A 72,089-nucleotide genomic window follows, 5' to 3' on the forward strand; every position below is an offset into this window, starting at 1 on the left:
GTCTATTACCTCACTTAACTGTTGATTATTTTCTTCTGGAGTTCTTCTATTTAAAATTCTTGATAAGAAATTATTACTTATTCTATTATCTGAAAAATTTACTCTTTGTCTTTCTTGCCTTTCTGATCCTCCTTCGTTTCTTTGTCTAGTTGAAAGAAGGTCCATTTTTGTGGTTTTCTAAGTACTTTAACTTTGTCTTTTTGAGGTGTTATTTCTACCTTTTTTAATTGGTCTATTAATTCGTCAACTTCTTTATTTTTAAACGTCTCTTTATTTTTTTCTCTTTGTTGTTCAGTTAACCACGAAATGCGTTCGTCTAATAATTCTAACCTTGGTACTATTTTTTCTATTTTCTTTATTATTTCTAATATTAATGAAATTGTAGTAGTATTTTGTTGTATTATTATTTGGTCCGATTTAGCGCTAGGTATATAATCTTTATAGTCTGCTGGTAAAGGTATAGATTTTTCTATTAATTTCGCGGCTTCTTGTTGAGCTAATGTTGATCTACTCATGAAAGAGTGATTTCTTTTAGTTCTGCTACTGTCTTTTTTAATTCTCTAATGTCACTAGTTAAAATTTCTATTTGTTGTGTTATTTTAGAGACTATGTGGGTTGTTTTTAATTCTATTTCTTTTGGTTTTTCTATAATAACTTTAACTAACTTTTCTATTTCTGTTTTTGTAGGTAATTTTTCTAGATTAAATTTATTAACTAGAGTCTGAACTTTCTTTTCTAATTCTAATTCTTGTGTTTTTAAGTAGTCTAGGTTTTGTTCTAATTTTTCAAAGGTTTTCTTTTGCTTAGTCTGAGATGTAGTTACTACTTCTAATATTCTAGCGATATCTTTATTATTTTCTTGTGTTTTTTCACTGAAATTTATGACTAAATCTACTAATGTATTTAACTGTTTGTCTTCACTATGTAATATATGATCTCCGTTACTAAAGTTACACTTTATAATACTATGGTCTGTTAATGCTCTATACTTCTTTTCTGGGTATATTTTTAAGTCTAAGTATTCTAGATTTTTTAAGATATCTATCTCTCTAGCTTTATTTATTATGCTAACGGGATTTTTATTTTACAAACTTGTTTCTGATGTTCTATACTAGTTGTAAGTCTTTCTATATCTTCTTTTATACCGTGTAATTCCCAAGTTATAGCAGAGATTGTTTCTTCGTTAATCTGACTTAGTAAAAGTCTATTTTGTATTAGTGATGATAATGTTTCTGAATTTATTATTTCTAAATATGCACTTAGGGCTTTTTCTACTTGTTGATTCTCTCGTCTTTTCTTTATATCTCTATATAAATACCAATGATTAATTTGTATTTGTCTGACAAAGGGTAGTGTTCTCATACAATCAATATGGTCTAAATCGCTTTTGGTTTTTTAAAGTTTTTCTAGATTTTATATATCGTAGTAATTTATATTCTAATCCTGATATTATATCTATTAACTCTTGTAGTCTTAACTGATTTTCTTTGGTACTGCTTAATTTAATATATTCTGGATATAGTTTTTCTAACTCTTGTTTTACAGCTAAATAATTATTTTTCATTACCCAAAAAAAAATAAAAAGTAAAAACTAGTTTATATTTTTGTCTAAATATGGGTTTAAAATACAGATTTAGGTCCAAAATTCTTCTCGCTCTGATACCAAAAGGGTATAGGGGGTTATATTTTTTGTTTCAATAGATATTTTTGTAGAAAGAAAGATAGAAATATGGTATTGTGGTTTTTAGCTTATATGTTAAACAATCCTACTCGGTACTTCCTCACTCCTTGAATCTTCTTATCATGTAGGTGTTTTTCTTATTTTCTGCCTATTTTCCCAATTTTTATATTTTTATATTTTTCGTTTTTTCATTTTTTCGTTTTTTTTTTTTTTTTTTTTTTTTTTTTTAAATAAATCTGTTTAGTTATGAATCTTTATTACACTGTTCATCTCTTTCTCTTAATCTTGGTTCTTAATATCCGTCTTCTTTAATCACACCCCGGTTACCATGGCCAACATCGTCCTTTTATCATTTGGACATTAAAACGGCCTTTCAAACACCTAGGAATTTACAGGTTAATCCATCGAGTTCATTAAGAAATTAAGAGAATAACCATATACTAAGAGTAATAGATTCATAACAACAGGTAAGTAATTACTCAAACATAATATTTTAATTCAACATAATATTGAACATAAAATAATTTACATAGTAGAGAGATTAGTACAGAAAACATAGATAAAAACTTACATGTCTGAAGATGGAGAGAGGTTTCCCTTTCGGGGAACCCGAAAAACTACTTCACACTAAAAGAAAATTACTGGAAAGATTAAAACTATTTTACAGGGAAGTTATATTACAAAGGATTTCATTGGGGAAAGGAGTTGGGCATTTTGTGAAAGGGAAGAGGAATATGGAGTGGTTGGTGAGAGAATTTGTTGAAGGCTTTTTTGGTGATTGTGTCTTGCTTCTTGATCGATGTTAATTTTCTGATGCCCTCCTTCTCTGCAAAACACTGCTATTTATAGGAGTCTGACGGACTTCAAATGCGGACTTCAAATTTGTGAAGAATCTTTTGAGTTCAGTCGGGTACTCTTAGGGCCCCATCGTCACATGAAACTTTTCAAAAGATACTTTATAATTTTGTCCGTTTGCTGAGCTGTCCCATTTCTAGATAAAACTACTACTTTATTACAGCTACTTTAATAAAATCTGGTCTTCTTTTTTCTGAACTGTCAACATTATTGCTCCAACGTGTCTTGAAAAATTACAAAGTCCAAAGTCAAAAGTCTTCTACCTCTATTATTGAGCTTGTCTCATCTCATTTTTCTAAAAGATGACTAATGTCCTTGTCTCTCTCTTTTCCATACCTTTGTCTTTAATTATTGATGCTTTTGTCATTTTTTTAATGTCCTTGTTTCTCCTTTCTATGTCTTTGTCCTCATGATCCACCGAACTAAATCTTCCAAGTCATGACTTTCTTTCTACTTCACTTTGTCTTTTCCTTTCATGACTTTTTCTCTACTTCACCTTTGTCTTTTTCTTTCATCTTTTTCTGAACCATGTCTTTTCAAATCTTTTTTTTTTTTTTTTTTTTACTGATCTAAGTGTCTAAATTGTGTAGGGCAATTGAGTCAAAACTCATGCCTGAATCTACATCATTTGGATCTTGCGAGTCTTGAAAATTAATATCTTCTCCTTCAAAATCTGAATGGACTGGTGACATCTCTTGTCTTGGAGATAATTCTGGACTAGGATCTTTGACTATATATTTATCTTTTTCTTTTGTCTGAAAAAATCTTTCTAGTGTCTCTTTTACTATATTTTCTATTTTTTCATTTTTCTTTTTTTTTGCAAGTGTGCTTTTCCTTGTAGAAGCCGCTCCTTGCGTAAGTGTCTTTGGTAGTCTCCGTCTGGTTTGGAGAGATGAACATCCCTCGTCTTCACTTTTTGGCAAAGTGACAGCCATTAACGGATTTGATAAGTCTTTACCGGCTACCGTTTGAACCGGACTAGCTGTATCTTTACCCGATACAGTGGGTCTAATTGCATTCATTGGGGAATGCACACCCGTCTCATCCATTTTTTTCTGAGATGGAGAACTCTGAGACTGCATCAATTCGAATTTTAATGCTTGTAGTCTTTGTTCTAATGTCTTCACCTGATCCAAGAGTTGCATTTTTTCTTGAACCAATGTCTCTTTTTGCTGGTTTAGTCTTTTGACTACATCAGTCATGGTAGAACAATGGTCGCAAAAGATTATTTTGTCTGTGTCTTTTTGTACATTGTACTGGGGGATTTTGTCTGGGTTTTGTCTGAGAGCTGGAGAAATATAATAATTTGGACCCAATGTCCCTCTAGCATAATCTAATGCTTCAGTAAAATTATTAAATCCCTTAAAAAGAGGTTTTCTTATGTCTTTAATAGAGTCTACAACTTCTATCCAAGTCTGAAAAATACCATTAGTTTTACCGTGAACTACAACATAAAATTTAAATTTTTTGTCTAAATTTCGGTCTGTAAAATATTGACAAAGTGCATTTATAGTGGCTACAAAATGTTTAGCTCCGTCTTTTTTATTACGCGAAATCCATAAATTATCCACTAAGCATCTTTGTTGTCTATCTATTACATATTCTGGTAATACTTTAAAAGTCCAATTTGATGGCTGATAGACTACTAAATTATTGGCTCCGAATTGTATTCTTTCTTCCATAGCATTTCTTTCTAATAAAGATGTAGGTCTAAAATGAAGGTTACCTAATATTGTCTGTCTGTATGTGTCTTGGGTTGAGGCTATGCCTTTCCCCTTGTCTGCTGTCTGAGAACTGGAAGGTCTCATGCTGTCCAAATAAAAAATTTAGTTAGCAGTAATATTTAATCTACTTAATTGATCTGCTAAATTATTATCTTTTCCTTTTATATGTTCAAATTTTAAATTATAAATTGAAATGGTATCTAAAAAATTTAGCCATCGTCTTCTACTACTATTTTTATCATTTATCTTTTGATAGAATTTAACTATAGCTTCACAGTCTGTTCTAACTAGTATTTCTGGTTTATTTAAAATATATAGTCTGAAACTATTTAATCCATATATTACGGCTAAGATTTCTGCATCTATACTACTCATATTTCCTTTTTCTTTATACTTACCACTTTGATAAGCACATATCTTTTCTTCATTTTTATTACTATACTTACTAGGTTTTGCTTTTAATACTGCTCCCCATCCTTCAAAACTACCGTCTGTTTCTATAATTAAATAGTCTGTTTCTAGTGGCATATTTAAATCTGGAATGTTTTTTATTTTTTCTTTTATTTTTTGTACTAATTTAATGTCTTCAGTATTAAAGTGTTTTTGACCATTTGATCCAGTCTTTGAATATAATGGTCCTGCTATTTTTCCTAAATCTTTTATAAAATTTCTAGCATAATTGACTATTCCTAAAAAATTTTGTAATTCTTTAACATTGTCTAACTTGTCTGGCATTTCTAAAGCTTTTTTGGCTATATGAGGTTGTAATTTTATCTTACCTTCTCCTAGTACTACTCCTAAAAAGTTTATATAATTTTTACATAATTCCATTTTCTTTTTACTAATTATTATCCCATTTTCTACAAATAATCTAAATACCGTTTGTAGGTGTCCTAAATGTTCTTTAATATCTTTACTAAATACTAATATATCATCTACATATACTAATACAAACCTTTTATATTCTCCAAATATACTATCCATTTTTCTTTGAAAAATTGGTGGAGCTGTCTTTAATCCAAATGGCATTACTAACCATTCGAAATGTCCTTCAGGACAGGTGAATGCAGTGGATTCTATACTATCTTCATGCATTCGTACCTGCCAATATCCTGATTTACAATCAAATTTGCTAAATATTTTCTTTCCTTGTATTCTATTTATTAGTTCTGTTTTGTCTGGTAACTTATATCCATCTGTTCTAGTGTTATCATTAAGTCTTTTATAATTTATTACCATTCTTGCTTTTCCTCTTACTATTTCACTATGATTTCTTACCATAAATGCTGCTGATCTATGTTTAGAAGTAGATCTCCGTATTACTCCTAAGTCCAATAGTTCTTTTATTTGTACTTTAAAATCTTCTACATCTTGATTTGTTGCTTCAATAGATGCTGTTTTAATTATATAGTCTGGATTTATTATATCTAATTTACATACAATCCTGTTATTTTTCCAGTGTCTTAATGGTTTTTCTCCAATAATTTCTATTTCATCTAGAATTTTTATTATATTATCTAGGTCCTTTTGATTTTTTATTATTCCTATTTTTTCTATTCCTGTTTTAAAATTATATAACTCTGTCTCTATATCTATTAAAGTATAATCTTTTTCTAGCAACTCCTCTTCTTCTAGAATTTCTTTTTCTTCTAAAGTTAAATTTTTTATTTCTTGTTTTTCTTTACAACATGTATTCTTTTCTTCACATTCTTTACAACAACTATCTTTTTTCTTTTGCAGGTCTGTGGTAGGGATCTTTTTATGACGAATCCTTGTTTCAGTCTTAAGAACTTGTACTGGTGTATGAGTAATATTTTTTAAGAAAATTACTCCATCTCTTGTAATCATACAGCTACCATTATTATGTAACATGAAGTCTAATCCTATGACAAAGTCTACATTTATATTAAGGTCTCTTACCCATATCTTATCCATTTTATAACTTGGTTTGTAAAACTCTGAAAGGTTTGTATTAGTATATGTAGATGATATATTAGTAGTTAGTAAAGATATTAAAGAACATTTAGGACACCTACAAACGGTATTTAGATTATTTGTAGAAAATGGGATAATAATTAGTAAAAAGAAAATGGAATTATGTAAAAATTATATAAACTTTTTAGGAGTAGTACTAGGAGAAGGTAAGATAAAATTACAACCTCATATAGCCAAAAAAGCTTTAGAAATGCCAGACAAGTTAGACAATGTTAAAGAATTACAAAATTATTTAGGAATAGTCAATTATGCTAGAAATTTTATAAAAGATTTAGGAAAAATAGCAGGACCATTATATTCAAAGACTGGATCAAATGGTCAAAAACACTTTAATACTGAAGACATTAAATTAGTACAAAAAATAAAAGAAAAAATAAAAAACATTCCAGATTTAAATATGCCACTAGAAACAGACTATTTAATTATAGAAACAGACGGTAGTTTTGAAGGATGGGGAGCAGTATTAAAAGCAAAACCTAGTAAGTATAGTAATAAAAATGAAGAAAAGATATGTGCTTATCAAAGTGGTAAGTATAAAGAAAATGGAGTGGGAAGTTATATTACAAAGGATTTCATTGGGGAAAGGAGTTGGGGCATTTTGTGAAAGGGAAGAGGAATATGGAGTGGTTGGTGAGAGAATTTGTTGAAGGCTTTTTTGGTGATTGTGTCTTGCTTCTTGATCGATGTTAGACTACAAGAGTTAATAGATATAATATCAGGATTAGAATATAAATTACTACGATATATAAAATCTAGAAAAACCTCAAAAAACCAAAAACGATTTAGACCATATTAATTGCATGAGAACACTACCTTTTGTTAGACAAATACAAATTAATCATTGGTATTTATATAGAGATATAAAAAAAAGACGAGAATATCTACAAGTAGAAAAAGCCTTAAGTGCATATTTAGAAATAATAAATTCAGAAACATTATCATCACTAATACAAAATAGACTTTTACAAAGTCAGATTAACGAAGAAACAATTTCTGCTATAACTTGGGAATTACACGGTATAAGAGAAGATATAGAAAGACTTACAACTAGTATAGAACATCAGAAACAAGTTTGTAAAATAAAAATCCCGTTAGGATAATAAATAAAGCTAGAGAGATAGATATCTTAAAAAATCTAGAATACTTAGACTTAAAAATATACCCAGAAAAGAAGTATAGAGCATTAACAGACCATAGTATTATAAAGTGTAACTTTAGTAACGGAGATCATATATTACATAGTGAAGACAAACAGTTAAATACATTAGTAGATTTAGTCATAAATTTCAGTGAAAAAATACAAGAAAATAATAAAGATATTACTAGAATATTAGAAGTAGTAGCTACATCTCAGACTAAGCAAAAGAAAACCTTTGAAAAATTAGAACAAAACCTAGATTACTTAAAAACACAAGAATTAGAATTAGAAAAGAAAGTTCAGACTCTAGTTAATAAATTTAATCTAGAAAAATTACCTACAAAAACGGAAATAGAAAAGTTAGTTAAAGTTATTATAGAAAAACCAAAAGAAATAGAACTAAAAACAACCCACATAGTCTCTAAAATAACACAACAAGTAGAAGTTTTAACAAGTGACATTAGAGAATTAAAAAAGACAGTAGCAGAACTAAAAGAAATCACTCTTTCATGAGTAGACGAACATTAGTTCAAGAAGAAGCCTCAAAATTAATAGAAAAATCTATACCTTTACCAGCAGACTATAAAGATTATATACCTAGCGCTAAATCGGACCAAATAATAATACAACAAAATACTACTACAATTTCATTAATATTAGAAATAATAAAGAAAATAGAAAAAATAATACCAAGGTTAGAATTATTAGACGAACGCATTTCGTGGTTAACTGAACAACAAAAAGAAAGAGATAAAGAGACGTTTAAAAATAAAGAAGTTGACGAATTAATAGACCAATTAAAAAAGGTAGAAATAACACCTCAAAAAGAAAAAGTTAAAGTACTTAGAAAACCACAAAAATGGACCTTCTTTCAACTAGACAAAGAAACGAAGGAAGATCAGAAAGGCAAGAAAGACAAAGAGTAAATTTTTCAGATAATAGAATAAGTAATAATTTCTTATCAAGAATTTTAAATAGAAGAACCCCAGAAGAAAATAATCAGCAGTTAAGTGAGGTAATAGACGTAGATAGAGATATACAAATTTTTCAACAAAACCAATTGAAACTGTTAAATCCAAAAACTCTATATAATATAAGACAGTTTTCAAGTACAGCTCAATTATATAGACATTATAGAGAACAACAAATATCAGCCATAGGAAATAAAATTACTACCATAAATTTAATAGACCCAGTAGCTGTGAGACAAATAAAAAATACTAGAAGAAGTTTAATGCATATGGGATTAATAGTAGTAGGATTAAAAGGACTAACTAGAAAGAACTTAGGAACTAAAGTTTTAATAGTAATTTATGACGATAGATGGTCAGACATGAAAAAATCAATAATAGGACTAACGGAAGTAGACATGACAAATAATGGAGGAATATTTTATATTAGCCCAGATTTTATAATGAATTTAGCAGAATTTGGAAAGCACATAAAAATAGGAATACAGACCAAGGGATATGAAGAGATGTGTGACGGTAATAATTTATTAATATGCGTAGGATTTCTAGGAAAAATGACTAATAATAGTAATACAAAATTTAAAATTAAGGTAGAAGATGTAGTAGAAATAATGGGAAATAAAGGAATAAGACTAATAAAGCCTATAAAAATAAATCCTGAAGAATATGCAGGGATGGAATGGAATCTAGAGGATTTTAATACAAAAAAGATTTTACAGCCAGAATCCCACCTAATGTACACTAATTCTAAGGGAAAGACATCTGTACGTTTTACTAATTATAATTATATGCCACAAAAAGACATAGAAGAAGAAAGTACTCTAGACGAAAATGAAATTACAGACACAACTTTTATGAATATAGAATTAATACAAGACGAGTTTGCGGTAGACGAAGCTATAGAAAAAGCAAAAAGACTTCAAAAAGAAAACAAAAATATGCTTTTTAAATGTAAAGGATGTAAGTTAGGAGAATTAACAATAGAAGAAACCATAAGTCACTTTAAATTATGTGAAGCCCGAACTGATAATTGGGGATATAGAGTAGAACAGATAAACCAAAGAAAATCAGACGATTTTGATAAAATATTAGAAGACATGCAAAACAGTGATGACGAACTAGAAATAGACTCTATAATAAGTCAAAAAGAATTAATGGAATCTAGTGCATCTAGTTCTAGTCCATTTCAAAGAACAACAGGAGAACAATATACTATAGATACTAGCACAGGAAATGTACCTAGAAGAAGAGTTTTTAGAACAGGAGGAGAACCTTTAAATAATGTTAAACCATCAGGAAAAAGAATGCCTATAGAAGAACCCATTATTCTTCAAGAAGGAGGTAATAAAGGTAAAATATTAAATATAGCAGCACATGACCCGCAAAGATGGAATTCAGTGATAGATCTTTGGAAAGGAATAGTAGTAGCAGACTATATAAAAACATATAGTGAAACAGACGCAGAAACAATGTATAAATATTTAGAAACATTTTTAGGAGAATCAGCCAAAGCTTTATGGGAAGCTTATAAAGAAAATTTTCCAATGGAATTTCAACACCTAGTATCCATGGGAGCAAACCCATATAATTTTACTAATAAAATACATACTTTGATTACAGGGGAAGATCCAAATAGTGGATTATTAGTACTACAAAGAAATGCAGTAATAAAATTAGAACAACTAAGCATAAGTAGTTGGTTTCATATTAAGAAATTTTTAAACGATTATTTTTACTACTGTACTATTAGTGGAAATGCATTTGATCAAGAATTAGGTAAAAAGTTATTTAATAAACTACCAGGAGCCTTAGGAAGAGAAATAGAAGATAGATGGAATAAGAGAGACGGAGTAATGCAGAATCCTAATTTAACGTGGTCCATAGGACATAGGATACAACATATAATGGATATACTACAAGAAAAATGTACTCATATACAAATACAAAAACAGTTAAAAGAAAATGAAATGTACTTTTGTAAAAGCGTAGTTTACACGACACAAAGTTATGATAAAGACAATTATAAAAAGAAAAAGCATAAAAAATACCGAACGCAGTATAATAGAAATTATCCTCAATATAATAGAAAGAAATATTATCTTAGAAAATCATCAGCTAGAAAACCTTATTTAGACAGAAATAGGCATGTAAGAAAGTACCGAACAGAAAGAAATTATAGAAATAAATTAGAATGCTTCACTTGTGGAAGTGTAGAACACTTAGCAAATACATGTCCAAAAAGAATAAATAATAAGACAAGAAATTCCCAGCTAATTGAAGATTTTCAAGAAACATTAATAAATGTAGACGAGTATATGTCAGATACAGAAAGCATATATTCTATAGTAAGTGTAGACACTGAAGAAAAAATCAAAACAGATTCATCAGACTCAGAAGCAGACGAATTAATTAATGAAATAGGATTAGAAAATCTAGACTTAGAAGCCATGGATAATTTAGCAAATATAGCCGAAGACTGTAACCATGAGTTTGAACGAAATAAAGGATTGGATAGTAATGCATGTTTCTTTTGTAAATGGTATCCTAGTAGAGACAAAAGAGTTAAATGTAAAAATTGTTACATAGAAGGATGTACAATGTGTATAGAAAAAGAATTTAAAACAAAAATAAATAAAGAAACAACTCATAAGAAAATTGAAGACCCTACTATTAGTCTAAGAATAATAACATTAGAAACAAGAATAAATGAATTAGAAACCAGATTATGTAACCTAGAAAGAGGAAAACAAAGAGAAGTAGATAGTGAAGACGAAGAAATAAGATTATCAAATATACAACCAATAATGAAACCATTAACAATAATACCAGAAGAATCTCAAGCAGAATTAATGAGCATAGAAGACCATGAAGCATTAGTATGTAATGAAGATAAAAAATTAGGAACAATAAAAATACTTGCAAGAATTAAAATAGATGATTATGAGATAGAAACGTTAGCATTAGTAGATTCAGGGTGCACAAAGTGCATAATAAATAAAAGAATAGTTCCACCTAATTTAATAAAAATTCTAGAAAAACCAGTTGCGGCCATGCAAATGGATGGAACCCATAATATATATAGACATTATGTTCATAAAGCCTACATTAGCTTTATAAATACATGTTCAGAGTTTTACAAACCAAGTTATAAAATGGATAAGATATGGGTAAGAGACCTTAATATAAATGTAGACTTTGTCATAGGATTAGACTTCATGTTACATAATAATGGTAGCTGTATGATTACAAGAGATGGAGTAATTTTCTTAAAAAATATTACTCATACACCAGTACAAGTTCTTAAGACTGAAACAAGGATTCGTCATAAAAAGATCCCTACCACAGACCTGCAAAAGAAAAAAGATAGTTGTTGTAAAGAATGTGAAGAAAAGAATACATGTTGTAAAGAAAAACAAGAAATAAAAAATTTAACTTTAGAAGAAAAAGAAATTCTAGAAGAAGAGGAGTTGCTAGAAAAAGATTATACTTTAATACATATAGAGACAGAGTTATATAATTTTAAAACATGAATAGAAAAAATAGGAATAATAAAAAATCAAAAGGACCTAGATAATATAATAAAAATTCTAGATGAAATAGAAATTATTGGAGAAAAACCATTAAGACACTGGAAAAATAACAGGATTGTATGTAAATTAGATATAATAAATCCAGACTATATAATTAAAACAGCATCTATTGAAGCAACAAATCAAGATGTAGAAGATTTTAAAGTACAAATAAAAGAACTATTGGACTTAGGAGTAATACGGAGATCTACTTCTAAACATAGATCAGCAGCATTTATGGTAAGAAATCATAGTGAAATAGTAAGAGGAAAAGCAAGAATGGTAATAAATTATAAAAGACTTAATGATAACACTAGAACAGATGGATATAAGTTACCAGACAAAACAGAACTAATAAATAGAATACAAGGAAAGAAAATATTTAGCAAATTTGATTGTAAATCAGGATATTGGCAGGTACGAATGCATGAAGATAGTATAGAATGGACTGCATTCACCTGTCCTGAAGGACATTTCGAATGGTTAGTAATGCCATTTGGATTAAAGACAGCTCCACCAATTTTTCAAAGAAAAATGGATAGTATATTTGGAGACTATAAAAGGTTTGTATTAGTATATGTAGATGATATATTAGTATTTAGTAAAGATATTAAAGAACATTTAGGACACCTACAAACGGTATTTAGATTATTTGTAGAAAATGGGATAATAATTAGTAAAAAGAAAATGGAATTATGTAAAAATTATATAAACTTTTTAGGAGTAGTACTAGGAGAAGGTAAGATAAAATTACAACCTCATATAGCCAAAAAAGCTTTAGAAATGCCAGACAAGTTAGACAATGTTAAAGAATTACAAAAATTTTTAGGAATAGTCAATTATGCTAGAAATTTTATAAAAGATTTAGGAAAAATAGCAGGACCATTATATTCAAAGACTGGATCAAATGGTCAAAAACACTTTAATACTGAAGACATTAAATTAGTACAAAAAATAAAAGAAAAAATAAAAAACATTCCAGATTTAAATATGCCACTAGAAACAGACTATTTAATTATAGAAACAGACGGTAGTTTTGAAGGATGGGGAGCAGTATTAAAAGCAAAACCTAGTAAGTATAGTAATAAAAATGAAGAAAAGATATGTGCTTATCAAAGTGGTAAGTATAAAGAAAAAGGAAATATGAGTAGTATAGATGCAGAAATCTTAGCCGTAATATATGGATTAAATAGTTTCAGACTATATATTTTAAATAAACCAGAAATACTAGTTAGAACAGACTGTGAAGCTATAGTTAAATTCTATCAAAAGATAAATGATAAAAATAGTAGTAGAAGACGATGGCTAAATTTTTTAGATACCATTTCAATTTATAATTTAAAATTTGAACATATAAAAGGAAAAGATAATAATTTAGCAGATCAATTAAGTAGATTAAATATTACTGCTAACTAAATTTTTTATTTGGACAGCATGAGACCTTCCAGTTCTCAGACAGCAGACAAGGGGAAAGGCATAGCCTCAACCCAAGACACATACAGACAGACAGTATTAGGTAACCTTCATTTTAGACCTACATCTTTATTAGAAAGAAATGCTATGGAAGAAAGAATACAATTCGGAGCCAATAATTTAGTAGTCTATCAGCCATCAAATTGGACTTTTAAAGTATTACCAGAATATGTAATAGATAGACAACAAAGATGCTTAGTGGATAATTTATGGATTTCGCGTAATAAAAAAGACGGAGCTAAACATTTTGTAGCCACTATAAATGCACTTTGTCAATATTTTACAGACCGAAATTTAGACAAAAAATTTAAATTTTATGTTGTAGTTCACGGTAAAACTAATGGTATTTTTCAGACTTGGATAGAAGTTGTAGACTCTATTAAAGACATAAGAAAACCTCTTTTTAAGGGATTTAATAATTTTACTGAAGCATTAGATTATGCTAGAGGGACATTGGGTCCAAATTATTATATTTCTCCAGCTCTCAGACAAAACCCAGACAAAATCCCCCAGTACAATGTACAAAAAGACACAGACAAAATAATCTTTTGCGACCATTGTTCTACCATGACTGATGTAGTCAAAAGACTAAACCAGCAAAAAGAGACATTGGTTCAAGAAAAAATGCAACTCTTGGATCAGGTGAAGACATTAGAACAAAGACTACAAGCATTAAAATTCGAATTGATGCAGTCTCAGAGTTCTCCATCTCAGAAAAAAATGGATGAGACGGGTGTGCATTCCCCAATGAATGCAATTAGACCCACTGTATCGGGTAAAGATACAGCTAGTCCGGTTCAAACGGTAGCCGGTAAAGACTTATCAAATCCGTTAATGGCTGTCACTTTGCCAAAAAGTGAAGACGAGGGATGTTCATCTCTCCAAACCAGACGGAGACTACCAAAGACACTTACGCAAGGAGCGGCTTCTACAAGGAAAAGCACACTTGCAAAAAAGAAGAAAAATGAAAAAATAGAAAATATAGTAAAAGAGACACTAGAAAGATTTTTTCAGACAAAAGAAAAAGATAAATATATAGTCAAAGATCCTAGTCCAGAATTATCTCCAAGACAAGAGATGTCACCGGTCCATTCAGATTTTGAAGGAGAAGATATTAATTTTCAAGACTCGCAAGATCCAAATGATGTAGATTCAGGCATGAGTTTTGACTCAATTGCCCTACACAATTTAGACACTTAGATCAGTAAAAAAAAAAAAAAAAAAAAAAAAAAAAGATTTGAAAAGACATGGTTCAGAAAAAGATGAAAGAAAAAGACAAAGGTGAAGTAGAGAAAAAGTCATGAAAGGAAAAGACAAAGTGAAGTAGAAAGAAAGTCATGACTTGGAAGATTTAGTTCGGTGGATCATGAGGACAAAGACATAGAAAGGAGAAACAAGGACATTAAAAAAATGACAAAAGCATCAATAATTAAAGACAAAGGTATGGAAAAGAGAGAGACAAGGACATTAGTCATCTTTTAGAAAAATGAGATGAGACAAGCTCAATAATAGAGGTAGAAGACTTTTGACTTTGGACTTTGTAATTTTTCAAGACACGTTGGAGCAATAATGTTGACAGTTCAGAAAAAAGAAGACCAGATTTTATTAAAGTAGCTGTAATAAAGTAGTAGTTTTATCTAGAAATGGGACAGCTCAGCAAACGGACAAAATTATAAAGTATCTTTTGAAAAGTTTCATGTGACGATGGGGCCCTAAGAGTACCCGACTGAACTCAAAAGATTCTTCACAAATTTGAAGTCCGCATTTGAAGTCCGTCAGACTCCTATAAATAGCAGTGTTTTGCAGAGAAGGAGGGCATCAGAAAATTAACATCGATCAAGAAGCAAGACACAATCACCAAAAAAGCCTTCAACAAATTCTCTCACCAACCACTCCATATTCCTCTTCCCTTTCACAAAATGCCCCAACTCCTTTCCCCAATGAAATCCTTTGTAATATAACTTCCCTGTAAAATAGTTTTAATCTTTCCAGTAATTTTCTTTTAGTGTGAAGTAGTTTTTTCGGGTTCCCCGAAAGGGAAACCTCTCTCCATCTTCAGACATGTAAGTTTTTATCTATGTTTTCTGTACTAATCTCCCTACTATGTAAATTATTTTATGTTCAATATTATGTTGAATTAAAATATTATGTTTGAGTAATTACTTACCTGTTGTTATGAATCTATTACTCTTAGTATATGGTTATTCTCTTAATTTCTTAATGAACTCGATGGATTAACCTGTAAATTCCTAGGTGTTTGAAAGGCCGTTTTAATGTCCAAATGATAAAAGGACGATGTTGGCCATGGTAACCGGGGTGTGGTTAAAGAAGACGGATATTAAGAACCAAGATTAAGAGAAAGAGATGAACAGTGTAATAAAGATTCATAACTAAACAGATTTATTTAAAAAAAAAAAAAAAAAAAAAAAAACGAAAAAATGAAAAAACGAAAAATATAAAAATATAAAAATTGGGAGAATAGGCAGAAAATAAGAAAAACACCTACATGATAAGAAGATTCAAGGAGTGAGGAAGTACCGAGTAGGATTGTTTAACATATAAGCTAAAACCACAATACCATATTTCTATCTTTCTTTCTACAAAAATATCTATTGAAACAAAAAATATAACCCCCTATACCCTTCTCTCCAAAAAAAAAAAAAAAAAGATTTGAAAAGACATGGTTCAGAAAAAGATGAAAGAAAAAGACAAAGGTGAAGTAGAGAAAAAGTCATGAAAGGAAAAGACAAAGTGAAGTAGAAAGAAAGTCATGACTTGGAAGATTTAGTTCGGTGGATCATGAGGACAAAGACATAGAAAGGAGAAACAAGGACATTAAAAAAATGACAAAAGCATCAATAATTAAAGACAAAGGTATGGAAAAGAGAGAGACAAGGACATTAGTCATCTTTTAGAAAAATGAGATGAGACAAGCTCAATAATAGAGGTAGAAGACTTTTGACTTTGGACTTTGTAATTTTTCAAGACACGTTGGAGCAATAATGTTGACAGTTCAGAAAAAAGAAGACCAGATTTTATTAAAGTAGCTGTAATAAAGTAGTAGTTTTATCTAGAAATGGGACAGCTCAGCAAACGGACAAAATTATAAAGTATCTTTTGAAAAGTTTCATGTGACGATGGGGCCCTAAGAGTACCCGACTGAACTCAAAAGATTCTTCACAAATTTGAAGTCCGCATTTGAAGTCCGTCAGACTCCTATAAATAGCAGTGTTTTGCAGAGAAGGAGGGCATCAGAAAATTAACATCGATCAAGAAGCAAGACACAATCACCAAAAAAGCCTTCAACAAATTCTCTCACCAACCACTCCATATTCCTTTTCCCTTTCACAAAATGCCCCAACTCCTTTCCCCAATGAAATCCTTTGTAATATAACTTCCCTGTAAAATAGTTTTAATCTTTCCAGTAATTTTCTTTTAGTGTGAAGTAGTTTTTCGGGTTCCCCGAAAGAGAAACCTCTCTCCATCTTCAGACATGTAAGTTTTTATCTATGTTTTCTGTACTAATCTCCCTACTATGTAAATTATTTTATGTTCAATATTATGTTGAATTAAAATATTATGTTTGAGTAATTACTTACCTGTTGTTATGAATCTATTACTCTTAGTATATGGTTATTCTCTTAATTTCTTAATGAACTCGATGGATTAACCTGTAAATTCCTAGGTGTTTGAAAGGCCGTTTTAATGTCCAAATGATAAAAGGACGATGTTGGCCATGGTAACCGGGGTGTGGTTAAAGAAGACGGATATTAAGAACCAAGATTAAGAGAAAGAGATGAACAGTGTAATAAAGATTCATAACTAAACAGATTTATTTTAAAAAAAAAAAAAAAAAAACGAAAAAATGAAAAAACGAAAAATATAAAAATATAAAAATTGGGAGAATAGGCAGAAAATAAGAAAAACACCTACATGATAAGAAGATTCAAGGAGTGAGGAAGTACCGAGTAGGATTGTTTAACGTATAAGCTAAAAACCACAATACCATATTTCTATCTTTCTTTCTACAAAAATTAAAACTTATATATTTAGGACTTATATATCTATTGAAACAAAAAATATAACCCCCTATCCCCTTTTGGTATCAGAGCGAGAAGATTTTTGGACCTAAATCTGTATTTTAAACCCATATTTTAGACAAAAATATAAACTAGTTTTTACTTATTTTTTTTTTTGGGTAATGAAAGATAATTATTTAGCTGTAAAACAAGAGTTAGAAAAATTATATCCAGAATATATTAAATTAAGCAGTACCAAAGAAAATCAGTTAGAGTTAATAGATATAATATCAGGATTAGAATATAAATTACTACGATATATAAAATCTAGAAAAACCTCAAAAAACCAAAAACGATTTAGACCATATTAATTGCATGAGAACACTACCTTTTGTTAGACAAATACAAATTAATCATTGGTATTTATATAGAGATATAAAAAAAAGACGAGAATATCTACAAGTAGAAAAAGCCTTAAGTGCATATTTAGAGATAATAAATTCAGAAACATTATCATCACTAATACAAAATAGACTTTTACAAAGTCAGATTAACGAAGAAACAATCTCTGCTATAACTTGGGAATTACACGGTATAAGAGAAGATATAGAAAGACTTACAACTAGTATAGAACATCAGAAACAAGTTTGTAAAATAAAAATCCCGTTAGGATAATAAATAAAGCTAGAGAGATAGATATCTTAAAAAATCTAGAATACTTAGACTTAAAAATATACCCAGAAAAGAAGTATAGAGCATTAACAGACCATAGTATTATAAAGTGTAATTTTAGTAACGGAGATCATATATTACATAGTGAAGATAAACAATTAAATACATTAGTAGATTTAGTCATAAATTTCAGTGAAAAAGTACAAGAAAATAATAAAGATATTACTAGAATATTAGAAGTAGTAGCTACATCTCAGACTAAGCAAAAGAAAACCTTTGAAAAAATAGAACAAAACCTAGATTACTTAAAAACACAAGAATTAGAATTAGAAAAGAAAGTTCAGACTCTAGTTAATAAATTTAATCTAGAAAAATTACCTACAAAAACGGAAATAGAAAAGTTAGTTAAAGTTATTATAGAAAAACCAAAAGAAATAGAACTAAAAACAACCCACATAGTCTCTAAAATAACACAACAAGTAGAAGTTTTAACTAGTGACATTAGAGAATTAAAAAAGACAGTAGCAGAACTAAAAGAAATCACTCTTTCATGAGTAGACCAACATTAGTTCAAGAAGAAGCCTCAAAATTAATAGAAAAATCTATACCTTTACCAGCAGACTATAAAGATTATATACCTAGCGCTAAATCGGACCAAATAATAATACAACAAAATACTACTACAATTTCATTAATATTAGAAATAATAAAGAAAATAGAAAAAATAATACCAAGGTTAGAATTATTAGACGAACGCATTTCGTGGTTAACTGAACAACAAAAAGAAAGAGATAAAGAGACGTTTAAAAATAAAGAAGTTGACGAATTAATAGACCAATTAAAAAAGGTAGAAATAACACCTCAAAAAGAAAAAGTTAAAGTACTTAGAAAACCACAAAAATGGACCTTCTTTCAACTAGACAAAGAAACGAAGGAGGATCAGAAAGGCAAGAAAGACAAAGAGTAAATTTTTCAGATAATAGAATAAGTAATAATTTCTTATCAAGAATTTTAAATAGAAGAACCCCAGAAGAAAATAATCAGCAGTTAAGTGAGGTAATAGACGTAGATAGAGATATACAAATTTTTCAACAAAACCAATTGAAACTGTTAAATCCAAAAACTCTATATAATATAAGACAGTTTTCAAGTAAAGCTCAATTATATAGACATTATAGAGAACAACAAATATCAGCCATAGGAAATAAAATTACTACCATAAATTTAATAGACCCAGTAGCTGTGAGACAAATAAAAAATACTAGAAGAAGTTTAATGCATATGGGATTAATAGTAGTAGGATTAAAAGGACTAACTAGAAAGAACTTAGGAACTAAAGTTTTAATAGTAATTTATGACGATAGATGGTCAGACATGAAAAAATCAATAATAGGACTAACGGAAGTAGACATGACAAATAATGGAGGAATATTTTATATTAGCCCAGATTTTATAATGAATTTAGCAGAATTTGGAAAGCACATAAAAATAGGAATACAGACCAAGGGATATGAAGAGATGTGTGACGGTAATAATTTATTAATATGCGTAGGATTTCTAGGAAAAATGACTAATAATAGTAATACAAAATTTAAAATTAAGGTAGAAGATGTAGTAGAAATAATGGGAAATAAAGGAATAAGACTAATAAAGCCTATAAAAATAAATCCTGAAGAATATGCAGGGATGGAATGGAATCTAGAGGATTTTAATACAAAAAAGATTTTACAGCCAGAATCCCACCTAATGTACACTAATTCTAAGGGAGAGACATCTGTACGTTTTACTAATTATAATTATATGCCACAAAAAGACATAGAAGAAGAAAGTACTCTAGACGAAAATGAAATTACAGACACAACTTTTATGAATATAGAATTAATACAAGACGAGTTTGCGGTAGACGAAGCTATAGAAAAAGCAAAAAGACTTCAAAAAGAAAACAAAAATATGCTTTTTAAATGTAAAGGATGTAAGTTAGGAGAATTAACAATAGAAGAAACCATAAGTCATTTTAAATTATGTGAAGCCCGAACTGATAATTGGGGATATAGAGTAGAACAGATAAACCAAAGAAAATCAGACGATTTTGATAAAATATTAGAAGACATGCAAAACAGTGATGACGAACTAGAAATAGACTCTATAATAAGTCAAAAAGAATTAATGGAATCTAGTGCATCTAGTTCTAGTCCATTTCAAAGAACAACAGGAGAACAATATACTATAGATACTAGCACAGGAAATGTACCTAGAAGAAGAGTTTTTAGAACAGGAGGAGAACCTTTAAATAATGTTAAACCATCAGGAAAAAGAATGCCTATAGAAGAACCCATTATTCTTCAAGAAGGAGGTAATAAAGGTAAAATATTAAATATAGCAGCACATGACCCGCAAAGATGGAATTCAGTGATAGATCTTTGGAAAGGAATAGTAGTAGCAGACTATATAAAAACATATAGTGAAACAGACGCAGAAACAATGTATAAATATTTAGAAACATTTTTAGGAGAATCAGCCAAAGCTTTATGGGAAGCTTATAAAGAAAATTTTCCAATGGAATTTCAACACCTAGTATCCATGGGAGCAAACCCATATAATTTTACTAATAAAATACATACTTTGATTACAGGGGAAGATCCAAATAGTGGATTATTAGTACTACAAAGAAATGCAGTAATAAAATTAGAACAACTAAGCATAAGTAGTTGGTTTCATATTAAGAAATTTTTAAACGATTATTTTTACTACTGTACTATTAGTGGAAATGCATTTGATCAAGAATTAGGTAAAAAGTTATTTAATAAACTACCAGGAGCCTTAGGAAGAGAAATAGAAGATAGATGGAATAAGAGAGACGGAGTAATGCAGAATCCTAATTTAACGTGGTCCATAGGACATAGGATACAACATATAATGGATATACTACAAGAAAAATGTACTCATATACAAATACAAAAACAGTTAAAAGAAAATGAAATGAACTTTTGTAAAAGCGTAGTTTACACGACACAAAGTTATGATAAAGACAATTATAAAAAGAAAAAGCATAAAAAATACCGAACGCAGTATAATAGAAATTATCCTCAATATAATAGAAAGAAATATTATCTTAGAAAATCATCAGCTAGAAAACCTTATTTAGACAGAAATAGGCATGTAAGAAAGTACCGAACAGAAAGAAATTATAGAAATAAATTAGAATGCTTCACTTGTGGAAGTGTAGAACACTTAGCAAATACATGTCCAAAAAGAATAAATAATAAGACAAGAAATTCCCAGCTAATTGAAGATTTTCAAGAAACATTAATAAATGTAGACGAGTATATGTCAGATACAGAAAGCATATATTCTATAGTAAGTGTAGACACTGAAGAAAAAATCAAAACAGATTCATCAGACTCAGAAGCAGACGAATTAATTAATGAAATAGGATTAGAAAATCTAGACTTAGAAGCCATGGATAATTTAGCAAATATAGCCGAAGACTGTAACCATGAGTTTGAACGAAATAAAGGATTGGATAGTAATGCATGTTTCTTTTGTAAATGGTATCCTAGTAGAGACAAAAGAGTTAAATGTAAAAATTGTTACATAGAAGGATGTACAATGTGTATAGAAAAAGAATTTAAAACAAAAATAAATAAAGAAACAACTCATAAGAAAATTGAAGACCCTACTATTAGTCTAAGAATAATAACATTAGAAACAAGAATAAATGAATTAGAAACCAGATTATGTAACCTAGAAAGAGGAAAACAAAGAGAAGTAGATAGTGAAGACGAAGAAATAAGATTATCAAATATACAACCAATAATGAAACCATTAACAATAATACCAGAAGAATCTCAAGCAGAATTAATGAGCATAGAAGACCATGAAGCATTAGTATGTAATGAAGATAAAAAATTAGGAACAATAAAAATACTTGCAAGAATTAAAATAGATGATTATGAGATAGAAACGTTAGCATTAGTAGATTCAGGGTGCACAAAGTGCATAATAAATAAAAGAATAGTTCCACCTAATTTAATAAAAATTCTAGAAAAACCAGTTGCGGCCATGCAAATGGATGGAACCCATAATATATATAGACATTATGTTCATAAAGCCTACATTAGCTTTATAAATACATGTTCAGAGTTTTACAAACCAAGTTATAAAATGGATAAGATATGGGTAAGAGACCTTAATATAAATGTAGACTTTGTCATAGGATTAGACTTCATGTTACATAATAATGGTAGCTGTATGATTACAAGAGATGGAGTAATTTTCTTAAAAAATATTACTCATACACCAGTACAAGTTCTTAAGACTGAAACAAGGATTCGTCATAAAAAGATCCCTACCACAGACCTGCAAAAGAAAAAAGATAGTTGTTGTAAAGAATGTGAAGAAAAGAATACATGTTGTAAAGAAAAACAAGAAATAAAAAATTTAACTTTAGAAGAAAAAGAAATTCTAGAAGAAGAGGAGTTGCTAGAAAAAGATTATACTTTAATAGATATAGAGACAGAGTTATATAATTTTAAAACAGGAATAGAAAAAATAGGAATAATAAAAAATCAAAAGGACCTAGATAATATAATAAAAATTCTAGATGAAATAGAAATTATTGGAGAAAAACCATTAAGACACTGGAAAAATAACAGGATTGTATGTAAATTAGATATAATAAATCCAGACTATATAATTAAAACAGCATCTATTGAAGCAACAAATCAAGATGTAGAAGATTTTAAAGTACAAATAAAAGAACTATTGGACTTAGGAGTAATACGGAGATCTACTTCTAAACATAGATCAGCAGCATTTATGGTAAGAAATCATAGTGAAATAGTAAGAGGAAAAGCAAGAATGGTAATAAATTATAAAAGACTTAATGATAACACTAGAACAGATGGATATAAGTTACCAGACAAAACAGAACTAATAAATAGAATACAAGGAAAGAAAATATTTAGCAAATTTGATTGTAAATCAGGATATTGGCAGGTACGAATGCATGAAGATAGTATAGAATGGACTGCATTCACCTGTCCTGAAGGACATTTCGAATGGTTAGTAATGCCATTTGGATTAAAGACAGCTCCACCAATTTTTCAAAGAAAAATGGATAGTATATTTGAAGAATATAAAAGGTTTGTATTAGTATATGTAGATGATATATTAGTATTTAGTAAAGATATTAAAGAACATTTAGGACACCTACAAACGGTATTTAGATTATTTGTAGAAAATGGGATAATAATTAGTAAAAAGAAAATGGAATTATGTAAAAATTATATAAACTTTTTAGGAGTAGTACTAGGAGAAGGTAAGATAAAATTACAACCTCATATAGCCAAAAAAGCTTTAGAAATGCCAGACAAGTTAGACAATGTTAAAGAATTACAAAATTTTTTAGGAATAGTCAATTATGCTAGAAATTTTATAAAAGATTTAGGAAAAATAGCAGGACCATTATATTCAAAGACTGGATCAAATGGTCAAAAACACTTTAATACTGAAGACATTAAATTAGTACAAAAAATAAAAGAAAAAATAAAAATCATTCCAGATTTAAATATGCCACTAGAAACAGACTATTTAATTATAGAAACAGACGGTAGTTTTGAAGGATGGGGAGCAGTATTAAAAGCAAAACCTAGTAAGTATAGTAATAAAAATGAAGAAAAGATATGTGCTTATCAAAGTGGTAAGTATAAAGAAAAAGGAAATATGAGTAGTATAGATGCAGAAATCTTAGCCGTAATATATGGATTAAATAGTTTCAGACTATATATTTTAAATAAACCAGAAATACTAGTTAGAACAGACTGTGAAGCTATAGTTAAATTCTATCAAAAGATAAATGATAAAAATAGTAGTAGAAGACGATGGCTAAATTTTTTAGATACCATTTCAATTTATAATTTAAAATTTGAACATATAAAAGGAAAAGATAATAATTTAGCAGATCAATTAAGTAGATTAAATATTACTGCTAACTAAATTTTTTATTTGGACAGCATGAGACCTTCCAGTTCTCAGACAGCAGACAAGGGGAAAGGCATAGCCTCAACCCAAGACACATACAGACATACAGTATTAGGTAACCTTCATTTTAGACCTACATCTTTATTAGAAAGAAATGCTATGGAAGAAAGAATACAATTCGGAGCCAATAATTTTGTAGTCTATCAGCCATCAAATTGGACTTTTAAAGTATTACCAGAATATGTAATAGATAGACAACAAAGATGCTTAGTGGATAATTTATGGATTTCGCGTAATAAAAAAGACGGAGCTAAACATTTTGTAGCCACTATAAATGCACTTTGTCAATTTTTTACAGACCGAAATTTAGACAAAAAATTTAAATTTTATGTTGTAGTTCACGGTAAAACTAATGGTATTTTTCAGACTTGGATAGAAGTTGTAGACTCTATTAAAGACATAAGAAAACCTCTTTTTAAGGGATTTAATAATTTTACTGAAGCATTAGATTATGCTAGAGGGACATTGGGTCCAAATTATTATATTTCTCCAGCTCTCAGACAAAACCCAGACAAAATCCCCAGTACAATGTACAAAAAGACACAGACAAAATAATCTTTTGCGACCATTGTTCTACCATGACTGATGTAGTCAAAGACTAAACCAGCAAAAAGAGACATTGGTTCAAGAAAAAATGCAACTCTTGGATCAGGTGAAGACATTAGAACAAAGACTACAAGCATTAAAATTCGAATTGATGCAGTCTCAGAGTTCTCCATCTCAGAAAAAAATGGATGAGACGGGTGTGCATTCCCCAATGAATGCAATTAGACCCACTGTATCGGGTAAAGATACAGCTAGTCCGGTTCAAACGGTAGCCGGTAAAGACTTATCAAATCCGTTAATGGCTGTCACTTTGCCAAAAAGTGAAGACGAGGGATGTTCATCTCTCCAAACCAGACGGAGACTACCAAAGACACTTACGCAAGGAGCGGCTTCTACAAGGAAAAGCACACTTGCAAAAAAGAAGAAAAATGAAAAAATAGAAAATATAGTAAAAGAGACACTAGAAAGATTTTTTCAGACAAAAGAAAAAGATAAATATATAGTCAAAGATCCTAGTCCAGAATTATCTCCAAGACAAGAGATGTCACCAGTCCATTCAGATTTTGAAGGAGAAGATATTAATTTTCAAGACTCGCAAGATCCAAATGATGTAGATTCAGGCATGAGTTTTGACTCAATTGCCCTACACAATTTAGACACTTAGATCAGTTTTAAAAAAAAAAAAAAAAAAAAAAAAAGAGAGAGATTTGAAAAGACATGGTCAGACATGGTTCAGAAAAAGATGAAAGAAAAAGACAAAGGTGAAGTAGAGAAAACGTCATGAAAGAAAAAGACAAAGTGAAGTAGAAAGAAAGTCATGACTTGGAAGATTTAGTTCGGTGGATCATGAGGACAAAGACATAGAAAGGAGAAACAAGGACATTAAAAAAATGACAAAAGCATCAATAATTAAAGACAAAGGTATGGAAAAGAGAGAGACAAGGACATTAGTCATCTTTTAGAAAAATGAGATGAGACAAGCTCAATAATAGAGGTAGAAGACTTTTGACTTTGGACTTTGTAATTTTTCAAGACACGTTGGAGCAATAATGTTGACAGTTCAGAAAAAAGAAGACCAGATTTTATTAAAGTAGCTGTAATAAAGTAGTAGTTTTATCTAGAAATGGGACAGCTCAGCAAACGGACAAAATTATAAAGTATCTTTTGAAAAGTTTCATGTGACGATGGGGCCCTAAGAGTACCCGGCTGAACTCAAAAGATTCTTCACAATTTTGAAGTCCGCATTTGAAGTCCGTCAGACTCCTATAAATAGCAGTGTTTTGCAGAGAAGGAGGGCATCAGAAAATTAACATCGATCAAGAAGCAAGACACAATCACCAAAAAAGCCTTCAACAAATTCTCTCACCAACCACTCCATATTCCTCTTCCCTTTCACAAAATGCCCCAACTCCTTTCCCCAATAAAATCCTTTGTAATATAACTTCCCTGTAAAATAGTTTTAATCTTTCCAGTAATTTTCTTTTAGTGTGAATTAGTTTTTCGGGTTCCCCGAAAGGGAAACCTCTCTCCATCTTCAGACATGTAAGTTTTATCTACGTTTTCTGTACTAATCTCCCTACTATGTAAATTATTTTATGTTCAATATTATGTTGAATTAAAATATTATGTTGATAATATTTGAGTAATTACTTACCTGTTGTTATGAATCTATTACTCTTAGTATATGGTTATTATCTTAATTTCTTAATAAACTCGATGGATTAACCTGTAAATTCCTAGGTGTTTGAAAGGCCGTTTTAATGTCCAAATGATTAAAGGACGATGTTGGCCATGGTAACCGGGGTGTGGTTAAAGAAGACGGATATTAAGAACCAAGATTAAGAGAAAGAGATGAACAGTGTAATAAAGATTCATAACTAAAACAGATTTTTCTAAAAAAAAAAAAAAAAAAAAAAAAAAAAAAAAAAAAAAAAAAAAACCTCGTCTTTTTTTTATATCTCTATATAAATACCAATGATTAATTTGTATTTGTCTAACAAAAGGTAGTGTTCTCATGCAATTAATATGGTCTAAATCGTTTTTGGTTTTTTGAGGTTTTTCTAGATTTTATATATCGTAGTAATTTATATTCTAATCCTGATATTATATCTATTAACTCTTGTAGTCTTAACTGATTTTCTTTGGTACTGCTTAATTTAATATATTCTGGATATAGTTTTTCTAACTCTTGTTTTACAGCTAAATAATTATCTTTCATTACCCAAAAAAAAAAAATAAGTTTTGAAACTGTTAAATCCAAAAACTCTATATAATATAAGACAGTTTTCAAGTACAGCTCAATTATATAGACATTATAGAGAACAACAAATATCAGCCATAGGAAATAAAATTACTACCATAAATTTAATAGACCCAGTAGCTGTGAGACAAATAAAAAATACTAGAAGAAGTTTAATGCATATGGGATTAATAGTAGTAGGATTAAAATAACACAACAAGTAGAAGTTTTAACAAGTGACATTAGAGAATTAAAAAAGACAGTAGCAGAACTAAAAGAAATCACTCTTTCATGAGTAGACCAACATTAGTTCAAGAAGAAGCCTCAAAATTAATAGAAAAATCTATACCTTTACCAGCAGACTATAAAGATTATATACCTAGCGCTAAATCGGACCAAATAATAATACAACAAAATACTACTACAATTTCATTAATATTAGAAATAATAAAGAAAATAGAAAAAATAATACCAAGGTTAGAATTATTAGACGAACGCATTTCGTGGTTAACTGAACAACAAAAAGAAAGAGATAAAGAGACGTTTAAAAATAAAGAAGTTGACGAATTAATAGACCAATTAAAAAAGGTAGAAATAACACCTCAAAAAGAAAAAGTTAAAGTACTTAGAAAACCACAAAAATGGACCTTCTTTCAACTAGACAAAGAAACGAAGGAAGATCAGAAAGGCAAGAAAGACAAAGAGTAAATTTTTCAGATAATAGAATAAGTAATAATTTCTTATCAAGAATTTTAAATAGAAGAACCCCAGAAGAAAATAATCAGCAGTTAAGTGAGGTAATAGACGTAGATAGAGATATACAAATTTTTCAACAAAACCAATTGAAACTGTTAAATCCAAAAACTCTATATAATATAAGACAGTTTTCAAGTACAGCTCAATTATATAGACATTATAGAGAACAACAAATATCAGCCATAGGAAATAAAATTACTACCATAAATTTAATAGACCCAGTAGCTGTGAGACAAATAAAAAATACTAGAAGAAGTTTAATGCATATGGGATTAATAGTAGTAGGATTAAAAGGACTAACTAGAAAGAACTTAGGAACTAAAGTTTTAATAGTAATTTATGACGATAGATGGTCAGACATGAAAAAATCAATAATAGGACTAACGGAAGTAGACATGACAAATAATGGAGGAATATTTTATATTAGCCCAGATTTTATAATGAATTTAGCAGAATTTGGAAAGCACATAAAAATAGGAATACAGACCAAGGGATATGAAGAGATGTGTGACGGTAATAATTTATTAATATGCGTAGGATTTCTAGGAAAAATGACTAATAATAGTAATACAAAATTTAAAATTAAGGTAGAAGATGTAGTAGAAATAATGGGAAATAAAGGAATAAGACTAATAAAGCCTATAAAAATAAATCCTGAAGAATATGCAGGGATGGAATGGAATCTAGAGGATTTTAATACAAAAAAGATTTTACAGCCAGAATCCCACCTAATGTACACTAATTCTAAGGGAAAGACATCTGTACGTTTTACTAATTATAATTATATGCCACAAAAAGACATAGAAGAAGAAAGTACTCTAGACGAAAATGAAATTACAGACACAACTTTTATGAATATAGAATTAATACAAGACGAGTTTGCGGTAGACGAAGCTATAGAAAAAGCAAAAAGACTTCAAAAAGAAAACAAAAATATGCTTTTTAAATGTAAAGGATGTAAGTTAGGAGAATTAACAATAGAAGAAACCATAAGTCACTTTAAATTATGTGAAGCCCGAACTGATAATTGGGGATATAGAGTAGAACAGATAAACCAAAGAAAATCAGACGATTTTGATAAAATATTAGAAGACATGCAAAACAGTGATGACGAACTAGAAATAGACTCTATAATAAGTCAAAAAGAATTAATGGAATCTAGTGCATCTAGTTCTAGTCCATTTCAAAGAACAACAGGAGAACAATATACTATAGATACTAGCACAGGAAATGTACCTAGAAGAAGAGTTTTTAGAACAGGAGGAGAACCTTTAAATAATGTTAAACCATCAGGAAAAAGAATGCCTATAGAAGAACCCATTATTCTTCAAGAAGGAGGTAATAAAGGTAAAATATTAAATATAGCAGCACATGACCCGCAAAGATGGAATTCAGTGATAGATCTTTGGAAAGGAATAGTAGTAGCAGACTATATAAAAACATATAGTGAAACAGACGCAGAAACAATGTATAAATATTTAGAAACATTTTTAGGAGAATCAGCCAAAGCTTTATGGGAAGCTTATAAAGAAAATTTTCCAATGGAATTTCAACACCTAGTATCCATGGGAGCAAACCCATATAATTTTACTAATAAAATACATACTTTAATTATAGGGGAAGATCCAAATAGTGGATTATTAGTACTACAAAGAAATGCAGTAATAAAATTAGAACAACTAAGCATAAGTAGTTGGTTTCATATTAAGAAATTTTTAAACGATTATTTTTACTACTGTACTATTAGTGGAAATGCATTTGATCAAGAATTAGGTAAAAAGTTATTTAATAAACTACCAGGAGCCTTAGGAAGAGAAATAGAAGACAGATGGAATAAAAGAGACGGAGTAATGCAGAATCCTAATTTAACGTGGTCCATAGGACATAGAATACAACATATAATGGATATACTACAAGAAAAATGCACTCATATACAAATACAAAAACAGTTAAAAGAAAATGAAATGAACTTTTGTAAAAGCGTAGTTTACAATACACAAAGTTATGATAAAGACAATTATAAAAAGAAAAAGCATAAAAAATACCGAACGCAGTATAATAGAAATTATCCTCAATATAATAGAAAGAAATATTATCTTAGAAAATCATCAGCTAGAAAACCTTATTTAGATAGAAATAGGCATGTAAGAAAATATCGAACAGAAAGAAATTATAGAAATAAATTAGAATGCTTCACTTGTGGAAGTGTAGAACACTTAGCAAATACATGTCCAAAAAGAATAAATAATAAGACAAGAAATTCCCAGCTAATTGAAGATTTTCCAGAAACATTAATAAATGTAGACGAATATATGTCAGATACAGAAAGCATATATTCTATAGTAAGTGTAGACACTGAAGAAAAAATCAAAACAGACTCATCAGATTCAGAAGCAGACGAATTAATTAATGAAATAGGATTAGAAAATCTAGACTTAGAAGCAATGGATAATTTAGCAAATATAGCCGAAGAGTGTAACCATGAGTTTGAACGAAATAAAGGATTGGATAGTAATGCATGTTTCTTTTGTAAATGGTATCCTAGTAGAGACAAAAGAGTTAAATGTAAAAATTGTTACATAGAAGGATGTACAATGTGTATAGAAAAAGAATTTAAAACAAAAATAAATAAAGAAACAACTCATAAGAAAATTGAAGACCCTACTATTAGTCTAAGAATAATAACATTAGAAACAAGAATAAATGAACTAGAAACCAGATTATGTAACCTAGAAAGAGGAAAACAAAGAGAAGTAGATAGTGAAGACGAAGAAATAAGATTATCAAATATACAACCAATAATGAAACCATTAACAATAATACCAGAAGAATCTCAAGCAGAATTAATGAGCATAGAAGACCATGAAGCATTAGTATGTAATGAAGATAAAAAATTAGGAACAATAAAAATACTTGCAAGAATTAAAATAGATGATTATGAGATAGAAACGTTAGCATTAGTAGATTCAGGGTGCACAAAGTGCATAATAAATAAAAGAATAGTTCCACCTAATTTAATAAAAATTCTAGAAAAACCAGTTGCGGCCATGCAAATGGATGGAACCCATAATATATATAGACATTATGTTCATAAAGCCTACATTAGCTTTATAAATACATATTCAGAGTTTTACAAACCAAGTTATAAAATATATAAGATATGGGTAAGAGACCTTAATATAAATGTAGACTTTGTCATAGGATTAGACTTCATGTTACATAATAATGGTAGCTGTATGATTACAAGAGATGGAGTAATTTTCTTAAAAAATATTACTCATACACCAGTACAAGTTCTTAAGACTGAAACAAGGATTCGTCATAAAAAGATCCCTACCACAGACCTGCAAAAGAAAAAAGATAGTTGTTGTAAAGAATGTGAAGAAAAGAATACATGTTGTAAAGAAAAACAAGAAATAAAAAATTTAACTTTAGAAGAAAAAGAAATTCTAGAAGAAGAGGAGTTGCTAGAAAAAGATTATACTTTAATAGATATAGAGACAGAGTTATATAATTTTAAAACAGGAATAGAAAAAATAGGAATAATAAAAAATCAAAAGGACCTAGATAATATAATAAAAATTCTAGATGAAATAGAAATTATTGGAGAAAAACCATTAAAACACTGGAAAAATAACAGGATTGTATGTAAATTAGATATAATAAATCCAGACTATATAATTAAAACAGCATCTATTGAAGCAACAAATCAAGATGTAGAAGATTTTAAAGTACAAATAAAAGAACTATTGGACTTAGGAGTAATACGGAGATCTACTTCTAAACATAGATCAGCAGCATTTATGGTAAGAAATCATAGTGAAATAGTAAGAGGAAAAGCAAGAATGGTAATAAATTATAAAAGACTTAATGATAACACTAGAACAGATGGATATAAGTTACCAGACAAAACAGAACTAATAAATAGAATACAAGGAAAGAAAATATTTAGCAAATTTGATTGTAAATCAGGATATTGGCAGGTACGAATGCATGAAGATAGTATAGAATGGACTGCATTCACCTGTCCTGAAGGACATTTCGAATGGTTAGTAATGTCATTTGGATTAAAGACAGCTCCACCAATTTTTCAAAGAAAAATGGATAGTATATTTGGAGACTATAAAAGGTTTGTATTAGTATATGTAGATGATATATTAGTATTTAGTAAAGATATTAAAGAACATTTAGGACACCTACAAACGGTATTTAGATTATTTGTAGAAAATGGGATAATAATTAGTAAAAAGAAAATGGAATTATGTAAAAATTATATAAACTTTTTAGGAGTAGTACTAGGAGAAGGTAAGATAAAATTACAACCTCATATAGCCAAAAAAGCTTTAGAAATGCCAGACAAGTTAGACAATGTTAAAGAATTACAAAAATTTTTAGGAATAGTCAATTATGCTAGAAATTTTATAAAAGATTTAGGAAAAATAGCAGGACCATTATATTCAAAGACTGGATCAAATGGTCAAAAACACTTTAATACTGAAGACATTAAATTAGTACAAAAAATAAAAGAAAAAATAAAAAACATTCCAGATTTAAATATGCCACTAGAAACAGACTATTTAATTATAGAAACAGACGGTAGTTTTGAAGGATGGGGAGCAGTATTAAAAGCAAAACCTAGTAAGTATAGTAATAAAAATGAAGAAAAGATATGTGCTTATCAAAGTGGTAAGTATAAAGAAAAAGGAAATATGAGTAGTATAGATGCAGAAATCTTAGCCGTAATATATGGATTAAATAGTTTCAGACTATATATTTTAAATAAACCAGAAATACTAGTTAGAACAGACTGTGAAGCTATAGTTAAATTCTATCAAAAGATAAATGATAAAAATAGTAGTAGAAGACGATGGCTAAATTTTTTAGATACCATTTCAATTTATAATTTAAAATTTGAACATATAAAAGGAAAAGATAATAATTTAGCAGATCAATTAAGTAGATTAAATATTACTGCTAACTAAATTTTTTATTTGGACAGCATGAGACCTTCCAGTTCTCAGACAGCAGACAAGGGGAAAGGCATAGCCTCAACCCAAGACACATACAGACAGACAGTATTAGGTAACCTTCATTTTAGACCTACATCTTTATTAGAAAGAAATGCTATGGAAGAAAGAATACAATTCGGAGCCAATAATTTAGTAGTCTATCAGCCATCAAATTGGACTTTTAAAGTATTACCAGAATATGTAATAGATAGACAACAAAGATGCTTAGTGGATAATTTATGGATTTCGCGTAATAAAAAAGACGGAGCTAAACATTTTGTAGCCACTATAAATGCACTTTGTCAATATTTTACAGACCGAAATTTAGACAAAAAATTTAAATTTTATGTTGTAGTTCACGGTAAAACTAATGGTATTTTTCAGACTTGGATAGAAGTTGTAGACTCTATTAAAGACATAAGAAAACCTCTTTTTAAGGGATTTAATAATTTTACTGAAGCATTAGATTATGCTAGAGGGACATTGGGTCCAAATTATTATATTTCTCCAGCTCTCAGACAAAACCCAGACAAAATCCCCCAGTACAATGTACAAAAAGACACAGACAAAATAATCTTTTGCGACCATTGTTCTACCATGACTGATGTAGTCAAAAGACTAAACCAGCAAAAAGAGACATTGGTTCAAGAAAAAATGCAACTCTTGGATCAGGTGAAGACATTAGAACAAAGACTACAAGCATTAAAATTCGAATTGATGCAGTCTCAGAGTTCTCCATCTCAGAAAAAAATGGATGAGACGGGTGTGCATTCCCCAATGAATGCAATTAGACCCACTGTATCGGGTAAAGATACAGCTAGTCCGGTTCAAACGGTAGCCGGTAAAGACTTATCAAATCCGTTAATGGCTGTCACTTTGCCAAAAAGTGAAGACGAGGGATGTTCATCTCTCCAAACCAGACGGAGACTACCAAAGACACTTACGCAAGGAGCGGCTTCTACAAGGAAAAGCACACTTGCAAAAAAGAAGAAAAATGAAAAAATAGAAAATATAGTAAAAGAGACACTAGAAAGATTTTTTCAGACAAAAGAAAAAGATAAATATATAGTCAAAGATCCTAGTCCAGAATTATCTCCAAGACAAGAGATGTCACCAGTCCATTCAGATTTTGAAGGAGAAGATATTAATTTTCAAGACTCGCAAGATCCAAATGATGTAGATTCAGGCATGAGTTTTGACTCAATTGCCCTACACAATTTAGACACTTAGATCAGTAAAAAAAAAAAAAAAAAAAAAAAAAAAAAAGATTTGAAAAGACATGGTTCAGAAAAAGATGAAAGAAAAAGACAAAGGTGAAGTAGAGAAAAAGTCATGAAAGGAAAAGACAAAGTGAAGTAGAAAGAAAGTCATGACTTGGAAGATTTAGTTCGGTGGATCATGAGGACAAAGACATAGAAAGGAGAAACAAGGACATTAAAAAAATGACAAAAGCATCAATAATTAAAGACAAAGGTATGGAAAAGAGAGAGACAAGGACATTAGTCATCTTTTAGAAAAATGAGATGAGACAAGCTCAATAATAGAGGTAGAAGACTTTTGACTTTGGACTTTGTAATTTTTCAAGACACGTTGGAGCAATAATGTTGACAGTTCAGAAAAAAGAAGACCAGATTTTATTAAAGTAGCTGTAATAAAGTAGTAGTTTTATCTAGAAATGGGACAGCTCAGCAAACGGACAAAATTATAAAGTATCTTTTGAAAAGTTTCATGTGACGATGGGGCCCTAAGAGTACCCGACTGAACTCAAAAGATTCTTCACAAATTTGAAGTCCGCATTTGAAGTCCGTCAGACTCCTATAAATAGCAGTGTTTTGCAGAGAAGGAGGGCATCAGAAAATTAACATCGATCAAGAAGCAAGACACAATCACCAAAAAAGCCTTCAACAAATTCTCTCACCAACCACTCCATATTCCTCTTCCCTTTCACAAAATGCCCCAACTCCTTTCCCCAATGAAATCCTTTGTAATATAACTTCCCTGTAAAATAGTTTTAATCTTTCCAGTAATTTTCTTTTAGTGTGAAGTAGTTTTTCGGGTTCCCCGAAAGGGAAACCTCTCTCCATCTTCAGACATGTAAGTTTTTATCTATGTTTTCTGTACTAATCTCCCTACTATGTAAATTATTTTATGTTCAATATTATGTTGAATTAAAATATTATGTTTGAGTAATTACTTACCTGTTGTTATGAATCTATTACTCTTAGTATATGGTTATTCTCTTAATTTCTTAATGAACTCGATGGATTAACCTGTAAATTCCTAGGTGTTTGAAAGGCCGTTTTAATGTCCAAATGATAAAAGGACGATGTTGGCCATGGTAACCGGGGTGTGGTTAAAGAAGACGGATATTAAGAACCAAGATTAAGAGAAAGAGATGAACAGTGTAATAAAGATTCATAACTAAACAGATTTATTTAAAAAAAAAAAAAAAAAAAAAAAAAAACGAAAAAATGAAAAAATCTATTTTGTATTAGTGATGATAATGTTTCTGAATTTATTATCTCTAAATATGCACTTAAGGCTTTTTCTACTTGTAGATATTCTCGTCTTTTTTTTATATCTCTATATAAATACCAATGATTAATTTGTATTTGTCTAACAAAAGGTAGTGTTCTCATGCAATTAATATGGTCTAAATTATGTGAAGCCCGAACTGATAATTGGGGATATAGAGTAGAACAGATAAACCAAAGAAAATCAGACAATTTTGATAAAATATTAGAAGACATGCAAAACAGTGATGACGAACTAGAAATAGACTCTATAATAAGTCAAAAAGAATTAATGGAATCTAGTGCATCTAGTTCTAGTCCATTTCAAAGAACAACAGGAGAACAATATACTATAGATACTAGCACAGGAAATGTACCTAGAAGAAGAGTTTTTAGAACAGGAGGAGAACCTTTAAATAATGTTAAACCATCAGGAAAAAGAATGCCTATAGAAGAACCCATTATTCTTCAAGAAGGAGGTAATAAAGGTAAAATATTAAATATAGCAGCACATGACCCGCAAAGATGGAATTCAGTGATAGATCTTTGGAAAGGAATAGTAGTAGCAGACTATATAAAAACATATAGTGAAACAGACGCAGAAACAATGTATAAATATTTAGAAACATTTTTAGGAGAATCAGCCAAAGCTTTATGGGAAGCTTATAAAGAAAATTTTCCAATGGAATTTCAACACCTAGTATCCATGGGAGCAAACCCATATAATTTTACTAATAAAATACATACTTTAATTACAGGGGAAGATCCAAATAGTGGATTATTAGTACTACAAAGAAATGCAGTAATAAAATTAGAACAACTAAGCATAAGTAGTTGGTTTCATATTAAGAAATTTTTAAACGATTATTTTTACTACTGTACTATTAGTGGAAATGCATTTGATCAAGAATTAGGTAAAAAGTTATTTAATAAACTACCAGGAGCCTTAGGAAGAGAAATAGAAGACAGATGGAATAAAAGAGACGGAGTAATGCAGAATCCTAATTTAACGTGGTCCATAGGACATAGAATACAACATATAATGGATATATTACAAGAAAAATGCACTCATATACAAATACAAAAACAGTTAAAAGAAAATGAAATGAACTTTTGTAAAAGCGTAGTTTACACTACACAAAGTTATGATAAAGACAATTATAAAAAGAAAAAGCATAAAAAATACCGAACGCAGTATAATAGAAATTATCCTCAATATAATAGAAAGAAATATTATCTTAGAAAATCATCAGCTAGAAAACCTTATTTAGATAGAAATAGGCATGTAAGAAAATATCGAACAGAAAGAAATTATAGAAATAAATTAGAATGCTTCACTTGTGGAAGTGTAGAACACTTAGCAAATACATGTCCAAAAAGAATAAATAATAAGACAAGAAATTCCCAGCTAATTGAAGATTTTCAAGAAACATTAATAAATGTAGACGAATATATGTCAGATACAGAAAGCATATATTCTATAGTAAGTGTAGACACTGAAGAAAAAATCTTGGTAGTGTTCTCATGCAATTAATATGGTCTAAATCGTTTTTGGTTTTTTGAGGTTTTTCTAGATTTTATATATCGTAGTAATTTATATTCTAATCCTGATATTATATCTATTAACTCTTGTAGTCTTAACTGATTTTCTTTGGTACTGCTTAATTTAATATATTCTGGATATAGTTTTTCTAACTCTTGTTTTACAGCTAAATAATTATCTTTCATTACCCAAAAAAAAATATAACACCTCAAAAAGAAAAAGTTAAAGTACTTAGAAAACCACAAGATTTCTGCATCTATACTACTCATATTTCCTTTTTCTTTATACTTACCACTTTGATAAGCACATATCTGTTTTTGTCTGAAAAAATCTTTCTAGTGTCTCTTTTACTATATTTTCTATTTTTTCATTTTTCTTCTTTTTTGCAAGTGTGCTTTTCCTTGTAGAAGCCGCTCCTTGCGTTAATCGTCTGATTTTCTTTGGTTTATCTGTTCTACTCTATATCCCCAATTATCAGTTCGGGCTTCACATAATTTAAAGTGACTTATGGTTTCTTCTATTGTTAATTCTCCTAACTTACATCCTTTACATTTAAAAAGCATATTTTTGTTTTCTTTTTGAAGTCTTTTTGCTTTTTCTATAGCTTCGTCTACCGCAAACTCGTCTTGTATTAATTCTATATTCATAAAAGTTGTGTCTGTAATTTCATTTTCGTCTAGAGTACTTTCTTCTTCTATGTCTTTTTGTGGCATATAATTATAATTAGTAAAACGTACAGATGTCTCTTCCTTAGAATTAGTGTACATTAGGTGGGATTCTGGCTGTAAAATCTTTTTTGTATTAAAATCCTCTAGATTCCATTCCATCCCTGCATATTCTTCAGGATTTATTTTTATAGGCTTTATTAGTCTTATTCCTTTATTTCCCATTATTTCTACTACATCTTCTACCTTAATTTTAAATTTTGTATTACTATTATTAGTCATTTTTCCTAGAAATCCTACGCATATTAATAAATTATTACCGTCACACATCTCTTCATATCCCTTGGTCTGTATTCCTATTTTTATGTGCTTTCCAAATTCTGCTAAATTCATTATAAAATCTGGGCTAATATAAAATATTCCTCCATTATTTGTCATGTCTGACCATCTATCGTCATAAATTACTATTAAAACTTTAGTTCCTAAGTTCTTTCTAGTTAGTCCTTTTAATCCTACTACTATTAATCCCATATGCATTAAACTTCTTCTAGTATTTTTTATTTGTCTCACAGCTACTGGGTCTATTAAATTTATGGTAGTAATTTTATTTCCTATGGCTGATATTTGTTGTTCTCTATAATGTCTATATAATTGAGCTGTACTTGAAAACTGTCTTATATTATATAGAGTTTTTGGATTTAACAGTTTCAATTGGTTTTGTTGAAAAATTTGTATATCTCTATCTACGTCTATTACCTCACTTAACTGCTGATTATTTTCTTCTGGGGTTCTTCTATTTAAAATTCTTGATAAGAAATTATTACTTATTCTATTATCTGAAAAATTTACTCTTTGTCTTTCTTGCCTTTCTGATCCTCCTTCGTTTCTTTGTCTAGTTGAAAGAAGGTCCATTTTTGTGGTTTTCTAAGTACTTTAACTTTTTCTTTTTGAGGTGTTATTTCTACCTTTTTTAATTGGTCTATTAATTCGTCAACTTCTTTATTTTTAAACGTCTCTTTATCTCTTTCTTTTTGTTGTTCAATTAACCACGAAATGCGTTCGTCTAATAATTCTAACCTTGGTATTATTTTTTCTATTTTCTTTATTATTTCTAATATTAATGAAATTGTAGTAGTATTTTGTTGTATTATTATTTGGTCCGATTTAGCGCTAGGTATATAATCTTTATAGTCTGCTGGTAAAGGTATAGATTTTTCTATTAATTTTGAGGCTTCTTCTTGAACTAATGTTGGTCTACTCATGAAAGAGTGATTTCTTTTAGTTCTGCTACTGTCTTTTTTAATTCTCTAATGTCACTAGTTAAAACTTCTACTTGTTGTGTTATTTTAGAGACTATGTGGGTTGTTTTTAGTTCTATTTCTTTTGGTTTTTCTATAATAACTTTAACTAACTTTTCTATTTCCGTTTTTGTAGGTAATTTTTCTAGATTAAATTTATTAACTAGAGTCTGAACTTTCTTTTCTAATTCTAATTCTTGTGTTTTTAAGTAATCTAGGTTTTGTTCTATTTTTTCAAAGGTTTTCTTTTGCTTAGTCTGAGATGTAGCTACTACTTCTAATATTCTAGTAATATCTTTATTATTTTCTTGTACTTTTTCACTGAAATTTATGACTAAATCTACTAATGTATTTAATTGTTTATCTTCACTATGTAATATATGATCTCCGTTACTAAAATTACACTTTATAATACTATGGTCTGTTAATGCTCTATACTTCTTTTCTGGGTATATTTTTAAGTCTAAGTATTCTAGATTTTTTAAGATATCTATCTCTCTAGCTTTATTTATTATCCTAACGGGATTTTTATTTTACAAACTTGTTTCTGATGTTCTATACTAGTTGTAAGTCTTTCTATATCTTCTCTTATACCGTGTAATTCCCAAGTTATAGCAGAGATTGTTTCTTCGTTAATCTGACTTTGTAAAAGTCTATTTTGTATTAGTGATGATAATGTTTCTGAATTTATTATCTCTAAATATGCACTTAAGGCTTTTTCTACTTGTAGATATTCTCGTCTTTTTTTTATATCTCTATATAAATACCAATGATTAATTTGTATTTGTCTAACAAAAGGTAGTGTTCTCATGCAATTAATATGGTCTAAATCGTTTTTGGTTTTTTGAGGTTTTTCTAGATTTTATATATCGTAGTAATTTATATTCTAATCCTGATATTATATCTATTAACTCTAACTGATTTTCTTTGGTACTGCTTAATTTAATATATTCTGGATATAATTTTTCTAACTCTTGTTTTACAGCTAAATAATTATCTTTCATTACCCAAAAAAAAAAATAAGTAAAAACTAGTTTATATTTTTGTCTAAAATATGGGTTTAAAATACAGATTTAGGTCCAAACATCTTCTCGCTCTGATACCAAAAGGGGATAGGGGGTTATATTTTTTGTTTCAATAGATATATAAGTCCTAAATATATAAGTTTTAATTTTTGTAGAAAGAAAGATAGAAATATGGTATTGTGGTTTTTAGCTTATATGTTAAACAATCCTACTCGGTACTTCCTCACTCCTTGAATCTTCTTATCATGTAGGTGTTTTTCTTATTTTCTGCCTATTCTCCCAATTTTTATATTTTTCGTTTTTTCATTTTTTCGTTTTTTTTTTTTTTTTTTTTAAATAAATCTGTTTAGTTATGAATCTTTATTACACTGTTCATCTCTTTCTCTTAATCTTGGTTCTTAATATCCGTCTTCTTTAACCACACCCCGGTTACCATGGCCAACATCGTCCTTTTATCATTTGGACATTAAAACGGCCTTTCAAACACCTAGGAATTTACAGGTTAATCCATCGAGTTCATTAAGAAATTAAGAGAATAACCATATACTAAGAGTAATAGATTCATAACAACAGGTAAGTAATTACTCAAACATAATATTTTAATTCAACATAATATTGAACATAAAATAATTTACATAGTAGGGAGATTAGTACAGAAAACATAGATAAAAACTTACATGTCTGAAGATGGAGAGAGGTTTCCCTTTCGGGGAACCCGAAAAACTACTTCACACTAAAAGAAAATTACTGGAAAGATTAAAACTATTTTACAGGGAAGTTATATTACAAAGGATTTCATTGGGGAAAGGAGTTGGGGCATTTTGTGAAAGGGAAGAGGAATATGGAGTGGTTGGTGAGAGAATTTGTTGAAGGCTTTTTTGGTGATTGTGTCTTGCTTCTTGATCGATGTTAATTTTCTGATGCCCTCCTTCTCTGCAAAACACTGCTATTTATAGGAGTCTGACGGACTTCAAATGCGGACTTCAAATTTGTGAAGAATCTTTTGAGTTCAGTCGGGTACTCTTAGGGCCCCATCGTCACATGAAACTTTTCAAAAGATACTTTATAATTTTGTCCGTTTGCTGAGCTGTCCCATTTCTAGATAAAACTACTACTTTATTACAGCTACTTTAATAAAATCTGGTCTTCTTTTTTCTGAACTGTCAACATTATTGCTCCAACGTGTCTTGAAAAATTACAAAGTCCAAAGTCAAAAGTCTTCTACCTCTATTATTGAGCTTGTCTCATCTCATTTTTCTAAAAGATGACTAATGTCCTTGTCTCTCTCTTTTCCATACCTTTGTCTTTAATTATTGATGCTTTTGTCATTTTTTTAATGTCCTTGTTTCTCCTTTCTATGTCTTTGTCCTCATGATCCACCGAACTAAATCTTCCAAGTCATGACTTTCTTTCTACTTCACTTTGTCTTTTCCTTTCATGACTTTTTCTCTACTTCACCTTTGTCTTTTTCTTTCATCTTTTTCTGAACCATGTCTTTTCAAATCTTTTTTTTTTTTTTTTTTTTTTTTTTTTTTTTTACTGATCTAAGTGTCTAAATTGTGTAGGGCAATTGAGTCAAAACTCATGCCTGAATCTACATCATTTGGATCTTGCGAGTCTTGAAAATTAATATCTTCTCCTTCAAAATCTGAATGGACTGGTGACATCTCTTGTCTTGGAGATAATTCTGGACTAGGATCTTTGACTATATATTTATCTTTTTCTTTTGTCTGAAAAAATCTTTCTAGTGTCTCTTTTACTATATTTTCTATTTTTTCATTTTTCTTCTTTTTTGCAAGTGTGCTTTTCCTTGTAGAAGCCGCTCCTTGCGTAAGTGTCTTTGGTAGTCTCCGTCTGGTTTGGAGAGATGAACATCCCTCGTCTTCACTTTTTGGCAAAGTGACAGCCATTAACGGATTTGATAAGTCTTTACCGGCTACCGTTTGAACCGGACTAGCTGTATCTTTACCCGATACAGTGGGTCTAATTGCATTCATTGGGGAATGCACACCCGTCTCATCCATTTTTTTCTGAGATGGAGAACTCTGAGACTGCATCAATTCGAATTTTAATGCTTGTAGTCTTTGTTCTAATGTCTTCACCTGATCCAAGAGTTGCATTTTTTCTTGAACCAATGTCTCTTTTTGCTGGTTTAGTCTTTTGACTACATCAGTCATGGTAGAACAATGGTCGCAAAAGATTATTTTGTCTGTGTCTTTTTGTACATTGTACTGGGGGATTTTGTCTGGGTTTTGTCTGAGAGCTGGAGAAATATAATAATTTGGACCCAATGTCCCTCTAGCATAATCTAATGCTTCAGTAAAATTATTAAATCCCTTAAAAAGAGGTTTTCTTATGTCTTTAATAGAGTCTACAACTTCTATCCAAGTCTGAAAAATACCATTAGTTTTACCGTGAACTACAACATAAAATTTAAATTTTTTGTCTAAATTTCGGTCTGTAAAATATTGACAAAGTGCATTTATAGTGGCTACAAAATGTTTAGCTCCGTCTTTTTTATTACGCGAAATCCATAAATTATCCACTAAGCATCTTTGTTGTCTATCTATTACATATTCTGGTAATACTTTAAAAGTCCAATTTGATGGCTGATAGACTACTAAATTATTGGCTCCGAATTGTATTCTTTCTTCCATAGCATTTCTTTCTAATAAAGATGTAGGTCTAAAATGAAGGTTACCTAATACTGTCTGTCTGTATGTGTCTTGGGTTGAGGCTATGCCTTTCCCCTTGTCTGCTGTCTGAGAACTGGAAGGTCTCATGCTGTCCAAATAAAAAATTTAGTTAGCAGTAATATTTAATCTACTTAATTGATCTGCTAAATTATTATCTTTTCCTTTTATATGTTCAAATTTTAAATTATAAATTGAAATGGTATCTAAAAAATTTAGCCATCGTCTTCTACTACTATTTTTATCATTTATCTTTTGATAGAATTTAACTATAGCTTCACAGTCTGTTCTAACTAGTATTTCTGGTTTATTTAAAATATATAGTCTGAAACTATTTAATCCATATATTACGGCTAAGATTTCTGCATCTATACTACTCATATTTCCTTTTTCTTTATACTTACCACTTTGATAAGCACATATCTTTTCTTCATTTTTATTACTATACTTACTAGGTTTTGCTTTTAATACTGCTCCCCATCCTTCAAAACTACCGTCTGTTTCTATAATTAAATAGTCTGTTTCTAGTGGCATATTTAAATCTGGAATGTTTTTTATTTTTTCTTTTATTTTTTGTACTAATTTAATGTCTTCAGTATTAAAGTGTTTTTGACCATTTGATCCAGTCTTTGAATATAATGGTCCTGCTATTTTTCCTAAATCTTTTATAAAATTTCTAGCATAATTGACTATTCCTAAAAATTTTTGTAATTCTTTAACATTGTCTAACTTGTCTGGCATTTCTAAAGCTTTTTTGGCTATATGAGGTTGTAATTTTATCTTACCTTCTCCTAGTACTACTCCTAAAAAGTTTATATAATTTTTACATAATTCCATTTTCTTTTTACTAATTATTATCCCATTTTCTACAAATAATCTAAATACCGTTTGTAGGTGTCCTAAATGTTCTTTAATATCTTTACTAAATACTAATATATCATCTACATATACTAATACAAACCTTTTATATTCTCCAAATATACTATCCATTTTTCTTTGAAAAATTGGTGGAGCTGTCTTTAATCCAAATGGCATTACTAACCATTCGAAATGTCCTTCAGGACAGGTGAATGCAGTCCATTCTATACTATCTTCATGCATTCGTACCTGCCAATATCCTGATTTACAATCAAATTTGCTAAATATTTTCTTTCCTTGTATTCTATTTATTAGTTCTGTTTTGTCTGGTAACTTATATCCATCTGTTCTAGTGTTATCATTAAGTCTTTTATAATTTATTACCATTCTTGCTTTTCCTCTTACTATTTCACTATGATTTCTTACCATAAATGCTGCTGATCTATGTTTAGAAGTAGATCTCCGTATTACTCCTAAGTCCAATAGTTCTTTTATTTGTACTTTAAAATCTTCTACATCTTGATTTGTTGCTTCAATAGATGCTGTTTTAATTATATAGTCTGGATTTATTATATCTAATTTACATACAATCCTGTTATTTTTCCAGTGTCTTAATGGTTTTTCTCCAATAATTTCTATTTCATCTAGAATTTTTATTATATTATCTAGGTCCTTTTGATTTTTTATTATTCCTATTTTTTCTATTCCTGTTTTAAAATTATATAACTCTGTCTCTATATCTATTAAAGTATAATCTTTTTCTAGCAACTCCTCTTCTTCTAGAATTTCTTTTTCTTCTAAAGTTAAATTTTTTATTTCTTGTTTTTCTTTACAACATGTATTCTTTTCTTCACATTCTTTACAACAACTATCTTTTTTCTTTTGCAGGTCTGTGGTAGGGATCTTTTTATGACGAATCCTTGTTTCAGTCTTAAGAACTTGTACTGGTGTATGAGTAATATTTTTTAAGAAAATTACTCCATCTCTTGTAATCATACAGCTACCATTATTATGTAACATGAAGTCTAATCCTATGACAAAGTCTACATTTATATTAAGGTCTCTTACCCATATCTTATCCATTTTATAACTTGGTTTGTAAAACTCTGAACATGTATTTATAAAGCTAATGTAGGCTTTATGAACATAATGTCTATATATATTATGGGTTCCATCCATTTGCATGGCCGCAACTGGTTTTTCTAGAATTTTTATTAAATTAGGTGGAACTATTCTTTTATTTATTATGCACTTTGTGCACCCTGAATCTACTAATGCTAACGTTTCTATCTCATAATCATCTATTTTAATTCTTGCAAGTATTTTTATTGTTCCTAATTTTTTATCTTCATTACATACTAATGCTTCATGGTCTTCTATGCTCATTAATTCTGCTTGAGATTCTTCTGGTATTATTGTTAATGGTTTCATTATTGGTTGTATATTTGATAATCTTATTTCTTCGTCTTCACTATCTACTTCTCTTTGTTTTCCTCTTTCTAGGTTACATAATTTGGTTTCTAATTCATTTATTCTTGTTTCTAATGTTATTATTCTTAGACTAATAGTAGGGTCTTCAATTTTCTTATGAGTTGTTTCTTTATTTATTTTTGTTTTAAATTCTTTTTCTATACACATTGTACATCCTTCTATGTAACAATTTTTACATTTAACTCTTTTGTCTCTACTAGGATACCATTTACAAAAGAAACATGCATTACTATCCAATCCTTTATTTCGTTCAAACTCATGGTTACAGTCTTCGGCTATATTTGCTAAATTATCCATGGCTTCTAAGTCTAGATTTTCTAATCCTATTTCATTAATTAATTCGTCTGCTTCTGAGTCTGATGAATCTGTTTTGATTTTTTTCTTCAGTGTCTACACTTACTATAGAATATATGCTTTCTGTATCTGACATATACTCGTCTACATTTATTAATGTTTCTTGAAAATCTTCAATTAGCTGGGAATTTCTTGTCTTATTATTTATTCTTTTTGGACATGTATTTGCTAAGTGTTCTACACTTCCACAAGTGAAGCATTCTAATTTATTTCTATAATTTCTTTCTGTTCGGTACTTTCTTACATGCCTATTTCTGTCTAAATAAGGTTTTCTAGCTGATGATTTTCTAAGATAATATTTCTTTCTATTATATTGAGGATAATTTCTATTATACTGCGTTCGATATTTTTTATGCTTTTTCTTTTTATAATTGTCTTTATCATAACTTTGTGTCGTGTAAACTACGCTTTTACAAAAGTTCATTTCATTTTCTTTTAACTGTTTTTGTATTTGTATATGAGTACATTTTTCTTGTAGTATATCCATTATATGTTGTATCCTATGTCCTATGGACCACGTTAAATTAGGATTCTGCATTACTCCGTCTCTCTTATTCCATCTATCTTCTATTTCTCTTCCTAAGGCTCCTGGTAGTTTATTAAATAACTTTTTACCTAATTCTTGATCAAATGCATTTCCACTAATAGTACAGTAGTAAAAATAATCGTTTAAAAATTTCTTAATATGAAACCAACTACTTATGCTTAGTTGTTCTAATTTTATTACTGCATTTCTTTGTAGTACTAATAATCCACTATTTGGATCTTCCCCAGTAATCAAAGTATGTATTTTATTAGTAAAATTATATGGGTTTGCTCCCATGGATACTAGGTGTTGAAATTCCATTGGAAAATTTTCTTTATAAGCTTCCCATAAAGCTTTGGCTGATTCTCCTAAAAATGTATGTGACGATGGGGCCCTAAGAGTACCCGGCTGAACTCAAAAGATTCTTCACAATTTTGAAGTCCGCATTTGAAGTCCGTCAGACTCCTATAAATAGCAGTGTTTTGCAGAGAAGGAGGGCATCAGAAAATTAACATCGATCAAGAAGCAAGACACAATCACCAAAAAAGCCTTCAACAAATTCTCTCACCAACCACTCCATATTCCTCTTCCCTTTCACAAAATGCCCCAACTCCTTTCCCCAATGAAATCCTTTGTAATATAACTTCCCTGTAAAATAGTTTTAATCTTTCCAGTAATTTTCTTTTAGTGTGAAGTAGTTTTTCGGGTTCCCCGAAAGGGAAACCTCTCTAAATTATATCCAGAATATATTAAATTAAGCAGTACCAAAGAAAATCAGTTAAGAGTACAAGAGTTAATAGATATAATATCAGGATTAGAATATAAATTACTACGATATATAAAATCTAGAAAAACCTCAAAAAACCAAAAACGATTTAGACCATATTAATTGCATGAGAACACTACCTTTTGTTAGACAAATACAAATTAATCATTGGTATTTATATAGAGATATAAAAAAAAGACGAGAATATCTACAAGTAGAAAAAGCCTTAAGTGCATATTTAGAGATAATAAATTCAGAAACATTATCATCACTAATACAAAATAGACTTTTACAAAGTCAGATTAACGAAGAAACAATCTCTGCTATAACTTGGGAATTACACGGTATAAGAGAAGATATAGAAAGACTTACAACTAGTATAGAACATCAGAAACAAGTTTGTAAAATAAAAATCCCGTTAGGATAATAAATAAAGCTAGAGAGATAGATATCTTAAAAAATATAGAATACTTAGACTTAAAAATATACCCAGAAAAGAAGTATAGAGCATTAACAGACCATAGTATTATAAAGTGTAATTTTAGTAACGGAGATCATATATTACATAGTGAAGATAAACAATTAAATACATTAGTAGATTTAGTCATAAATTTCAGTGAAAAAGTACAAGAAAATAATAAAGATATTACTAGAATATTAGAAGTAGTAGCTACATCTCAGACTAAGCAAAAGAAAACCTTTGAAAAAATAGAACAAAACCTAGATTACTTAAAAACACAAGAATTAGAATTAGAAAAGAAAGTTCAGACTCTAGTTAATAAATTTAATCTAGAAAAATTACCTACAAAAACGGAAATAGAAAAGTTAGTTAAAGTTATTATAGAAAAACCAAAAGAAATAGAACTAAAAACAACCCACATAGTCTCTAAAATAACACAACAAGTAGAAGTTTTAACTAGTGACATTAGAGAATTAAAAAAGACAGTAGCAGAACTAAAAGAAATCACTCTTTCATGAGTAGACCAACATTAGTTCAAGAAGAAGCCTCAAAATTAATAGAAAAATCTATACCTTTACCAGCAGACTATAAAGATTATATACCTAGCGCTAAATCGGACCAAATAATAATACAACAAAATACTACTACAATTTCATTAATATTAGAAATAATAAAGAAAATAGAAAAAATAATACCAAGGTTAGAATTATTAGACGAACGCATTTCGTGGTTAACTGAACAACAAAAAGAAAGAGATAAAGAGACGTTTAAAAATAAAGAAGTTGACGAATTAATAGACCAATTAAAAAAGGTAGAAATAACACCTCAAAAAGAAAAAGTTAAAGTACTTAGAAAACCACAAAAATGGACCTTCTTTCAACTAGACAAAGAAACGAAGGAGGATCAGAAAGGCAAGAAAGACAAAGAGTAAATTTTTCAGATAATAGAATAAGTAATAATTTCTTATCAAGAATTTTAAATAGAAGAACCCCAGAAGAAAATAATCAGCAGTTAAGTGAGGTAATAGACGTAGATAGAGATATACAAATTTTTCAACAAAACCAATTGAAACTGTTAAATCCAAAAACTCTATATAATATAAGACAGTTTTCAAGTACAGCTCAATTATATAGACATTATAGAGAACAACAAATATCAGCCATAGGAAATAAAATTACTACCATAAATTTAATAGACCCAGTAGCTGTGAGACAAATAAAAAATACTAGAAGAAGTTTAATGCATATGGGATTAATAGTAGTAGGATTAAAAGGACTAACTAGAAAGAACTTAGGAACTAAAGTTTTAATAGTAATTTATGACGATAGATGGTCAGACATGAAAAAATCAATAATAGGACTAACGGAAGTAGACATGACAAATAATGGAGGAATATTTTATATTAGCCCAGATTTTATAATGAATTTAGCAGAATTTGGAAAGCACATAAAAATAGGAATACAGACCAAGGGATATGAAGAGATGTGTGACGGTAATAATTTATTAATATGCGTAGGATTTCTAGGAAAAATGACTAATAATAGTAATACAAAATTTAAAATTAAGGTAGAAGATGTAGTAGAAATAATGGGAAATAAAGGAATAAGACTAATAAAGCCTATAAAAATAAATCCTGAAGAATATGCAGGGATGGAATGGAATCTAGAGGATTTTAATACAAAAAAGATTTTACAGCCAGAATCCCACCTAATGTACACTAATTCTAAGGGAGAGACATCTGTACGTTTTACTAATTATAATTATATGCCACAAAAAGACATAGAAGAAGAAAGTACTCTAGACAAAAATGAAATTACAGACACAACTTTTATGAATATAGAATTAATACAAGACGAGTTTGCGGTAGACGAAGCTATAGAAAAAGCAAAAAGACTTCAAAAAGAAAACAAAAATATGCTTTTTAAATGTAAAGGATGTAAGTTAGGAGAATTAACAATAGAAGAAACCATAAGTCACTTTAAATTATGTGAAGCCCGAACTGATAATTGGGGATATAGAGTAGAACAGATAAACCAAAGAAAATCAGACAATTTTGATAAAATATTAGAAGACATGCAAAACAGTGATGACGAACTAGAAATAGACTCTATAATAAGTCAAAAAGAATTAATGGAATCTAGTGCATCTAGTTCTAGTCCATTTCAAAGAACAACAGGAGAACAATATACTATAGATACTAGCACAGGAAATGTACCTAGAAGAAGAGTTTTTAGAACAGGAGGAGAACCTTTAAATAATGTTAAACCATCAGGAAAAAGAATGCCTATAGAAGAACCCATTATTCTTCAAGAAGGAGGTAATAAAGGTAAAATATTAAATATAGCAGCACATGACCCGCAAAGATGGAATTCAGTGATAGATCTTTGGAAAGGAATAGTAGTAGCAGACTATATAAAAACATATAGTGAAACAGACGCAGAAACAATGTATAAATATTTAGAAACATTTTTAGGAGAATCAGCCAAAGCTTTATGGGAAGCTTATAAAGAAAATTTTCCAATGGAATTTCAACACCTAGTATCCATGGGAGCAAACCCATATAATTTTACTAATAAAATACATACTTTGATTACAGGGGAAGATCCAAATAGTGGATTATTAGTACTACAAAGAAATGCAGTAATAAAATTAGAACAACTAAGCATAAGTAGTTGGTTTCATATTAAGAAATTTTTAAACGATTATTTTTACTACTGTACTATTAGTGGAAATGCATTTGATCAAGAATTAGGTAAAAAGTTATTTAATAAACTACCAGGAGCCTTAGGAAGAGAAATAGAAGATAGATGGAATAAGAGAGACGGAGTAATGCAGAATCCTAATTTAACGTGGTCCATAGGACATAGGATACAACATATAATGGATATACTACAAGAAAAATGTACTCATATACAAATACAAAAACAGTTAAAAGAAAATGAAATGAACTTTTGTAAAAGCGTAGTTTACACGACACAAAGTTATGATAAAGACAATTATAAAAAGAAAAAGCATAAAAAATACCGAACGCAGTATAATAGAAATTATCCTCAATATAATAGAAAGAAATATTATCTTAGAAAATCATCAGCTAGAAAACCTTATTTAGACAGAAATAGGCATGTAAGAAAGTACCGAACAGAAAGAAATTATAGAAATAAATTAGAATGCTTCACTTGTGGAAGTGTAGAACACTTAGCAAATACATGTCCAAAAAGAATAAATAATAAGACAAGAAATTCCCAGCTAATTGAAGATTTTCAAGAAACATTAATAAATGTAGACGAGTATATGTCAGATACAGAAAGCATATATTCTATAGTAAGTGTAGACACTGAAGAAAAAATCAAAACAGATTCATCAGACTCAGAAGCAGACGAATTAATTAATGAAATAGGATTAGAAAATCTAGACTTAGAAGCCATGGATAATTTAGCAAATATAGCCGAAGACTGTAACCATGAGTTTGAACGAAATAAAGGATTGGATAGTAATGCATGTTTCTTTTGTAAATGGTATCCTAGTAGAGACAAAAGAGTTAAATGTAAAAATTGTTACATAGAAGGATGTACAATGTGTATAGAAAAAGAATTTAAAACAAAAATAAATAAAGAAACAACTCATAAGAAAATTGAAGACCCTACTATTAGTCTAAGAATAATAACATTAGAAACAAGAATAAATGAATTAGAAACCAGATTATGTAACCTAGAAAGAGGAAAACAAAGAGAAGTAGATAGTGAAGACGAAGAAATAAGATTATCAAATATACAACCAATAATGAAACCATTAACAATAATACCAGAAGAATCTCAAGCAGAATTAATGAGCATAGAAGACCATGAAGCATTAGTATGTAATGAAGATAAAAAATTAGGAACAATAAAAATACTTGCAAGAATTAAAATAGATGATTATGAGATAGAAACGTTAGCATTAGTAGATTCAGGGTGCACAAAGTGCATAATAAATAAAAGAATAGTTCCACCTAATTTAATAAAAATTCTAGAAAAACCAGTTGCGGCCATGCAAATGGATGGAACCCATAATATATATAGACATTATGTTCATAAAGCCTACATTAGCTTTATAAATACATGTTCAGAGTTTTACAAACCAAGTTATAAAATGGATAAGATATGGGTAAGAGACCTTAATATAAATGTAGACTTTGTCATAGGATTAGACTTCATGTTACATAATAATGGTAGCTGTATGATTACAAGAGATTGAGTAATTTTCTTAAAAAATATTACTCATACACCAGTACAAGTTCTTAAGACTGAAACAAGGATTCGTCATAAAAAGATCCCTACCACAGACCTGCAAAAGAAAAAAGATAGTTGTTGTAAAGAATGTGAAGAAAAGAATACATGTTGTAAAGAAAAACAAGAAATAAAAAATTTAACTTTAGAAGAAAAAGAAATTCTAGAAGAAGAGGAGTTGCTAGAAAAAGATTATACTTTAATAGATATAGAGACAGAGTTATATAATTTTAAAACAGGAATAGAAAAAATAGGAATAATAAAAAATCAAAAGGACCTAGATAATATAATAAAAATTCTAGATGAAATAGAAATTATTGGAGAAAAACCATTAAGACACTGGAAAAATAACAGGATTGTATGTAAATTAGATATAATAAATCCAGATTATATAATTAAAACAGCATCTATTGAAGCAACAAATCAAGATGTAGAAGATTTTAAAGTACAAATAAAAGAACTATTGGACTTAGGAGTAATACGGAGATCTACTTCTAAACATAGATCAGCAGCATTTATGGTAAGAAATCATAGTGAAATAGTAAGAGGAAAAGCAAGAATGGTAATAAATTATAAAAGACTTAATGATAACACTAGAACAGATGGATATAAGTTACCAGACAAAACAGAACTAATAAATAGAATACAAGGAAAGAAAATATTTAGCAAATTTGATTGTAAATCAGGATATTGGCAGGTACGAATGCATGAAGATAGTATAGAATGGACTGCATTCACCTGTCCTGAAGGACATTTCGAATGGTTAGTAATGCCATTTGGATTAAAGACAGCTCCACCAATTTTTCAAAGAAAAATGGATAGTATATTTGGAGAATATAAAAGGTTTGTATTAGTATATGTAGATGATATATTAGTATTTAGTAAAGATATTAAAGAACATTTAGGACACCTACAAACGGTATTTAGATTATTTGTAGAAAATGGGATAATAATTAGTAAAAAGAAAATGGAATTATGTAAAAATTATATAAACTTTTTAGGAGTAGTATTAGGAGAAGGTAAGATAAAATTACAACCTCATATAGCCAAAAAAGCTTTAGAAATGCCAGACAAGTTAGACAATGTTAAAGAATTACAAAAATTTTTAGGAATAGTCAATTATGCTAGAAATTTTATAAAAGATTTGAAAAGACATGGTTCAGAAAAAGATGAAAGAAAAAGACAAAGGTGAAGTAGAGAAAAAGTCATGAAAGGAAAAGACAAAGTGAAGTAGAAAGAAAGTCATGACTTGGAAGATTTAGTTCGGTGGATCATGAGGACAAAGACATAGGAAGGAGAAACAAGGACATTAAAAAAATGACAAAAGCATCAATAATTAAAGACAAAGGTATGGAAAAGAGAGAGACAAGGACATTAGTCATCTTTTAGAAAAATGAGATGAGACAAGCTCAATAATAGAGGTAGAAGACTTTTGACTTTGGACTTTGTAATTTTTCAAGACCCGTTGGAGCAATAATGTTGACAGTTCAGAAAAAAGAAGACCAGATTTTATTAAAGTAGCTGTAATAAAGTAGTAGTTTTATCTAGAAATGGGACAGCTCAGCAAACGGACAAAATTATGAAGTATCTTTTGAAAAGTTTCATGTGACGATGGGGCCCTAAGAGTACCCGACTGAACTCAAAAGATTCTTCACAAATTTGAAGTCCGCATTTGAAGTCCGTCAGACTCCTATAAATAGCAGTGTTTTGCAGAGAAGGAGGGCATCAGAAAATTAACATCGATCAAGAAGCAAGACACAATCACCAAAAAAGCCTTCAACAAATTCTCTCACCAACCACTCCATATTCCTCTTCCCTTTCACAAAATGCCCCAACTCCTTTCCCCAATGAAATCCTTTGTAATATAACTTCCCTGTAAAATAGTTTTAATCTTTCCAGTAATTTTCTTTTAGTGTGAAGTAGTTTTTTCGGGTTCCCCGAAAGGGAAACCTCTCTCCATCTTCAGACATGTAAGTTTTTATCTATGTTTTCTGTACTAATCTCCCTACTATGTAAATTATTTTATGTTCAATATTATGTTGAATTAAAATATTATGTTTGAGTAATTACTTACCTGTTGTTATGAATCTATTACTCTTAGTATATGGTTATTCTCTTAATTTCTTAATGAACTCGATGGATTAACCTGTAAATTCCTAGGTGTTTGAAAGGCCGTTTTAATGTCCAAATGATAAAAGGACGATGTTGGCCATGGTAACCGGGGTGTGGTTAAAGAAGACGGATATTAAGAACCAAGATTAAGAGAAAGAGATGAACAGTGTAATAAAGATTCATAACTAAACAGATTTATTTAAAAAAAAAAAAAAAAAAAAAAAAACGAAAAAATGAAAAAACGAAAAATATAAAAATAGGGAGAATAGGCAGAAAATAAGAAAAACACCTACATGATAAGAAGATTCAAGGAGTGAGGAAGTACCGAGTAGGATTGTTTAACATATAAGCTAAAAACCACAATACCATATTTCTATCTTTCTTTCTACAAAAATTAAAACTTATATATTTAGGACTTATATATCTATTGAAACAAAAAATATAACCCCCTATCCCCTTTTGGTATCAGAGCGAGAAGATTTTTGGACCTAAATCTGTATTTTAAACCCATATTTTAGACAAAAATATAAACTAGTTTTTACTTATTTTTTTTTTTGGGTAATGAAAGATAATTATTTAGCTGTAAAACAAGAGTTAGAAAAATTATATCCAGAATATATTAAATTAAGCAGTACCAAAGAAAATCAGTTAGAGTTAATAGATATAATATCAGGATTAGAATATAAATTACTACGATATATAAAATCTAGAAAAACCTCAAAAAACCAAAAACGATTTAGACCATATTAATTGCATGAGAACACTACCTTTTGTTAGACAAATACAAATTAATCATTGGTATTTATATAGAGATATAAAAAAAAGACGAGAATATCTACAAGTAGAAAAAGCCTTAAGTGCATATTTAGAGATAATAAATTCAGAAACATTATCATCACTAATACAAAATAGACTTTTACAAAGTCAGATTAACGAAGAAACAATCTCTGCTATAACTTGGGAATTACACGGTATAAGAGAAGATATAGAAAGACTTACAACTAGTATAGAACATCAGAAACAAGTTTGTAAAATAAAAATCCCGTTAGGATAATAAATAAAGCTAGAGAGATAGATATCTTAAAAAATCTAGAATACTTAGACTTAAAAATATACCCAGAAAAGAAGTATAGAGCATTAACAGACCATAGTATTATAAAGTGTAATTTTAGTAACGGAGATCATATATTACATAGTGAAGATAAACAATTAAATACATTAGTAGATTTAGTCATAAATTTCAGTGAAAAAGTACAAGAAAATAATAAAGATATTACTAGAATATTAGAAGTAGTAGCTACATCTCAGACTAAGCAAAAGAAAACCTTTGAAAAAATAGAACAAAACCTAGATTACTTAAAAACACAAGAATTAGAATTAGAAAAGAAAGTTCAGACTCTAGTTAATAAATTTAATCTAGAAAAATTACCTACAAAAACGGAAATAGAAAAGTTAGTTAAAGTTATTATAGAAAAACCAAAAGAAATAGAACTAAAAACAACCCACATAGTCTCTAAAATAACACAACAAGTAGAAGTTTTAACTAGTGACATTAGAGAATTAAAAAAGACAGTAGCAGAACTAAAAGAAATCACTCTTTCATGAGTAGACCAACATTAGTTCAAGAAGAAGCCTCAAAATTAATAGAAAAATCTATACCTTTACCAGCAGACTATAAAGATTATATACCTAGCGCTAAATCGGACCAAATAATAATACAACAAAATACTACTACAATTTCATTAATATTAGAAATAATAAAGAAAATAGAAAAAATAATACCAAGGTTAGAATTATTAGACGAACGCATTTCGTGGTTAACTGAACAACAAAAAGAAAGAGATAAAGAGACGTTTAAAAATAAAGAAGTTGACGAATTAATAGACCAATTAAAAAAGGTAGAAATAACACCTCAAAAAGAAAAAGTTAAAGTACTTAGAAAACCACAAAAATGGACCTTCTTTCAACTAGACAAAGAAACGAAGGAGGATCAGAAAGGCAAGAAAGACAAAGAGTAAATTTTTCAGATAATAGAATAAGTAATAATTTCTTATCAAGAATTTTAAATAGAAGAACCCCAGAAGAAAATAATCAGCAGTTAAGTGAGGTAATAGACGTAGATAGAGATATACAAATTTTTCAACAAAACCAATTGAAACTGTTAAATCCAAAAACTCTATATAATATAAGACAGTTTTCAAGTACAGCTCAATTATATAGACATTATAGAGAACAACAAATATCAGCCATAGGAAATAAAATTACTACCATAAATTTAATAGACCCAGTAGCTGTGAGACAAATAAAAAATACTAGAAGAAGTTTAATGCATATGGGATTAATAGTAGTAGGATTAAAAGGACTAACTAGAAAGAACTTAGGAACTAAAGTTTTAATAGTAATTTATGACGATAGATGGTCAGACATGAAAAAATCAATAATAGGACTAACGGAAGTAGACATGACAAATAATGGAGGAATATTTTATATTAGCCCAGATTTTATAATGAATTTAGCAGAATTTGGAAAGCACATAAAAATAGGAATACAGACCAAGGGATATGAAGAGATGTGTGACGGTAATAATTTATTAATATGCGTAGGATTTCTAGGAAAAATGACTAATAATAGTAATACAAAATTTAAAATTAAGGTAGAAGATGTAGTAGAAATAATGGGAAATAAAGGAATAAGACTAATAAAGCCTATAAAAATAAATCCTGAAGAATATGCAGGGATGGAATGGAATCTAGAGGATTTTAATACAAAAAAGATTTTACAGCCAGAATCCCACCTAATGTACACTAATTCTAAGGGAGAGACATCTGTACGTTTTACTAATTATAATTATATGCCACAAAAAGACATAGAAGAAGAAAGTACTCTAGACGAAAATGAAATTACAGACACAACTTTTATGAATATAGAATTAATACAAGACGAGTTTGCGGTAGACGAAGCTATAGAAAAAGCAAAAAGACTTCAAAAAGAAAACAAAAATATGCTTTTTAAATGTAAAGGATGTAAGTTAGGAGAATTAACAATAGAAGAAACCATAAGTCACTTTAAATTATGTGAAGCCCGAACTGATAATTGGGGATATAGAGTAGAACAGATAAACCAAAGAAAATCAGACAATTTTGATAAAATATTAGAAGACATGCAAAACAGTGATGACGAACTAGAAATAGACTCTATAATAAGTCAAAAAGAATTAATGGAATCTAGTGCATCTAGTTCTAGTCCATTTCAAAGAACAACAGGAGAACAATATACTATAGATACTAGCACAGGAAATGTACCTAGAAGAAGAGTTTTTAGAACAGGAGGAGAACCTTTAAATAATGTTAAACCATCAGGAAAAAGAATGCCTATAGAAGAACCCATTATTCTTCAAGAAGGAGGTAATAAAGGTAAAATATTAAATATAGCAGCACATGACCCGCAAAGATGGAATTCAGTGATAGATCTTTGGAAAGGAATAGTAGTAGCAGACTATATAAAAACATATAGTGAAACAGACGCAGAAACAATGTATAAATATTTAGAAACATTTTTAGGAGAATCAGCCAAAGCTTTATGGGAAGCTTATAAAGAAAATTTTCCAATGGAATTTCAACACCTAGTATCCATGGGAGCAAACCCATATAATTTTACTAATAAAATACATACTTTGATTACAGGGGAAGATCCAAATAGTGGATTATTAGTACTACAAAGAAATGCAGTAATAAAATTAGAACAACTAAGCATAAGTAGTTGGTTTCATATTAAGAAATTTTTAAACGATTATTTTTACTACTGTACTATTAGTGGAAATGCATTTGATCAAGAATTAGGTAAAAAGTTATTTAATAAACTACCAGGAGCCTTAGGAAGAGAAATAGAAGATAGATGGAATAAGAGAGACGGAGTAATGCAGAATCCTAATTTAACGTGGTCCATAGGACATAGGATACAACATATAATGGATATACTACAAGAAAAATGTACTCATATACAAATACAAAAACAGTTAAAAGAAAATGAAATGAACTTTTGTAAAAGCGTAGTTTACACGACACAAAGTTATGATAAAGACAATTATAAAAAGAAAAAGCATAAAAAATACCGAACGCAGTATAATAGAAATTATCCTCAATATAATAGAAAGAAATATTATCTTAGAAAATCATCAGCTAGAAAACCTTATTTAGACAGAAATAGGCATGTAAGAAAGTACCGAACAGAAAGAAATTATAGAAATAAATTAGAATGCTTCACTTGTGGAAGTGTAGAACACTTAGCAAATACATGTCCAAAAAGAATAAATAATAAGACAAGAAATTCCCAGCTAATTGAAGATTTTCAAGAAACATTAATAAATGTAGACGAGTATATGTCAGATACAGAAAGCATATATTCTATAGTAAGTGTAGACACTGAAGAAAAAATCAAAACAGATTCATCAGACTCAGAAGCAGACGAATTAATTAATGAAATAGGATTAGAAAATCTAGACTTAGAAGCCATGGATAATTTAGCAAATATAGCCGAAGACTGTAACCATGAGTTTGAACGAAATAAAGGATTGGATAGTAATGCATGTTTCTTTTGTAAATGGTATCCTAGTAGAGACAAAAGAGTTAAATGTAAAAATTGTTACATAGAAGGATGTACAATGTGTATAGAAAAAGAATTTAAAACAAAAATAAATAAAGAAACAACTCATAAGAAAATTGAAGACCCTACTATTAGTCTAAGAATAATAACATTAGAAACAAGAATAAATGAATTAGAAACCAGATTATGTAACCTAGAAAGAGGAAAACAAAGAGAAGTAGATAGTGAAGACGAAGAAATAAGATTATCAAATATACAACCAATAATGAAACCATTAACAATAATACCAGAAGAATCTCAAGCAGAATTAATGAGCATAGAAGACCATGAAGCATTAGTATGTAATGAAGATAAAAAATTAGGAACAATAAAAATACTTGCAAGAATTAAAATAGATGATTATGAGATAGAAACGTTAGCATTAGTAGATTCAGGGTGCACAAAGTGCATAATAAATAAAAGAATAGTTCCACCTAATTTAATAAAAATTCTAGAAAAACCAGTTGCGGCCATGCAAATGGATGGAACCCATAATATATATAGACATTATGTTCATAAAGCATACATTAGCTTTATAAATACATGTTCAGAGTTTTACAAACCAAGTTATAAAATGGATAAGATATGGGTAAGAGACCTTAATATAAATGTAGACTTTGTCATAGGATTAGACTTCATGTTACATAATAATGGTAGCTGTATGATTACAAGAGATGGAGTAATTTTCTTAAAAAATATTACTCATACACCAGTACAAGTTCTTAAGACTGAAACAAGGATTCGTCATAAAAAGATCCCTACCACAGACCTGCAAAAGAAAAAAGATAGTTGTTGTAAAGAATGTGAAGAAAAGAATACATGTTGTAAAGAAAAACAAGAAATAAAAAATTTAACTTTAGAAGAAAAAGAAATTCTAGAAGAAGAGGAGTTGCTAGAAAAAGATTATACTTTAATAGATATAGAGACAGAGTTATATAATTTTAAAACAGGAATAGAAAAAATAGGAATAATAAAAAATCAAAAGGACCTAGATAATATAATAAAAATTCTAGATGAAATAGAAATTATTGGAGAAAAACCATTAAGACACTGGAAAAATAACAGGATTGTATGTAAATTAGATATAATAAATCCAGACTATATAATTAAAACAGCATCTATTGAAGCAACAAATCAAGATGTAGAAGATTTTAAAGTACAAATAAAAGAACTATTGGACTTAGGAGTAATACGGAGATCTACTTCTAAACATAGATCAGCAGCATTTATGGTAAGAAATCATAGTGAAATAGTAAGAGGAAAAGCAAGAATGGTAATAAATTATAAAAGACTTAATGATAACACTAGAACAGATGGATATAAGTTACCAGACAAAACAGAACTAATAAATAGAATACAAGGAAAGAAAATATTTAGCAAATTTGATTGTAAATCAGGATATTGGCAGGTACGAATGCATGAAGATAGTATAGAATGGACTGCATTCACCTGTCCTGAAGGACATTTCGAATGGTTAGTAATGCCATTTGGATTAAAGACAGCTCCACCAATTTTTCAAAGAAAAATGGATAGTATATTTGGAGAATATAAAAGGTTTGTATTAGTATATGTAGATGATATATTAGTATTTAGTAAAGATATTAAAGAACATTTAGGACACCTACAAACGGTATTTAGATTATTTGTAGAAAATGGGATAATAATTAGTAAAAAGAAAATGGAATTATGTAAAAATTATATAAACTTTTTAGGAGTAGTACTAGGAGAAGGTAAGATAAAATTACAACCTCATATAGCCAAAAAAGCTTTAGAAATGCCAGACAAGTTAGACAATGTTAAAGAATTACAAAAATTTTTAGGAATAGTCAATTATGCTAGAAATTTTATAAAAGATTTAGGAAAAATAGCAGGACCATTATATTCAAAGACTGGATCAAATGGTCAAAAACACTTTAATACTGAAGACATTAAATTAGTACAAAAAATAAAAGAAAAAATAAAAAACATTCCAGATTTTAATATGCCACTAGAAACAGACTATTTAATTATAGAAACAGACGGTAGTTTTGAAGGATGGGGAGCAGTATTAAAAGCAAAACCTAGTAAGTATAGTAATAAAAATGAAGAAAAGATATGTGCTTATCAAAGTGGTAAGTATAAAGAAAAAGGAAATATGAGTAGTATAGATGCAGAAATCTTAGCCGTAATATATGGATTAAATAGTTTCAGACTATATATTTTAAATAAACCAGAAATACTAGTTAGAACAGACTGTGAAGCTATAGTTAAATTCTATCAAAAGATAAATGATAAAAATAGTAGTAGAAGACGATGGCTAAATTTTTTAGATACCATTTCAATTTATAATTTAAAATTTGAACATATAAAAGGAAAAGATAATAATTTAGCAGATCAATTAAGTAGATTAAATATTACTGCTAACTAAATTTTTTATTTGGACAGCATGAGACCTTCCAGTTCTCAGACAGCAGACAAGGGGAAAGGCATAGCCTCAACCCAAGACACATACAGACATACAGTATTAGGTAACCTTCATTTTAGACCTACATCTTTATTAGAAAGAAATGCTATGGAAGAAAGAATACAATTCGGAGCCAATAATTTAGTAGTCTATCAGCCATCAAATTGGACTTTTAAAGTATTACCAGAATATGTAATAGATAGACTACAAAGATGCTTAGTGGATAATTTATGGATTTCGCGTAATAAAAAAGACGGAGCTAAACATTTTGTAGCCACTATAAATGCACTTTGTCAATATTTTACAGACCGAAATTTAGACAAAAAATTTAAATTTTATGTTGTAGTTCACGGTAAAACTAATGGTATTTTTCAGACTTGGATAGAAGTTGTAGACTCTATTAAAGACATAAGAAAACCTCTTTTTAAGGGATTTAATAATTTTACTGAAGCATTAGATTATGCTAGAGGGACATTGGGTCCAAATTATTATATTTCTCCAGCTCTCAGACAAAACCCAGACAAAATTCCCCAGTACAATGTACAAAAAGACACAGACAAAATAATCTTTTGCGACCATTGTTCTACCATGACTGATGTAGTCAAAAGACTAAACCAGCAAAAAGAGACATTGGTTCAAGAAAAAATGCAACTCTTGGATCAGGTGAAGACATTAGAACAAAGACTACAAGCATTAAAATTCGAATTGATGCAGTCTCAGAGTTCTCCATCTCAGAAAAAAATGGATGAGACGGGTGTGCATTCCCCAATGAATGCAATTAGACCCACTGTATCGGGTAAAGATACAGCTAGTCCGGTTCAAACGGTAGCCGGTAAAGACTTATCAAATCCGTTAATGGCTGTCACTTTGCCAAAAAGTGAAGACGAGGGATGTTCATCTCTCCAAACCAGACGGAGACTACCAAAGACACTTACGCAAGGAGCGGCTTCTACAAGGAAAAGCACACTTGCAAAAAAGAAGAAAAATGAAAAAATAGAAAATATAGTAAAAGAGACACTAGAAAGATTTTTTCAGACAAAAGAAAAAGATAAATATATAGTCAAAGATCCTAGTCCAGAATTATCTCCAAGACAAGAGATGTCACCAGTCCATTCAGATTTTGAAGGAGAAGATATTAATTTTCAAGACTCGCAAGATCCAAATGATGTAGATTCAGGCATGAGTTTTGACTCAATTGCCCTACACAATTTAGACACTTAGATCAGTAAAAAAAAAAAAAAAAAAAAAAAAGATTTGAAAAGACATGGTTCAGAAAAAGATGAAAGAAAAAGACAAAGGTAAAGTAGAGAAAAAGTCATGAAAGGAAAAGACAAAGTGAAGTAGAAAGAAAGTCATGACTTGGAAGATTTAGTTCGGTGGATCATGAGGACAAAGACATAGAAAGGAGAAACAAGGACATTAAAAAAATGACAAAAGCATCAATAATTAAAGACAAAGGTATGGAAAAGAGAGAGACAAGGACATTAGTCATCTTTTAGAAAAATGAGATGAGACAAGCTCAATAATAGAGGTAGAAGACTTTTGACTTTGGACTTTGTAATTTTTCAAGACCCGTTGGAGCAATAATGTTGACAGTTCAGAAAAAAGAAGACCAGATTTTATTAAAGTAGCTGTAATAAAGTAGTAGTTTTATCTAGAAATGGGACAGCTCAGCAAACGGACAAAATTATAAAGTATCTTTTGAAAAGTTTCATGTGACGATGGGGCCCTAAGAGTACCCGACTGAACTCAAAAGATTCTTCACAAATTTGAAGTCCGCATTTGAAGTCCGTCAGACTCCTATAAATAGCAGTGTTTTGCAGAGAAGGAGGGCATCAGAAAATTAACATCGATCAAGAAGCAAGACACAATCACCAAAAAAGCCTTCAACAAATTCTCTCACCAACCACTCCATATTCCTCTTCCCTTTCACAAAATGCCCCAACTCCTTTCCCCAATGAAATCCTTTGTAATATAACTTCCCTGTAAAATAGTTTTAATCTTTCCAGTAATTTTCTTTTAGTGTGAAGTAGTTTTTTCGGGTTCCCCGAAAGGGAAACCTCTCTCCATCTTCAGACATGTAAGTTTTTATCTATGTTTTCTGTACTAATCTCCCTACTATGTAAATTATTTTATGTTCAATATTATGTTGAATTAAAATATTATGTTTGAGTAATTACTTACCTGTTGTTATGAATCTATTACTCTTAGTATATGGTTATTCTCTTAATTTCTTAATGAACTCGATGGATTAACCTGTAAATTCCTAGGTGTTTGAAAGGCCGTTTTAATGTCCAAATGATAAAGGACGATGTTGGCCATGGTAACCGGGGTGTGGTTAAAGAAGACGGATATTAAGAACCAAGATTAAGAGAAAGAGATGAACAGTGTAATAAAGATTCATAACTAAACAGATTTATTCTAAAAAAAAAAAAAAAAAAAAAAAAAAAAAAAAATGAAAAAAAAAAAAACTAAAATTATAAAAATTGGGAGAATAGGCAGAAAATAAGAAAAACACCTACATGATAAGAAGATTCAAGGAGTGAGGAAGTACCGAGTAGGATTGTTTAAACATATAGTAAAAACCACAATACATATTGCTATCTTTCTATCAAATAATATATCTACTGAAACTATATATCTATTGAAACAAAAATATAACCCCCTATACCCTTTTGGTATCAGAGCGAGAAGATTTTTGGACCTAAATCTGTATTTTAAACCCATATTTAGACAAAAATATAAACTAGTTTTTACTTTTTTTTTTTTTGGTAATGAAAGATAATTATTTAGCTGTAAAACAAGAGTTAGAAAAACTATATCCAGAATATATTAAATTAAGCAGTACCAAAGAAAATCAGTTAGAGTTAATAGATATAATATCAGGATTAGAATATAAATTACTACGATATATAAAATCTAGAAAAACCTCAAAAAACCAAAAACGATTTAGACCATATTAATTGCATGAGAACACTACCTTTTGTTAGACAAATACAAATTAATCATTGGTATTTATATAGAGATATAAAAAAAAGACGAGAATATCTACAAGTAGAAAAAGCCTTAAGTGCATATTTAGAAATAATAAATTCAGAAACATTATCATCACTAATACAAAATAGACTTTTACAAAGTCAGATTAACGAAGAAACAATTTCTGCTATAACTTGGGAATTACACGGTATAAGAGAAGATATAGAAAGACTTACAACTAGTATAGAACATCAGAAACAAGTTTGTAAAATAAAAATCCCGTTAGGATAATAAATAAAGCTAGAGAGATAGATATCTTAAAAAATCTAGAATACTTAGACTTAAAAATATACCCAGAAAAGAAGTATAGAGCATTAACAGACCATAGTATTATAAAGTGTAACTTTAGTAACGGAGATCATATATTACATAGTGAAGACAAACAGTTAAATACATTAGTAGATTTAGTCATAAATTTCAGTGAAAAAATACAAGAAAATAATAAAGATATTACTAGAATATTAGAAGTAGTAGCTACATCTCAGACTAAGCAAAAGAAAACCTTTGAAAAATTAGAACAAAACCTAGATTACTTAAAAACACAAGAATTAGAATTAGAAAAGAAAGTTCAGACTCTAGTTAATAAATTTAATCTAGAAAAATTACCTACAAAAACGGAAATAGAAAAGTTAGTTAAAGTTATTATAGAAAAACCAAAAGAAATAGAACTAAAAACAACCCACATAGTCTCTAAAATAACACAACAAGTAGAAAGTTTTAACAAGTGACATTAGAGAATTAAAAAAGACAGTAGCAGAACTAAAAGAAATCACTCTTTCATGAGTAGACCAACATTAGTTCAAGAAGAAGCCTCAAAATTAATAGAAAAATCTATACCTTTACCAGCAGACTATAAAGATTATATACCTAGCGCTAAATCGGACCAAATAATAATACAACAAAATACTACTACAATTTCATTAATATTAGAAATAATAAAGAAAATAGAAAAAATAATACCAAGGTTAGAATTATTAGACGAACGCATTTCGTGGTTAACTGAACAACAAAAAGAAAGAGATAAAGAGACGTTTAAAAATAAAGAAGTTGACGAATTAATAGACCAATTAAAAAAGGTAGAAATAACACCTCAAAAAGAAAAAGTTAAAGTACTTAGAAAACCACAAAAATGGACCTTCTTTCAACTAGACAAATAAACGAAGGAAGATCAGAAAGGCAAGAAAGACAAAGAGTAAATTTTTCAGATAATAGAATAAGTAATAATTTCTTATCAAGAATTTTAAATAGAAGAACCCCAGAAGAAAATAATCAGCAGTTAAGTGAGGTAATAGACGTAGATAGAGATATACAAATTTTTCAACAAAACCAATTGAAACTGTTAAATCCAAAAACTCTATATAATATAAGACAGTTTTCAAGTACAGCTCAATTATATAGACATTATAGAGAACAACAAATATCAGCCATAGGAAATAAAATTACTACCATAAATTTAATAGACCCAGTAGCTGTGAGACAAATAAAAAATACTAGAAGAAGTTTAATGCATATGGGATTAATAGTAGTAGGATTAAAAGGACTAACTAGAAAGAACTTAGGAACTAAAGTTTTAATAGTAATTTATGACGATAGATGGTCAGACATGAAAAAATCAATAATAGGACTAACGGAAGTAGACATGACAAATAATGGAGGAATATTTTATATTAGCCCAGATTTTATAATGAATTTAGCAGAATTTGGAAAGCACATAAAAATAGGAATACAGACCAAGGGATATGAAGAGATGTGTGACGGTAATAATTTATTAATATGCGTAGGATTTCTAGGAAAATGACTAATAATAGTAATACAAAATTTAAAATTAAGGTAGAAGATGTAGTAGAAATAATGGGAAATAAAGGAATAAGACTAATAAAGCCTATAAAAATAAATCCTGAAGAATATGCAGGGATGGAATGGAATCTAGAGGATTTTAATACGAAAAAGATTTTACAGCCAGAATCCCACCTAATGTACACTAATTCTAAGGGAAGAGACATCTGTACGTTTTACTAATTATAATTATATGCCACAAAAAGACATAGAAGAAGAAAGTACTCTAGACGAAAATGAAATTACAGACACAACTTTTATGAATATAGAATTAATACAAGACGAGTTTGCGGTAGACGAAGCTATAGAAAAAGCAAAAAGACTTCAAAAAGAAAACAAAAATATGCTTTTTAAATGTAAAGGATGTAAGTTAGGAGAATTAACAATAGAAGAAACCATAAGTCACTTTAAATTATGTGAAGCCCGAACTGATAATTGGGGATATAGAATAGAACAGATAAACCAAAGAAAATCAGACTATTTTGATAAAATATTAGAAGACATGCAAAACAGTGATGACGAACTAGAAATAGACTCTATAATAAGTCCAAAAAGAATTAATGGAATCTAGTGCATCTAGTTCTAGTCCATTTCAAAGAACAACAGGAGAACAATATACTATAGATACTAGCACAGGAAATGTACCTAGAAGAAGAGTTTTTAGAACAGGAGGAGAACCTTTAAATAATGTTAAACCATCAGGAAAAAGAATGCCTATAGAAGAACCCATTATTCTTCAAGAAGGAGGTAATAAAGGTAAAATATTAAATATAGCAGCACATGACCCGCAAAGATGGAATTCAGTGATAGATCTTTGGAAAGGAATAGTAGTAGCAGACTATATAAAAACATATAGCTGAAACAGACGCAGAAACAATGTATAAATATTTAGAAACATTTTTAGGAGAATCAGCCAAAGCTTTATGGGAAGCTTATAAAGAAAATTTTCCAATGGAATTTCAACACCTAGTATCCATGGGAGCAAACCCATATAATTTTACTAATAAAATACATACTTTGAATTACAGGGAAGATCCAAATAGTGGATTATTAGTACTACAAAGAAATGCAGTAATAAAATTAGAACAACTAAGCATAAGTAGTTGGTTTCATATTAAGAAATTTTTAAACGATTATTTTTACTACTGTACTATTAGTGGAAATGCATTTGATCAAGAATTAGGTAAAAAGTTATTTAATAAACTACCAGGAGCCTTAGGAAGAGAAATAGAAGATAGATGGAATAAGAGAGACGGAGTAATGCAGAATCCTAATTTAACGTGGTCCATAGGACATAGGATACAACATATAATGGATATACTACAAGAAAAATGTACTCATATACAAATACAAAAACAGTTAAAAGAAAATGAAATGAACTTTTGTAAAAGCGTAGTTTACACGACACAAAGTTATGATAAAGACAATTATAAAAAGAAAAAGCATAAAAAATACCGAACGCAGTATAATAGAAATTATCCTCAATATAATAGAAAGAAATATTATCTTAGAAAATCATCAGCTAGAAAACCTTATTTAGACAGAAATAGGCATGTAAGAAAGTACCGAACAGAAAGAAATTATAGAAATAAATTAGAATGCTTCACTTGTGGAAGTGTAGAACACTTAGCAAATACATGTCCAAAAAGAATAAATAATAAGACAAGAAATTCCCAGCTAATTGAAGATTTTCAAGAAACATTAATAAATGTAGACGAGTATATGTCAGATACAGAAAGCATATATTCTATAGTAAGTGTAGACACTGAAGAAAAAATCAAAACAGACTCATCAGACTCAGAAGCAGACGAATTAATTAATGAAATAGGATTAGAAAATCTAGACTTAGAAGCCATGGATAATTTAGCAAATATAGCCGAAGACTGTAACCATGAGTTTGAACGAAATAAAGGATTGGATAGTAATGCATGTTTCTTTTGTAAATGGTATCCTAGTAGAGACAAAAGAGTTAAATGTAAAAATTGTTACATAGAAGGATGTACAATGTGTATAGAAAAAGAATTTAAAACAAAAATAAATAAAGAAACAACTCATAAGAAAATTGAAGACCCTACTATTAGTCTAAGAATAATAACATTAGAAACAAGAATAAATGAATTAGAAACCAGATTATGTAACCTAGAAAGAGGAAAACAAAGAGAAGTAGATAGTGAAGACGAAGAAATAAGATTATCAAATATACAACCAATAATGAAACCATTAACAATAATACCAGAAGAATCTCAAGCAGAATTAATGAGCATAGAAGACCATGAAGCATTAGTATGTAATGAAGATAAAAAATTAGGAACAATAAAAATACTTGCAAGAATTAAAATAGATGATTATGAGATAGAAACGTTAGCATTAGTAGATTCAGGGTGCACAAAGTGCATAATAAATAAAAGAATAGTTCCACCTAATTTAATAAAAATTCTAGAAAAACCAGTTGCGGCCATGCAAATGGATGGAACCCATAATATATATAGACATTATGTTCATAAAGCCTACATTAGCTTTATAAATACATGTTCAGAGTTTTACAAACCAAGTTATAAAATGGATAAGATATGGGTAAGAGACCTTAATATAAATGTAGACTTTGTCATAGGATTAGACTTCATGTTACATAATAATGGTAGCTGTATGATTACAAGAGATGGAGTAATTTTCTTAAAAAATATTACTCATACACCAGTACAAGTTCTTAAGACTGAAACAAGGATTCGTCATAAAAAGATCCCTACCACAGACCTGCAAAAGAAAAAAGATAGTTGTTGTAAAGAATGTGAAGAAAAGAATACATGTTGTAAAGAAAAACAAGAAATAAAAAATTTAACTTTAGAAGAAAAAGAAATTCTAGAAGAAGAGGAGTTGCTAGAAAAAGATTATACTTTAATAGATATAGAGACAGAGTTATATAATTTTAAAACAGGAATAGAAAAAATAGGAATAATAAAAAATCAAAAGGACCTAGATAATATAATAAAAATTCTAGATGAAATAGAAATTATTGGAGAAAAACCATTAAGACACTGGAAAAATAACAGGATTGTATGTAAATTAGATATAATAAATCCAGACTATATAATTAAAACAGCATCTATTGAAGCAACAAATCAAGATGTAGAAGATTTTAAAGTACAAATAAAAGAACTATTGGACTTAGGAGTAATACGGAGATCTACTTCTAAACATAGATCAGCAGCATTTATGGTAAGAAATCATAGTGAAATAGTAAGAGGAAAGCAAGAATGGTAATAAATTATAAAAGACTTAATGATAACACTAGAACAGATGGATATAAGTTACCAGACAAACAGAACTAATAAATAGAATACAAGGAAAGAAAATATTTAGCAAATTTGATTGTAAATCAGGATATTGGCAGGTACGAATGCATGAAGATAGTATAGAATGGACTGCATTCACCTGTCCTGAAGGACATTTCGAATGGTTAGTAATGCCATTTGGATTAAAGACAGCTCCACCAATTTTTCAAAGAAAAATGGATAGTATATTTGGAGAATATAAAAGGTTTGTATTAGTATATGTAGATGATATATTAGTATTTAGTAAAGATATTAAAGAACATTTAGGACACCTACAAACGGTATTTAGATTATTTGTAGAAAATGGGATAATAATTAGTAAAAAGAAAATGGAATTATGTAAAAATTATATAAACTTTTTAGGAGTAGTACTAGGAGAAGGTAAGATAAAATTACAACCTCATATAGCCAAAAAAGCTTTAGAAATGCCAGACAAGTTAGACAATGTTAAAGAATTACAAAAATTTTTAGGAATAGTCAATTATGCTAGAAATTTTATAAAAGATTTAGGAAAAATAGCAGGACCATTATATTCAAAGACTGGATCAAATGGTCAAAAACACTTTAATACTGAAGACATTAAATTAGTACAAAAAATAAAAGAAAAAATAAAAAACATTCCAGATTTAAATATGCCACTAGAAACAGACTATTTAATTATAGAAACAGACGGTAGTTTTGAAGGATGGGGAGCAGTATTAAAAGCAAAACCTAGTAAGTATAGTAATAAAAATGAAGAAAAGATATGTGCTTATCAAAGTGGTAAGTATAAAGAAAAAGGAAATATGAGTAGTATAGATGCAGAAATCTTAGCCGTAATATATGGATTAAATAGTTTCAGACTATATATTTTAAATAAACCAGAAATACTAGTTAGAACAGACTGTGAAGCTATAGTTAAATTCTATCAAAAGATAAATGATAAAAATAGTAGTAGAAGACGATGGCTAAATTTTTTAGATACCATTTCAATTTATAATTTAAAATTTGAACATATAAAAGGAAAAGATAATAATTTAGCAGATCAATTAAGTAGATTAAATATTACTGCTAACTAAATTTTTTATTTGAACAGCATGAGACCTTCCAGTTCTCAGACAGCAGACAAGGGGAAAGGCATAGCCTCAACCCAAGACACATACAGACAGACAGTATTAGGTAACCTTCATTTTAGACCTACATCTTTATTAGAAAGAAATGCTATGGAAGAAAGAATACAATTCGGAGCCAATAATTTAGTAGTCTATCAGCCATCAAATTGGACTTTTAAAGTATTACCAGAATATGTAATAGATAGACAACAAAGATGCTTAGTGGATAATTTATGGATTTCGCGTAATAAAAAAGACGGAGCTAAACATTTTGTAGCCACTATAAATGCACTTTGTCAATATTTTACAGACCGAAATTTAGACAAAAAATTTAAATTTTATGTTGTAGTTCACGGTAAAACTAATGGTATTTTTCAGACTTGGATAGAAGTTGTAGACTCTATTAAAGACATAAGAAAACCTCTTTTTAAGGGATTTAATAATTTTACTGAAGCATTAGATTATGCTAGAGGGACATTGGGTCCAAATTATTATATTTCTCCAGCTCTCAGACAAAACCCAGACAAAATCCCCCAGTACAATGTACAAAAAGACACAGACAAAATAATCTTTTGCGACCATTGTTCTACCATGACTGATGTAGTCAAAAGACTAAACCAGCAAAAAGAGACATTGGTTCAAGAAAAAATGCAACTCTTGGATCAGGTGAAGACATTAGAACAAGACTACAAGCATTAAAATTCGAATTGATGCAGTCTCAGAGTTCTCCATCTCAGAAAAAAATGGATGAGACGGGTGTGCATTCCCCAATGAATGCAATTAGACCCACTGTATCGGGTAAAGATACAGCTAGTCCGGTTCAAACGGTAGCCGGTAAAGACTTATCAAATCCGTTAATGGCTGTCACTTTGCCAAAAGTGAAGACGAGGGATGTTCATCTCTCCAAACCAGACGGAGACTACCAAAGACACTACGCAAGGAGCGGCTTCTACAAGGAAAAGCACACTTGCAAAAAGAAGAAAAATGAAAAAATAGAAAATATAGTAAAAGAGACACTAGAAAGATTTTTTCAGACAAAAGAAAAAGATAAATATATAGTCAAAGATCCTAGTCCAGAATTATCTCCAAGACAAGAGATTGTCACCAGTCCATTCAGATTTTGAAGGAGAAGATATTAATTTTCAAGACTCGCAAGATCCAAATGATGTAGATTCAGGCATGAGTTTTTGACTCAATTGCCCTACACAATTTAGACACTTAGATCAGTTAAAAAAAGAGAAGATTTGAAAAGACATGGTTAGACATGGTTCAGAAAAAGATGAAAGAAAAAGACAAAGGTGAAGTAGAGAAAAAGTCATGAAAGGAAAAGACAAAGTGAAGTAGAAAGAAAGTCATGACTGGAAGATTTAGTTCGGTGGATCATGAGGACAAAGACATAGAAAGGAGAAACAAGGACATTAAAAAAAAAAAAAAAAATGACAAAAGCATCAATAATTAAAGACAAAGGTATGGAAAAGAGAGACAAGGACATTAGTCATCTTTTAGAAAAATGAGATGAGACAAGCTCAATAATAGAGGTAGAAGACTTTTGACTTTGGACTTTGTAATTTTTCAAGACACGTTGGAGCAATAATGTTGACAGTTCAGAAAAAAGAAGACCAGATTTTATTAAAGTAGCTGTAATAAAGTAGTAGTTTTATCTAGAAATGGGACAGCTCAGCAAACGGACAAAATTATAAAGTATCTTTTGAAAATTTTCATGTGACGATGGGGCCCTAAGAGTACCCGGCTGAACTCAAAAGATTCTTCACAAATTTTGAAGTCCGCATTTGAAGTCCGTCAGACTCCTATAAATAGCAGTGTTTTGCAGAGAAGGAGGGCATCAGAAAATTAACATCAATCAAGAAAGAAAGAACAATCACCAAGAAACACTCAGCAAAATCAACGAGAAATTCTCTCACACCAACCACTCCATATTCCTCTTCCCTTTCACAAAATGCCCCAACTCCTTTTCCCAATAAAATCCTTTGTAATATAACTTCCCTGTAAAATAGTTTTAATCTTTCCAGTAATTTTATTTTAGTGTGAAGTAGTTTTTCGGGTTCCCCGAAAGGGAAACCTCTCTCCATCTTCAGACATGTAAGTTTTATCTACGTTTTCTGTACTAATCTCCCTACTATGTATATATTTTATGTTCAATATTATGTTGAATTAAAATATTATGTTGATAATATTTGAGTAATTACTTACCTGTTGTTATGAATCTATTACTCTTAGTATATGGTTATTCTCTTAATTTCTTAATAAACTCGATGGATTAACCTGTAAATTCCTAGGTGTTTGAAAGGCCGTTTTAATGTCCAAATGATTAAAGGACGATGTTGGCCATGGTAACCGGGGTGTGGTTAAAGAAGACGGATATTAAGAACCAAGATTAAGAGAAAGAGATGAACAGTGTAATAAAGATTCATAACTAAAACAGATTTTTCTA

The sequence above is a fragment of the Lycium barbarum genome, chromosome 5 (assembly GCF_019175385.1).
Source record: "Lycium barbarum isolate Lr01 chromosome 5, ASM1917538v2, whole genome shotgun sequence".
Classification (NCBI taxonomy): domain Eukaryota; kingdom Viridiplantae; phylum Streptophyta; class Magnoliopsida; order Solanales; family Solanaceae; genus Lycium; species Lycium barbarum.